Source organism: Equus quagga, chromosome 12, assembly GCF_021613505.1.
Source record: "Equus quagga isolate Etosha38 chromosome 12, UCLA_HA_Equagga_1.0, whole genome shotgun sequence".
NCBI lineage: Eukaryota > Metazoa > Chordata > Mammalia > Perissodactyla > Equidae > Equus > Equus quagga.
Window position 1 is genome coordinate 69,055,965 of NC_060278.1, and position 72,089 is coordinate 69,128,053.

Sequence of the window (72,089 nt, forward strand, 5' to 3'; positions counted from 1 at the left end):
GGCCTGAGATTCTACGCGTCTGCACGTCTCTCAGGGGATGCAGACACGAGTGTGTAGTGAGGATCTAGAGTATGCTCTTAATACATCTTGAGCTTTTAAGAGAAAACTCAACCTGGCCTTTGGTGAGGGACAGCCTCACAATGCTGTTGACAAAGAGGATTTTTTCCCGTACTTGGCAGGTCAACTATTTTGATCCAATAATAATCGTAATAATAATAATAATAGAAATGATCTCTAGAGATTGGTTGCATGAGGAAATCCCCCTGCTGACGTGTGATGATTTCGGAGGGCCCTGGTTCCTGAACAGTCAACCTTGTGAATGGGGGCCACCAGCACATGGTGGCTCCCGAACACCAAGGGCTTCTAAAAGCACAATGAAAATGTTGTCCCCCTTAAACACACTAGGTTGTAGGACTTTGATGCAATGGGGACCAATAGCCAGGATTGACATTGGACATTTGAAATCATAGAGCCCCTCAGAAGATCTCAGGGTAGAACCACTCTTGAGAGCTGGGGTCATGGTGGCCTCTTGGGGACAGGTTTGGGAAGGTGGGGCCAGGAGGGAAGAGCCAGGCCCTTGGGTTCAAGTGCCCCACTCCTTTTCTCCCTCATTTCCTTCATAGATGCAACGCAAGCATCCGAAAGAACACGGGAGGCCAGACAGCGTATGACCTGGCTCTGGAAATCGGGGACGACCTCGTCACCTCGCTCTTTGCTGCTAAGCTCAGCCTGGATGACTCTTAGACCCGAGGGTCTCTGTGGGGCTTCACTGAAGGAAACGACCCAGCTCGGGCTGTTCTCCATTCGTTTCTTTCTGAAATGTGTGTTTGAGGTTTGGGAATTGAAGTTGAGAGGAACTGACAGATGTTTCTTTTAAATTATACGACAGTGTAAGCCACCAACACCACATGGGCGTTTCCCAATATGCCCTGGATAGTGGTGAAGTTAATATATGGTTTTAAAGGTTTATCTATTTCTTTTATTCTAATTTTCAATTTATTTTTCAACAGATAATAACTGCACGTGGTTCAAAACTAAAAAGGATAAAGCATTATGTAGTGAAAACTCTTCCTCCCGTCCCTGTCCCACAGCCACTTGTACCCCCCAGAGGTACCCGGTGATGTTGGTGTGTCTTTGCAGAAATAGCATAGCATCATATAAGTACATGGATAAGTATGACCACACATATGCATGTGTGTGTGTGAGTGTGCACTTCTTATTGCTCCTGTAACAAATTACCACAAACTTAATGGCTTAACAAAACATAAATTTAGTATCTTATATTCTGGAGGCCAGAAGTCCAGAATGAGTCTCAGTGGACTAAAATCAGGGTGTCAGCAGGGCTGTGTTCCTTCTGAAGGCTCCAGATTAGGATCTAGCCTCTTCCCTTTTCCAGCTACCAGAGGCTGTCTGCATTCCTTGGCTCATGGCCCTCCTCCCCCATTTTCAAAGGCAGCAGTGGTGGGTCAAATCTCTCTCATGCTGCCTCACGCTAACTTTAAATATCCCCTCGCCCTCTTTCACTTATAGGACCCCTGTGATTGCATTGGGTCTTCTGGATAATCCAAGATAACCTCCCCATCTAAAGGTCAGCTGATTAGCAACCTTAATTCCATCTGCAACCTTAATTTTCTCTCGCCATTCACGTATCATAGCATATTTACAGGTTTGGGGATCAGTATTTAAACATCTTGTGGGAGCATTAATCTGCCTATGTGTGTGTGTGCGTGTGCACACAAAACATAGACTAAAATAATAAATATAAATAATGAATATTATATTTTTATATATTTATATCTTTTAGCATAAATAGCAGCAAACCACACACTATTCTGAATCTTGTTTTTTGGGGGAGTGTTTAATATGTCTTGCAGGTGGTTCCAAATATGTACATAAAGATGGAGCTTTTCTTTTTCTCGCATTGAATTAATCAATGTTCCTATTGGCTATGGTTTGTTCTTTGGTCGAAAAAATCAGCTTCGAATAAAGCATCTGTAGTCATTTGTCATTTTGACTCACTCCATCTTCAGATCCTTATGTCAATCTCGGGGCAGTAACGTGGTGGTTGTAGAGTCCCTGGTTCTGATAATGTATGTGAACACCTAACACCGTGAGTCACAGACTTTGTGGAGGTGGTTGCTGCCATCACTACCTACCCTTTCTTTCCCCAGGTTGGGTGACCGTCTGTGGGAAGAGATGCAGAGTTGTTGGAATCTAAGCCCCCATTGGGGCGGGGCAGAGCCAGCCCTGAATCCAGAGGGACAGATTCCATTCCCAGACTTTGAAACCAGAACGCCTGGGCCGAATGCGGCCTCCTTCTCCTCCTCCTCCACTGATCTCTCTGTGCCTCAGTTTCCTCACCAATAAGATGGAGAAAGTACCTACTTCCCAAGATGGCTGTGCAGAAGTAGTTGATATACGTAAGCGTGGAGAATGATGCCTAGCACAGAGTAATCAGTAAGTGGTACCCATGATTCTCTGTAGCCAGGAGCACACCAATGTGCATGGAGGGCCTAGGAAAGGAACAGCTTATATTTATTATTATTATTATTCACACATTGAGCCCAACAACATATCGTGAGCTCTCCTTATTGTCCCACTTAATCCTGACAACCACCATAGAGCTACATATTCATATCACTGCTGTGTATACTGGACACTGAAATTCGGGAAGGTCAAGTAACTTTCCAGGGTCACAGGCTAGTAAACAACTACTAAATATTAGAACCGAGTGTGAGGCTCCGGCATTCTGACTCCCCATGAAGCCCCCTTTTCCACTGCCCTCTGGTGGTCTGGAGGGGAGCGAATGTAACAGCAGCCAGGAAACAAAGGAGAGCTAGTTTGTGGTTTTGCCAGCACTGCCTTGTTCACTTACTCAGACAGCCTCTGTCCCTCAACTTCTGCATCGTTCAGAAGCCCTATTCCCCACCAGCAAAGCTGAGAAGGTTATCAAGCCACACCAAATATGCTTTTAGTGAAGTCCAATTAATCAACTTTTCCTTTACGGTTAATGATTTTGCCTATCTCAAGATTATCTTCTGGAAGCTTTATCGTTTTGCCTTTCACATTTATGTCTATAATCCACCTTGAACTGACTTTTGTGCATGTTTTGTGCAACCCACTGCACATGCAGCTATCATCTATCCTAAGCATGTTGCCCAGTGAGAACTGGACCTTCAAGAACTGGAGCAAATGCTGATCCTCCGGCTACTGCTATTGCTGAGATTGATGAACTATCCTTCATCTTTGATCCAGAAGACTCAGGCCTCCTACTGGCCTCCAGGAAACTGGCAGGCCAACTTGTCGACTTGGAAATAGGATAATGTCTCAGACTCCTCCCAGTTCTTTACACCCATGTGCAAGAAGACTGTTTATTATCATAAATCACTGAGTTTGTTACACAGCGTGACTTGGGCGATAGCTGACTAACAGAGGGGTCTTTCATTAGAATTATTTGGCAGACTTGGTCAAAGGCTATGACTATTTAAAAATTCCTAATACGTATCGCTAATTCGCTTTCCAGAAAGTTTGTTCCAATACACGCTCCCAACCCCAATGATATCTGAGTGGATTTTTCCTACTGAAATGCTAAGGTGTTCTGTGCTTTTCCCCCTCCATGCCTTCCCCCATAAGTTTTGCCTTCTTGCCATTTTTTTTTTTTCAGTTGGCAGTAGAACCCAGCAAATGGAGCAAAGTCACCAGTGAGTGTGAAGGCAGTGGCCTGGTACCTGATCGCGTGAACTGTGGGTGGGTCTCTTGCCAGAAATAACACCACAGGGAGTCTCTGCAGGGCCCTGAGTGATGCCCCAGTAAACCCACAGCCTGCTGAAACCACCCCCCAAGTTCCATAATAAATCATATCTCATTCTCTTCTCTGTGGCGCCTTCCTGAGTAATCTCCAACACGAGCTTGGTATAAAGTGCTAGAGGAAATGGCAGGCTTGCCAGAGCTTGGCTCTGAGGGTGACACTTAATAACTCACCTCAAACAGGACTGTTTTGTGACTGTGTCTCCCTAATTGAAAGGGCTGTCTCATCCCAATGTGGACCTCAGACCTCAGGATGTCAGCCTGAAGGCCCCAAGACAGGCTACCCGGAGGCTTCTATTTGTTTATTTCCTGCCCCTTAACTTCAGTAAAACACAAGCAGAGATTAAGTTAGAGCTGTCCCCAGCTCCCTCACATCATCTACTTGACAACAACTCATCTACTCACCCATCCATGCACCCAACCATCCATGTACCCAGCCACTCACCCACATGTCCACTCAGCCCCCCAACCATCCATCAAGCCATCTATCCACAAACCCACCAGCACACCGCCTCCAGCTTGTCATACATGTCTCCTTCAAAGAACTAAGGATCTTTGGCAATGATTTTCTTTTTGAGATTGATTGTGTATGCTGGGGATTTTCAGAAAGGGCAAGATCATTGAAGGTCACAATAGTCAGGAAGCCTTCACAGACCCAGGAGGATAGGAGAGGGGTTGAATGCTTAGGTGCTGGTGTCCGACTGCCCAGGTTCAGATCCGCCACCTGCTGGCTTTGGGAGCCTGGGAAACTTGAAGCAACCTCTTGGTTCCTCACTCTTCCCACCTGAAAAAGCCGGTGAGGTAAATTACCAAAATGGCCACAAACCTCTACCCTTCCCCATATCCATGCCCTTTGCCATGTAACTGCCGCTCCTCCCATTGAGAGAGAGAGTCTATTTTCTGGGTAGGAATCTGGTCTGACCTTGTGACTTGCTTTGGCCAACAGAATGTGGCAAAGTGATGTTGTGCCACTTCTGAGCTAGACCTCAACAAGTCTTGGCATCCTTTGTCTTTCTCCCTCTTCTTCTCCACCTGTCTCCCACTCTCAGCCCTGCCCCCACCATGTAAACAAGCCCAGGCTAGCCTGTTGGAGGAGGAGACACCACATGGATTAAAAATCCCCATGACTCCAGTCAACAGCCAGTCAACTCCCAGGAGCCGAACTGCCTGGCTGACCTGTATCTGACCAGACACCTGAGAGAGCCCAGCCAAAACCAGAAGGACTCTCCAGCCTAAATCATTCACTCCCAGAGTCGCAAGCAAATAACTGGTGGTGGTTTTAAGCTGCTAAGTTTTGGGGTAGTTTTACGCAGAACTATTGTGGCAATAGGTAAGTGATACAATAGGATTATATGACTTTTGTATCTCACAGAGTTGTGGAGGGAATTAAATGCGATGGTCTATGTAAAAGTGCTTAATTCAGTGCCTGGCATGAAGCAACCTCCTGGGATATTAACATTATTCTTAGTGTGGGGCATTGCGTCCTATGTGGAGATCAAAACTATGATCTCAGCCAAATTAACTGTGCTAGAAGTTGACTCCACCTGAACATCCACCCAGCTGCTCTAGACCATATGTGGCCCCACTTACAGCAGCCTGGGCCCTGCCTAAAATTTCTAGCACAACTTTTAAAAGTTATGTAACTAGCAGGCACCCATGAACCAGCTGAGAAGGGATGTTCGGAGTTCGGGTGATATGTGGTACTGTTGCACTCGCCTGCTGTGTAAAGAGGCAGCACCTGCCACAAGACGCCAGATAGATTTCAACGGTCTCTTCATTGAAAAGAAAGAGAAACGTGGTGTGGCAAATGTTCCAGCCCTCCTCTGGAAGATGCTGGGCTCGCAGGCCGCTGGACATGAGGTGTGAGCAGACGGCCTCTGGAGACCAGCCTTACCCTCACTTTGGAACAACTTTGAGCATAACGAGTCATGAAGATTTATGGTGCTGCTTGACTCAGATTGAAATGTGAATTTCAGAAGTGAGTCACGGCCATGGCACCAGCACAATGGGTTATGTGTACAGGGATGGCTTTTGCTGCCTTGTTTGTAGTAGCAAAAAACTGGAAACTGCCAGAATATCCACCAGTAGGGGGGTAGTTGAATAAATTGTGATACTTATACACCTATGGAATGTTATGCAGCTCTGTTTAAAAGTAAATTAAACCCACGTCTTTTGACCTGGAGGGATCTCTATGACGTACTGTTAAGAGAGAAAATCAAGCTGCACAATAATTAGTGGACAGAAAATGATCCCATTTTTATAAAACAACAAAATCCCACCTAAGCTAATAAATATTAGTATGTGTTTGTGTGGGTATGGAGAAGGTATGGAAGGATACACACGTGGAGGAGTGGAGTAGGGGGGAGATTATTAACTTTTTGTTTCTTTTTATTTTATTTTTTTATTCAGAGATCCTTTCAAACTTACAAAAATGTTGAAAAAATAAAAACAGTACAGAGAACACCTGTATATCCTACCCAGATTCACCCACTGTTAACATTTTACCCTTTAGCTTTATGATTCATGCGTGTCCCTGCCACTCCCTCCCTCTCTCTCACTCACTCAGTCTCCACACACACACACACACACACACACACACACGTTTCTTTCCTGACCTATTTGAGGGTAAGTTACATACATCGTGGAGATTGACCCGTAAATACTTTAGTAAATACTTCAATGTGTATTTCCTAAGAATAGAGCTGTTCTACTATATAACCACAGTACAGGCATCAGCTTCAGAAATTAACACTGATACAAAGTACATTCTCTGATCACAAGAGAATTATCCTGGAAATCAATAACAGAAAGACAGAGGGAAAGTGCCCCAAGATATGGAAATGAAATGACTCACTTCTAAATAACCCATGGGTCAGAGAGGAAGTCAGAGAAATTAGAAAATGTTTTGAATTTAACAATGTTAAATAATAAAATACTTTCATCTAATCTACTGATTCCCTTTTCCATTATACACTGTTTATACATAATTCTTCATGTCCTTTGTCACGTGACTTGACCCGACCACCCACTGGAGTCGGTAGAGGTTATTTCCCCTCCCAGCTGATATTGGGCTGGGACAGGTAACCTGCTTTCGCCAAAGGAAAGGTGGGAGGCGGGACAGAGTGAGAATGTGCCAGTTCCTGGCCAAGGTCTTGTGTTTTTACAGTGTTGTGCTGCTGTCATTGTCACGCAGAGAGCATCCCCCGTGCCTGCTGCGCTGCTGCCCTGGGACCCAGAAGGAACACACACGGGGCAGACCTGAACCTAACCCAGCTCCGTGCATAGACTGAACTAGAGTGGCCCCGCCAAGCCCTGCCAACCTGCAGGCCTGTGAGAAAGAAATATTTATCGCTGTGGACCGCTGTGTTTTACTACACAGCAATGACTCATCAGTACAGTAGCTGACACTTAGAAAACACTTTATGTTAGGGATCACTGTAAGACCTTTACGTATATTAACTCATTGTACCAGCAACAACCCTTCTTCACGGATAAGGAGACTGAGTTTAAGTTACCTGCCCAAGGCCACATAGTTAATAAACTAATAAATCATGTGACCATGGCACATATTGCCTCCAGACTTCTGCCAGGTGAGACAGTAACTGCTGGTGGTCGTGTGAGCCAGTTTGAGTTGGAGCTAGATTACTTGCAGCCGAAAGCATCCTGTCTACTTCACTTGCACTGCCTTCTCCTTACCTCACCCTCCCGGCCTCATCTTCTCCAGCCTCAGGGGATCTTTGATGAGCTTGAGGAGAAAGCCTTGCTTTTCCCAAACATTAGTTTACATCCATGCTCCTCCAAGGTGCCCCAAGGGTTTAGACTTTGGGAGCACAAAAGCCCATGAGTCTGGTTTTCTATCTACAGAGGTGCAGGGAGGAAAACAACATCAATATGATACAAAGGAAAAGTGGTTGTGAGAATAAAATAAAATTAAACACTGAGTCAACTTCTACCTGAAGAAGAGAAAGTGGGTCCTGCTGCCTTCAGAATAGGGCAGTTACCAAAAGCTAAGACAGGCCTTTGGGCTTGGAGAAGGAGTGCATTTCGGAGAGTGAGATGAAGAACCTGGTGCATGGGAGGCCTGGTGCCTGGGAGGCCTACAAGGCCAGCGTTAAGAGCAAAGGCATGGAATTGTGGGGGTGAGGAGGGGTGTGAGATAAAGTGCACAGATTTCCATCCTTGATTACTCCCTCCAGCCTGTGAGTCTTGACCTTGGCCATCCATTACCACTTGAGCTGGGAAGCTTTTAAAAACCCCTGTGTCCAGGCCACACCCCAGACCAAGTACATCGAATTCTCTGAGGATGGAACCCAGACGCTCGGGTTTTGTGTGGCCAAGGCTGAGTATCACTCAGTTCCAGTCCCATCTTAACTACTTTCTTCCACTCTCTTGAGGATAGCCACAATTACTGCATGCCCACCAGCTACCAGGCGGCATGCCAGGTACTTCACATGCTATCACAACAAATGACATGTTTTTTAGTAAATAGGGAAATTGAGGCACAGCCAGCAATGGCAGATGTAGGAGTCAAACCTAAATGGTCCAGAAGCTAAGCTTTTTACAGCCACCCCATACACCTCTCTGATTCAAACGACTTGAGAATTAGAAGAAAAATCAGAAATTTCCCCGAGATTCAAAATGGGGCCTGTTTCGGTGGGCAGAAAGAGCAATCCACTGTTGCTGACTGAAGGGAGCCTGCAGAAGGCAGCCAGCTTCCTGGGAGGGCCAGTTGGGTGAGACCAGGCTTTCATGGACTAATGGGAGCAGGTGAAAGAGGGAATCAAGCAGAGCAGCTGGAGCAAAGGGCCAGCTTTCTCCAGAGAAAGAGGAGAGATGATCCATTTTTCCATACAGCCACTTCTCCCAGGGCTCAGAAATAAACACTGAGGGTTCATGTGCAGGTTTTTGTGTGGACATAAGTTTTCACCTCATTTGGCTAAATATGAAGGAGTGCGATTGTGGTATCATGCAGTATGTCTAGTTTTGTAAGAAACTGCCAAACTGTCTTCCAAAGTGGTTGTACCATTTTGCATTCCCTTATCAGATAGATGATTTCCAAATATTTTCTCCCAGTCTGTGGGTTGTCTTCTCACTTTCGAGAGGTCTCTTTTGAAGTCAAATGTTTTTAATTTTGATTAAATCCAGTTTGTCAATTTTTTCTTTTATCAGTTGTGCTTTTGGTGTTGTATCTAGTAAACCATTGCCTAAGCCAAGATCGTAAAGATTTACTTCTACATTTTCTTCTAGGAGTTTTATAGTTTTTGTTCTTACATTTAGGTGTATGATACGTTTTGAGTTAATTTCTGTATGGTGTGAGGTAGGGGTACAATTTTTTTTTTTTTCTTTTGCACGTGACTATATCCAGTTTGACAAGCACCATTTACTAAAAAAGAAAATTCCTTTTTCACTGATCAGTTGCTTATAAATGTAAGGGTTTATTTCTAAACTCTCAATTCTCTTCCATTGTTCAGTATTATCTGTCCTTATGCTGTCCCGACACCGTCTGATCACTGTAGCCTTGTAGTAAGTTTTGAAAAGGAGAAGTGTAAGTTCTCCAACTTGGCTCAGAATTTCCTCCTGAACCTCATAACTTGTCTATTCAACAGTAACAAAAGTAGGAATTGTAGATATAATACAAGTTGAATTATAAATTAAAAAATTTTTGTGGTTAAAATGTTCTGGGAATACTACTCAGCCACAAAAAAAAGACAAAATCATCCCATTCACAACAACATGGATGGACCTTGAGGGTATTATGTTAAGTGAAATAAGCCAGACTGATAAAGACAAACACCGTATGATCTCACTCATATGCTGAAGATAAACTAACACACTGACAAAGAGAATAGTTCAGTGGTTACCAGTGGGGAGGGGTGTGGGGGTGGGCACAAGGGTGAAAGGAACATAGATATGGTGACTGACAAAAAGTAATGTACAACTGAAATTTCACAATGTTATAAACTATGACCTCAATAAAATTTTTTTAAAAAGTAAATGTTCCGGAGCCAGACTGCCAGGCTCTGCCAGTTACCAGCTGTAAGATTTTGGGCAAGTTACTACCTTCTCTGTGCCTCAGTTTTTTCCACTGGGAAAATGAAAATCATGATAGTACCTACCTCACTGAGCTGTTGTGAGACTTAAATGAGTTTCTGAGTTGTTTAAGGCTCTTAGAATGGTGCTTGCACATCAGAAACACTCAGGAAACATTAGGCATTATTATGATTCCTATGGATTCTACTCCAAGACACTGTATCTCCTTTAATCCAGCAATTCCACTTCTAGCAATGTATTCTAAGGAAATAGTCATGGACATGCATCCAGATTTAGCTTCAAGAATGTTCAGTGCAGTATTGTTTACAATACAAAAAGTAGAAACAAGGGGGATTTGTTAAATTATGCCACACATAACAAAGTATAGTTCTATCATACACGATGTTTCAGAAACAACATTTGATCATTTGGAATGCTGTTGGTGATCACTTAAAGCAAAAATAGGAAAAAAATTGTGTATCTTATAGGTCAAGATATATATTATGATCACAGTTCATTTTAAAAATTAGTATATGAAAAAACTGGTATATGCAAGGGCATGTATATGTACATAAAACAAAAGTCTTGGATGATTTATATCAAAATATCTAAAGTCATTGGTTACGCTGGGTTAGAGAAGCCTCTCTGGCAGCTGGTAACAGAAGCCAACTTGAGGTGAAGCAAAAAAGGGTCATTTGATATTTAATGTCTAGAAAAGGCAAATCTATAGAGTGAGAAAAAGATTAGTGGTAGGCTGGGGCTCCGGGTAGAAGTGGGGACTGACTGCAAATGAGTGCCGGGGATCTTTTTAGCCCTATATGCAAAAACTGAATTGGGTGACGATTGCACAATGCTATAAATCTACTAAAAACCACTGAATTGTACTTAAAATTGGCGAATTTTGTAGTACGTAAATTACACCTCAATAGAACTATAAAGGGGAGAAGGGGTAATTTACTGTAAGAATGGGATGGGTGTATGGGAGGTCTTTCCTGATCCTGAGGAGGAACCACAGCCGGCCTCAGGGAGAGGCCCCCACCTCACGTCTGTCTGTGACTCGTCCTTCCTGTCTCCTTCCTCTCTGCAGACTGGCTCACAAACAAAAACAAAAAGCCATGGCCAGGCTGGAGCTCCTGCACTGTAGCACCCTCACTATAACTCTAGCAGGGATGAGGTATGCACCAGCTATGGCCCGCCCAGATGCCCCAAAGGGGAACTATTCCAAGCTGCCATCTAGGTGTTAGAACTTCAGGTGCTTTTTCTATAATGGCCCTATACTTTGGTGGCTCCCTCATGAACCACAAATCCTGGGGTTTGTCCCTTGGGAAGCCCTCCCACATGGACTAGGAGCTTGGCCATGAGACTGGCTCTGGCCAATGGGTCAGCAGTAAGCACACTGCAAGCAGAGACCTGATAAGCTTGCAGTTGGGGTGTGTCCTCCTGGAGTGTCAGAAGAATATCCCTTCTTGGAACCCAGCTGCCATGCCATGAGGCAATCCATGCAGCCACACGGAGAGGCCCACCTGAAAGAGAACCGAGACCCCTGGCAGGCAGCCCCAGCTGAGCTCCCAGATGACAGCAGCTGTCCCAGTGCCCCAGCCGGCACCATGGGGAGAGAACCATCCAGAAAACTCTCAGAATCCCAAGAGAAAATAACCTGCTATGGTTTTAAGCCACTGGACTTTGTGGCAGTTTCTTATGTAGTAATAGGTAACCAAGACATCCTTTATTCTCTGTCATCAGAAAGTTCTTGTAAATGTTGAGATGCACAACCTATAACATGCACTGAGCAATGCCCCAGACTGAAGTACCTCCACCTTCCCACAACACACTGCTGCGATGCTCCTGCGGCTGCAGTGGGGATGCAGGAATACCTGCCAGCATTCTACTGAAGGATGACAGATGCAAATACCCACTTCCCGTACTAGGGCTCTTGTTAAAGCTCAGCGCTTAGTGTATTGCAGCATGAAGAACTGGGCATTGCCACCTGGCTCTAAAAGCTGCTTCCTCAAGGAGATGAGAATGTAGAAGGCTAACCTGCCACCATTGGATGCTAAAACTGGTGGTGGGAAGTTTGAGGAGTAACAGGATATTTACATCATCTCAGTGATTCTCCCCACAAAATACTCATTTGCAAAGAGTTAAAGGATCAAAGTTAACTTTGCCAGAAATGGGACTAATGAACAGCATGCGCTTTCTAAACGATGCGCAGAGAACTCAGCATCGCGTCTTATAGTATTCCTGCCAAAGTGCCTAACAGAACTCTGAACAGGAGGAAAGAGCAGCATCCCCAAATTCAGGGACATTCTGCAAATCAACGGGCCAAGACTCCTCAAAAATGCCTATGTTAACAAAGACTCAGGGCAGTTCCTGACTACAGGAGACTAAAGAAGCATGACAACTAAATGCAACACTTGATCTTGATTTTTCTTTTGCTATGAAGGGCAGTATTAGGAAATCAGTGAAATCTGAACTAGGGCTGTGAATCAGATAACAGCATGGTATCGATGTGAATTTCCCTGATTTTGGTCATTGTACTGAGGTTAGGTAAGAACATTCCTTCCTTTTAGAAACGAACACCAAAATATTAAGGGTAAAATGGGTGTGATATCTGCAACTTACTTTTAATTTTATTTATTTTTTTAAAGATTTGATTTTTAAATAAAACACAGTCATGTCCGCCCCCAGGATCCAAACTAGGGAAACCCTGGGCCACCGAAGCAGGGCGCGCAAACTTAACCACTCAGCCACGGGTCCGGCCCCTGCAACTTACTTTTAAATGGCTCGGAAACACACGTGTGTGTGCACGCAGACATCCATATGTGTAAACAGAGCAAGCAAGCAAGAGGCAAATATTAATATTTAAGGAGCTGGGAGGGAGGGCACCTGGGAATTCTTTGTACTGTTCTGTAACTTTCTGTCAAGCCTGAAATTACGTCAAAATTAAAAATAGAACATTTTAAAGGTATTGTTTGGTGAGTCATTCCTTTTGAACCTTTGTCCCAACCACCCAGCTGGCTCTAGAAAGTTCCTGCAGTCTTAATAGCCCTTGTTACTACTTTTTGGCTTGCACACCTCCTTGAACATCTGATGAGCCCTCCCCAGAAAACATTCACACTCACATACACTTGCCTTTGCACACAACCACCCCAGGCTAGTCTCCCTGACCTGGGAGACAGCAAAGAAACATGCACACACAGAGCTTAGAGGTCCAGGCAGCAGAGCACGAGGGAAGTGAATGGCCTGGCTCTGAATCACAGGTCGCCATTCAGGATCCAAGGACCCTTAGGCCTTGGGATGGTTCCTCCTCCATTTCACACACCTCTGCAGACAGGGCGGGCTGGCGCAGAGACAGATTCAGCCTGGACAGAGCTGCCCTCTGCTTTCTATCTGCACGCTCTTGGCACAGAGTTACTCAACCTCTCAAAGCTCAGTTTCCTCTTCCATAAAATAGAGGCAATTATAGCATCACCTCAAGGAGTTGTTGTGAGAATTGAGTTCAGAAATGGGAGCTGCCAGTATTTTCATATTTTTAGCAGCTAGTATGTGTCTGCTCAATGCCTACAGACCTTGCCGTCTCCACATGACCCAACCTAGCGTTGGCGCTGGAAACACCAAGCGCCCTTCTGCTGCTCAGCGGCAAGCAGCTGCTCAGGGACCAGGGCCACTGCCTAAAGCTTAAGCCCTAGACGCCCAAATTGCCAACAATCCTTGTTTTAGCAAGAACCTCTGAGATCAGGCCTTTGCTTTTCATCTTACTTGGAGCCTAATGCCTTTTGTTGGGTGTATCTTTTTATTTAATTTAGCCTTCACCTATACTCAGTTTAACTCGAATATGAGACATCTTGGCCAAGTGTGAACATACTAGTAGTATGTTTGCTTTTCAACCACCACTCATCTTCAACTCAAAATTCTCAAAGTGACATGAATTACAAGGTGTCGTTCAAAGTGAAGATACGTCTGTCTTGAACCCCTGGAGTATTTGTCGCTGAGGAAAAGAATGAGACTGTAGATCAGTGGTGTACATCCACCCAGCCGGGGGTTGCATGTGCTAAGGCTGAAAGTACCCATCTTCCTAGAGTGTCAACTCTACCTACAGCTTTGGGGTGAAAAATCCATTATTTTAACATTAAAACAGATATACCTAAAGAGTAAAATATAACATACTTGTAATTTTAAAAACCTGAAACTTAAAGGACATGAGAGGTGCCCCCGCTCTCTGTTAGGGTCCTTGCAGGAGGAGGCTGACAAGTGCTGGTTCAGCTCTCGGGAAGCAGGGAAGGTGATAGGGAGTCCAGAGGACTCTCTCCCGGAGGCAAGCCATCGCTGCTTTGGGGAACTCGGCAACTCAGTGACTCTGTGTGTCCAGCCCAAGTGCTGGGGAGGACAAAAGCGGGGCACAGCAGCCTCGGCTCCCAGGAGCCCCAGTTCTGGTTAATAGAGACAAGCAATAGAAGAACTTCCAGGTGGTCTTCACATTCCCCTTGAACAAAGGGATTCAAGCCGGCTCTAAGTATAGCCTCTAGAACAGAGGTTCTTAACTTGTGGTCCATGCATCACTGATGCAAAATTTTAAACATGCACAGACAGTTTGCTAGAGAGTATTCAGCTGTCTTTGGATTCTCAAAGAGATTCATGTCCCAAAAAGTTAAAAACCACTGCTCTAATTAAAGAGAGTTTAAAAGCAAGCTGATTAGACTAAAGCTCTGGCCATAGGTTTAGTACAAAGGAAAGATTTTTATCTGAGAACATCTGACAATTTTGGAAATGCTCCTACTGGATCCAAAAAAATGTGACTGACAGTCCATCTCCCACACACAGACACAGCAAGGAGCCCAGTCCTGCAGACAACATAGGTTCCGTCCACAGCCAGCTGTACTTCCACCACCACACACTTCCATCCAGTGGCCCAATCTAAGTGGCGGGTGCTCAGCCACTCCAACCCAAACCAAGTACACAGGCACGGGGAGAAGGAGACCCTCCCCTCAGGAGATGCTAACAGTAGATCAGGTGAAGCAACGTGCAGACACGAACACTGACTTTATTTTGACTGTGATCAACACCAACACGAGACAATAGAACCTAGAGGTCCTCCTGGATTCAGTGACAACACAGCAAGGCTGGGAAAAGGGTTGGCATCTGATTACACTCTCATCTTCCCAGGACAGGAGGGTGCCTCTCTGGCACTGCATGAATCTTTAATAGCCACCACATTCCCTCATCTTTTCAATTAGAACAGATTCTCTCTCACCAAGAACATCCATTTAGATATTTCTTTGCTCTCACAAACTACCATGTGGAAGGAGGACAGCAGCATCTTTCAGTTGAGTTAACGGTGGAGTCCAAGAGGTGGGCCGAAGGCCCCTCCAAAAAGGACTGGACCATGATTTTGCTGACAGGTTGCTCACTACTCATTCCACTGCCCCCCGTTGTTCTCATTTCAGCTGAGAGGCTTGAATGAACATCTGATCGCAGAGATCAGAACCCACGGTGCGATGACTGCCTGCCTTCAGGCCTTCTGAAGACCCGTTCTCTACAGCATAGGCGTCTCTGTGAGGAATTGCCTCCCCCTCAGCGTCGGAGCCTCAGAAAGAATGCGTGTTTACACTCTGTGCTCTCCAAGGGGTAGTATTTATCATAAAAATCTAAAACATATTCTTCAGTCTTGAATCCAAACTTCTGGTACAGCAGCATGGCGGGGTTGCTTGCTGAGACGTGAAGGGTTACATCCTTGCCCATGCAGGTCTGCCAAAAGAGCGGGAAAATGCAAGATGAAAAGGAAAACGCCTGAGGGAGAACGAGTAGGTGGAGAGACTCTCAAGTGCAGGCGTGAATCACAGAAACCAGACGATCAGGGACTGAGGCTAGGACTCAGCAGCACCCGCAACCCCGGGACCAAGGACATTCTGCTGCTGATCACACATCCACTAAAACACTCAGCAAGGCTGAGAAAATTGATGGGATGCCAGATGCTTTTATTCCTATCTGAGCAAAGGGCCAAGGAGGATATTTTACGTCAACTATTTTACTTAAATTCAGTTACATTTAAATATATCAAACATATTAATACCAAACACTATGACCATCCTGAAGAAACTGAGAAGAATATAAGAAGTTCTGCTTTTAAAAACTAGATGTTATACTGTAAAAGAACTGTAAAATTTCCCTTCCTAGACCCACTGGAAAAGATGTTAAATTACGTGGCCAGATTGGAAATATTAAGACTTTGGCTTAACTTTACAATGTGAAGAGCCTGTACAGACGCCCTGAATCCCCAAGTCCACCTCCTGTCCCTCCCCAGCTGGCAGTCAGCTTCTCAGAACTGAGGTTTCCACATTTAGCGTCGGCCTAACGCTAGGGGAAAAGAGTAATACTCACTTTATCAATACAAGGCAAACTCCTAGATTCTCTGATTAGCTACACAGAATAAAGTACCCCAAAGTCACATAAATCAAGAACTTGCTTTTTAATGATGAAGGCATGAAATACTGAGGTTGATAAGTTTCCTGAGATTTTATAATCAGGCTTCCCCAAGGCTTCTATTTAAGAACAACTCTATCGAAGGTAGACAGCTACCTTCTTTTCTCGGCTTAACTCACATTGTGTATCCAAAGGTATTTTTTTTTTTTTTTTTTAAAGATTTTATTTTTTCCTTTTTCTCCCCAAAGCCCCCCGGTACATTGTTGTGTATTCTTCGTTGTGGGTTCTTCTAGTTGTGGCATGTGGGACGCTGCCTCAGCGTGGTCTGATGAGCAGTGCCATGTCCGCGCCCAGGATTCGAACTGACGAAACACTGGGCCGCCTACAGCGGAGCGCGCGAACTTAACCACTCGGCCACGGGGCCAGCCCCTATCCAAAGGTATTTTTAGAACAAGAGAGAACTACTGTTTTACTAAGGACAAGAGTGTGTTGAGTGTAAAATGAATTTTGTGGAGTGACGCCGGTGTTTCTACACTGCAAATACGCACAGTTGAACCAAGGCCATCCCTGAGTACTCCTGCCTGACCGAGTGGTACTGTGTCAGGGTTTATGGTCTGGCTGGGGGCCAGCACCCATAAAGATGAACAATCCTCCTCCCATGCTGTGAGTGTGAACACTCAGTAAGGACTGACAGTGCCAGGCCCTATGTCAGGCACACACAGCAAAATGTCATCCCTGCCCTGCCCTTAGGCCCTTGCCAGTGAAGGAACAGGCTGAATCCTGCAGGGCTCTGCTAGGACAGAAGGACGCACACAGAGGAGAGGTCATTCTGCAAGTGGGGTAGGGCAGAAAAAAGGAGGAGTGTGGTAGAAAAAACTGAGAAGGTCTCAGTGAAGACAACAACACGAGGTAGCACATATTAACTGCCAAGAAAGGAGAGAAGAAAGCAATTTCTAGGAAGATGATTCTCAAGGTTCCTGCCAACATTTAGGAATTATTGAGCCAGTTTCATTAAAAACTGGAAAAACTGCATTTTATCATCTCCATCCTCTATTTAAAAGGAATCTTGTCCACATAACACACAATCCTCCATACCAAATGGTTTCTAAATAAAAGTTACCAGAAAAATTCTGGGGGGAAAAATCCTTACATGTTTTTCTGATATTAGTATATAAATATATGGTGTATCTTCTTCAAAGGTGATAGAGATATATCAAAGATGAGTTATAATTCAATGTTAGAATCAAGTCTGAGAAGGTTCATACCAGCTTACATAGTGATAATAAAATTAAAAACAATCAGCAATAATAGAATGCACGTACACACTTTTGCTAAAATGTTTAAAAATACATAAAAACTAAAAATCATAGTTCCACTTCCACTTGGAGTCGTGGCGGGGGTGAGTCTAAGAACAGCAGCAGTTACTAATATGACAGTGCAAGTGCTTTAGGCTCTCACTTTTGGTATTTCCTCATTTTATTTACTACACATGTTCACAAACTGGCTTCTTTGAAACCTAGGTCTGAATGGTAATCTTATTTTAGAGGGTGAAGACTTTAGTCTGTGTGTTTGACTAACCTCATGAGTACGGGTGACTGGCCTTCTTTCCCCTGGTCTCACATTCCGCTGGGCAGTGCTGGGAAGGCCCTGCTCACTTCACCCTCCCCATGACTTCCAGGGAAGCCCAGGGGCAAGTGAGTGGATGATGAGCGCGGCCAACATACCTGAATCAGATGGTAAATCATGAAAGTTGCAATCCCTGCTCTTCTCCATTCAGGATGGACAAAGAGAAATGAAATGTAAGCTTCATTGTACTTCACATCGGGAACCATGAAGCCAAAGGCAATGATGACTTTTTTATAAAGGACGACAACACTGAAGTCTGGATACTGCAGGCACTCAGACAGGTCAATGCCTAAAGAAAAGAGACAATCGAGACTCAAGCCATGTACCTTTTGGAATTAACGAACGCCAAGCTGCTCAGTCTGTACTTACAGCTACACCTGCACGCTAAAAAAAACCCTAGAACTGGAGACAAAGATATTACCATAGACAGCACATATTCAGATCATAAAAATAAAAGTGAATTTTGAAAAATATCAAAATTAACATCATCTTTTCTAAGTACATATGTTAAAAAGAAGAGAGGAGGGATAGGGCAGATAGTAGAGAGCAAACAGGTTCAGAAATGGACACACCTGGCTTTGAACTCGGCCTCGGTCATGTGTGTCAGCTGGCACATTTCTAAATGTCTTGGCCTCAGTTTCTGCAATGTGTAAGAGAACATACCTAGACCTCACAGAGTTGGGGTCAAGATCCCCTAAGAGTGTCCATCCTGTTGTATTCTTTACTTCACACATAGACAATTCATGCGCTCTTTTGTACAAATGCTAAATTTTACAATCAAGAGGTTAAATATAAAATGATTCCATGCATAATGTATGGAAGGTACCAGCGAAGGGCAGGAGGTAGTAGGTGCTCCCAGAACATTCCTTTCAGCCCCACACCACTCCCAAGCACAACTCTGCGACCACACGCACTATTACATGATTATGAGACAACAGGGATGACACGGCTCTCATCCTGATGAAAAATTATCTAACATCTGGAGACATGTATTATTTCCTTTACATTTCAGGGTAGAGCAATAAAGCAGATCCACAAAGACCGTGTTTATATTTAGCAATGAAAATGTGTTCCTTTAATTGATAGCTTCAGTCTTCAGAGATAATATGTTAAGGCTAACAAAATGACAAATCATACTGCATTTACTCTTATTTTCGAAGTCTATGATTAGGGTATTTGGCTTTTTAAAAACACCTTTTGGCTGTACTAACACTCTAAAGAACAGCTAAATAAACAAAGCATACGGAATTATTAGGCAAAAGTGTCCAAACAGGCAGCCTGCGGCTACCAGCCTGTGTTCCTGCGAGACATTACCTGGTGTCTAAACACAGGAGAAGCAAAGCAGGATGAGTCTTTTATTCTGGAAGCAGAGACAAACAAACAAAACACTGTTTATTACTCTAATTGCTGGCTTCTTCCTGATCTTAGGAAAGAAAGAGGTGTTTATATTTTAACATTTCTATGTTAGTAGGGACACACTGAAATCATATGAGTAAAGGTTTCAGGGTCACATGACATACACTAATTTAAAATCACAAAAGTGAACTATAAGAAAACTGATTGCCTAGTTTGGGAGGGGGACACATACCGGGCCAGAAAAACTCCTGACACGTCGAGTTTATTGTTGGGATGTGGTTGGGCCGCACGTAGCAGTAATCGAGAGGGGCGTCGGGCTCCGGCGTCCAGTGAGGGTCACTCCTATGCAGGTAGGAACGAATCTGTGACAGGAGCTGCAGTTTGGGTGGCTTTGTTTCATAATCACGCCTCCAGTGCCACAGAAAATAAACAAATTCAAGTCAAGAAAAATACCCATTATTATTCCTAGCCATTTGATTCACAAACTCTTTGATCAGCTTGAAATTTTAAACTAATTTGTGCTACTCTACATGGCAGACAGCTTGATAACAGCTACAACACTTTTCTGGTATGAAGTTTACAATTCACTTTATTAACATTCATCAGAGCACACCCCTCTGTACCCTCAGGACCTCTACTAGTGCTGGTGCGCCTTATGAACAGAGTGAGGGAACAGAAACAGCATCCTAATTAAGCCCTCGGAGTGCTCTGACCCAGGACAGCTCAGGGAAAAGAAGGTCCAACCCTGCCAAGGCAGCTGAGAGGCACCAGAAACAAGAGAAGCCGGAGCAGGCTCGCAGACTGCCTTTCCATGTGTCTGCCCAGGGGGCAGTGCTGGGCAAGGAGGAGCATGCAATTACGGAGCTCCGAGCAAGTGTGGTCAACAAAGACATGGTCTCGATCACAGCGCCAGACAGCACTGGGGGCCTCTCTATCAGCTCAGCCCCCATGGCCCTGCCTCAACGAGACTCATCATTAGTCCAGATAGAGGCCTGATTGAGACGTCCTTCCCATTTTTTCATTTCAAAGACTATTACATATATACAACTTTAAAATTTAAAACAAAACAATGAGTATGATCATTATAATGAAATCTAACAGAGTTAACATATCCTTTCTTTTTATATTTCTTTCAAAGGATCATCCTTTCTGCAAAAAAGTACAGCTGAAACAAGCCAAGGGTGAGACTGGGCATGGAGCACAGACTGAGTCCTTAACGACCCTGCTCACAGGTTTGGGTCTTTATTCAGTCCAACAGGGGAACGGGGCGCAGACACCACAAACATTACTACTCATGACACCCTCGACATCACAGCTCTTCTCCTTATACCTGATGTAAGGTTTCAAGATCCGAGAAGTGTAAGGGCTGACAATACTCTGGTCCACAGCCATGTCTTCCGATCCAACCAGACGATACAAAAACTTAGTGGTCTGGTGCCGAAATCCTTTCCTGGATGGCAAGGCCGTCTATGAGAAAGAAAGACTGGTTATATAAAAATAAACATATTCAAAGGATTGGTTTAATTTCCACAGATCATTGGTACTTGTGACATTTGTGTGTCAGAAAGTAGGTCTTGGGGCCGGCCCCGTGGCCGAGTGGTTAAGTTCGCCTGCTCCGCTGCGGTGGCCCAGGGTTTCACTGGTTTGGCTCCTGGGCACGGACATGACACCACTTGTCAGGCCACGTTGAGGCGGCGTCCCATATGTCACAACTAGAAGGACCTGCAACTAAGATATACAACTATGTACTGGGGGGATTTGGGGAGATAAAGCAAAAAAAAAAAAAAAAGATCAGCCACAGTTGTTAGCTCAGGTGCCAATCTTTTAAAAAAAAAAAAAGTAGGTCTTTTTACACTACTTATTTGCAAAGCTCAAGTTTCAACACAAACTTCATAGGTACCTTTGCATAAAACTAGATATAAAAGGCTAATTGTAGCTGCAATAATGTAAAATTGAAACAATTTAAAAAATTTTAAAGTTACTTAAAAATTTAAAAGTCATTTAAGTGAGTGAAATGCAGGATTGAGGACTGGATTTACAGCTTCTCTCTGTTTCATTTTGTCCTTATTACACCTTCAATCCATTCATCAAACATTAACCAGCACTAGACAAGCATAACACACATGGGTGAGTTTTACGAGTAGTCCCTGCTACCCAAAGAGCCACAGGAACCAATTATTGCTGTACCTCTATATGGATTTATTAACATATGTCTCTATTCTAATGAATAAATTTGACAGAAGTAGGACTGATGTAGATTATCATCCTAAAACAAATCCCGATAGCGGAGAGGCCCCCCAGAGGTTCCATGAAGATGTGGCGGGTGTCCTAAGAGATGGAGGGATTGGCCCTGGGAGCCCAAGTGGAGATGTCTGTTCTTCAGCGAGCACAGTGCCAAGGCCCCCAGTCAAGTAGTAACAGAACATGTGCAATTAGGGCTTTATAGCAAAGAGCTCAGATGGAAGATTAAAAGGCATATTTATAAAGTGGTTTGCCAAGGGCTGGAGGAAGTTTAGAAACCTGAGTTGTTTTTGTAGAATCAGTTTGCTCTTAGCCTAGAAAATAATTTTGTTGGAAAAAGAGCAAGAATTCCTTCTTTTACAATATGGTCTCATTATGTTCCCAAACTGGACATGAAGACTTTCAAAGGCCACCTTTGAAATTCTTCCAGGACTTTAAAATAAGTTCCAAATTGAAATTCAAAGCTGTGGTATATAGTTTCCAAACATGGCCCCAACACTTCCTCCTGTGCCTGGGGTACACATGGCTCCTCATATCAGAAGACAGACTCGATTTCCCCCCCTCTTGAATCTGCGCAGGCTTGTGACAGGCTTTGACAAATCAGAAAGTGACAGAAGTAACATTCTGGACTTCTGAGCCCAGGCCTTACGAGGACTGGCACCTTCCACATGCTCTCTCTTGAAGTCCAGCTGCCACGGTGTCCACGGCGGACCACTGAATGACTAGAGGCCACACGGAGACAGGTCTGGAGGAAGAGGCCAACATGGTCATCCCAGCCCTGACACCACTCCCAGCTGAATGCAGCCACAGAAGAACCACCAGCTGAGCCCAGTCAACCCACAGAGTCAGAAGGAATGTTAAATGGCTATTGTGTAAGCCACTAAGTTTGGGGATGGTTTGTAATGCAGCAACAGATAACTGAAACACCAGCCACTGAACCACTAGCCTACGAAATACTCTCTGGTTAACATCTCAAGATGAGTTCTGTGGAACTCTGTGGACGTTCTCCAGCACCCCAACTTCTTTGCATCGCTACTGCTTTCTGCCTAGTCTAAACCACCCTGAGCGTCTGCCTGGACCATGACCACTGCCTCCTATTTGCCTCCCTGCTGCCGCTCTCACCTCATACCATCCAGTCTCCACAGAGAGCCAGGTTCTTCTTCTAAAAACTTGTAAGTTCACCTCCTTAAATACAACTCCGATGTGGTTTCCCGCTGTATGTTCACAGCACCATTCCAACTCCTTACCCGGGACTTGCAGGATCTGGCCCGTTACCTCTGTGGCCTCATCTCCCACCGTCACATGTTCCAGCCCCACACACCAAACTAACTTGTGCCTTAGGGCCTGCGCCTGGAACTTCTGCCCTGCACCTTCTTCAGCACGGCTCCTCCTGTGGGCGAGGACTTAGTCCAAGGGTTACCTCCACAGAAAGGCCGTCCTAAACTACCCCACCCACAGTGGAGCCGCTGCCCTCCGCCTCTCCACTCCACTGCAGCACTCACTTGTCAGAAGCGATCCTGTTCAGTGAGTCAGTACTGTCATCTCCCTGCTCACAGACGTCAGCTCTGTCTTACTGCAGTCTCCCCAGTTAGAACAGTGCTTGGCACATATGAAGTATTTGACTTAGGTTTGTTGAATGACAAAATGGTGGGAAAAAAGCACCCAAAAGTCAGATAAGTTTGGAAAATGTTAAATGAGTTTCTTCAAACTTCTAGTTCTAAATAAAATGGAGAGCTAGGCTGCTGCGTCCCTTCCTCAAACCCAACTTGGGAGATGCCACAAAAGTGAGACGGAAGATAGAACACTAGGGCTGTGAGAAATCAGAGGCAACCGGGTACAGACGAGGCAGCGAGGCAGCCAGGAGCAGAGACAGGCTGTGCACCACTGAAGGGACGGAGGAGGGTCCTGGTTGGGCCACTTCCTCTCCCGAGCTCTGCTCTCGGTGGATCTCTACCAATCGACTCTGCCAGCAAGCATGAGCCAGGGGGGTGACAGTGGAGAGCACTGGAGCCTTCCTGAGGTGGAGGGTAGATCCCATCAGGACAGTCCCCAAGCATGCCATGATGCCAGCCAGTAACAGCAGAGGAAGGTGAAAAGCAGCACCTGGGCCAGATGTCCTGGAGGTTCCCTGAGAGTGAGGCTGCCTGATTGTGGAAAAAGGTGAAGATAGGAAGTGGTTGAGTCCAGAGCCTCCCATTTTATAAAACTTGTCAAGAGCGTGACAAACTAGAAACCAGGTTTTTGCCCCTACCTCCATGTGTGTACAACCAGCAAAGGCAGCTGATAAGACCAAGGGAATATATGTCACAGGGAAAAAATTCAAGACATGTAAATAAGGAGTGCAAAACAAAAGAAAGATAACAAAGTAAACTGTACCAGAAAAGGCAGAATTCATTTAGCAGACAGACAGGAATTTTTAACAAGCACAACAGTCATCAGGGATAATTCAAATCAAAACTACAATGATTTTCCACTTGATACCCACTAAGATGGCTATAATCAAAAAGGGAGGTAATGACAAGTATTGGTAAGGATGTGTGCAGAAATCAGGATCTTCATACTGCTAGTGGGAAGATAAAATGATGCAGCCATTCTGGAAAATAGTCTGGCAGTTCTTCAAAAAGGACTATGTTACCACTCACCCAGGCAATTCCACTCCCAGGTTCATTTCCAAGAGAAATGAAAACATATGTCCACACAAAAACTTGTACACAAACATTCACAACAGCATTATTCAGAATAGCTAAAAGGTGGAAACAACCCAAATGTCCATCAACCGATGAAGAGATAAGCAAAGTATGGTATATCCGTACAATGGAGTATTATTCAGCCATAATAAGGAATGAAATACTAACATATGCTACCACGTGGATTAACCTTGAAAACATTATGCTAAGTGAAAGACCACATGTGATTCCATTTATGTAAAATGTCCAGAATAGGCAAATCTATGGAGACAAAAAGCAGATTAATGGGGGTGGGTATGGAGGGTTGAACAGTAACAGAGAAAGAGTTCGGGGTTTCTTTTTAGGGTGAAGAAAATGTTCTAAAATTGATCATGGTGATGGTTACACAACTCTGTGAATATACTGGAAACCACTGAAGTGAACACTTTAAAAGGGTGAATTGTATGGTATCTGAATTGTATCTCAGAAAAGCTGTTACCAAAAAAACAAAACCAAAAAGCATAATAAATAGGCTCCAAGATAATGAGGAAGCCTGGAAACAAGAATGAGTAGTTATGGAGCATCTCTTATTTGTTACCAGATATGAAATACATGATCACTGAAATAAAGCACTCAACAAAGAAGTGAAGGACAGGTCTCTTCCAAAAAAACAAAGGAAGCAATAAAGAAAAGGAGTAACAGTGTCAACATTCATACTGGGAGTCCAGAAAGGGAGGAAAAAGACAAAGGAGGAATGTACTTAAAGAAGCAATGATGAGGAATTTTCCAAATTAAAGAAGCCTCAGAGGACTTCTGGGTCTCCATCCGGCATGTAAGGAGACTGGAAGTCGTCATTCCATCCTAACAAGTAAAAAGTTGAACAAACAGAAAATCAACAACTTTTCTTAGATGCACAGAGATGTGAGGTCACAGGGCAAACCACTGCCCCCGACACTGGACACAGACAAGTGAATACAAAGAGTCACCATCTACTGAAGCATCCTGGGACCAGTACCGGGGTAGGAAAACCCAAACTGCAACTGACGAATTGCTGGAGGCTCACTGTGGACAGATCTGAGAAACTCCAGGGGTGCCCCACATTTTTGTGTTTCATCTGCAGGAGCTCTACCAGGTTCTCACAGTAAAGATCAAAGAAAAATCCCCTCCTGCTTTGGGTAGGGGGAGGAGAAAAGTAGCCATCTTGAAATGTCACTCTGTTCTTCCTAACAAGGCCTGACCTCAGGAGAAACTACTTTCCCAGAGCCTAACCTGCTGGGGTTTTATCAGAGCGTAACCAACACGGGGAAGGGAAACAGCAACTCCAGGCCCCACTGGCCATCCTGTCCCACCCAACTGGGGAGGAAACTCTGAGAAGCATTTATGAAGTTCACAGCCCAGGGCCCATGTTTACTCAAGAACAAGGATTTCAGAATGCGTCTCACCCCATACCGCACCACATCACCAAAGGCCTATCTTCCACATTTCCTTTTACCCAATACATCGTATTTGGCTCTCAACAAAAAAGTACAGGCAGACTAACAGGCAAAAAAAAAGTTTGAAAAGACACAGCAAGAGGCCGGCTGCGTGGCTGAGTGGTTAAGTTTGCATGCTCCGCTGCGGCAGCCCAGGGTTCGGATCCTGGGCGAGGACATGGCACTGTTCGCCAGGCCACGTTGAGGTGGCATCCCACATCCCACAACTAGAAAGACCTGCAACTAAGATATACAACTATGTATGGGGGTGGGGTTGGGGAGATAAAGCAGGAAGAAAAAAAAAGAAAAGATGGGCAACAGTTGTTAGCCCAGGTGCCAATCCTTGGGGAAAAAAAAAGACACAGCAAGCATCAGAACCAGACTCAGATATGGCAGAGATGTTGGAATTATTCAACTGGGAATTTAAAATAACTGTGATTAACATATTAAGGGCTCTAACGGACAAAGCAGACAATATGCAAGAACAGACAGGTCATTTAAGCAGAGAATGGAAATTCTAAGAAAGAATCAAAAAGAAATGCTAGAAATAAAAAACATTGTAACAAATGAAGAACAGCTTCGATAGGCTCATTAGCAAACTGGACACAGCTGAGGAAAGAATCTCTGAGGTTGAGGACATGTCAATAGAAACTTCCAAAACTGAAAATCAAAGAGAAAAAAGACTACAAACAGAACGGAACAGAATATCCAAAAACCAGGGTCCAACTACAAAAGGTGTAACATACAGGGAATGTCAGAAGGAGAAGAGAAAAATGAACAGAAGAAATATTTGAAGTAATAATAACTGAAAATGTCCCCAAATTAATCAGATACCAATCGCACAATGCAGATCCAGGAAGCTCAAGAACAACAAACAGGACAGATGTCAAGAACCATATCAGACACCTCTAACTGAAGGAGTTGTCAAGCAAGATAAATGAGAGCAAAATCACTTAAAATGCATGAATACAGTTAAAGATCAAAAGCAAAGAGAAAATTCTGAAAGCTTCCAGGACATGGGAGAACAAGAAAGGGAGGCCACCTACAAAGGACAAGAATAAGACACACAGAGGCCCTCAGGAGCAACATTACACACAAGGCAATAATGGAGTAATAAGTTCAAAGTGTTGAAAGAAAAAAACAAATTATAATTTTATATCCAGCTATGCTATCACTTAAATGCAAGAGTGAAATGAAGATATTCCTAGGCACACAGGTTTTCAAAAATAACCTGAAAAAGACCATATTTTAAAGAACTGTTACAGGAAGTCGTCTAGCAAGAAATTAATCTAGGAAGAAACAATGAGAAGTAAGAGTGAGTAAACAATTTAGTTTACTGTTATCTAAACAAGCAACACAAAAGAAAAAGACAGATGAGAGCATGTAAAGCTATTTTTTTGTTTAGGGGGAAGACCACATGACAATATTAAAAAATTAATAGAGAAATAATATATGTCTTAAGTTAGGACCTATAAAAAGAATAAAAATAGAACATATAACTTTCTTTATAGCAAAGAAACAACATCATATAGACTATTTTCTCTGACCACCACATAACTTGTAGAAATTAAATCAACTCCTAAAAGATATCTTAAAATTCCCATATGTCTGAAACTAAGTTATTTAGCAGTAGATAACTCGAGTTAAAGAGGAAATATGAGAGAAATAACAAAACGCTAAGTACTGACTGACAATAAAATCACATCATTTCCAAAGTCACATTATAGGGAAATTCCCTATCAGAAAACAAGAAAGAGTATGGATTGAACAAACACATCTACAGTTGCTCCTCTGTGTAACTCTGCATTAAAATGAAACTAAAATTCCAGGTTAAGATGTGGGATTAAACACAAACATCCAATTTTACTCCCTCCCAATCCCCACTAGAACTACAGAAAGACTTAAGGGGCGGGGAGACAAGCATACAAGAACAGAAAGATCAGGAGAAGAAACAACAGTAACTGGGAAGCAGATGGACAAATAGCAACTGATTTAAAGCCAAAATTCCAAGCTGGCTTTGGGGAAGGTGAGAACCAGCCCAATCTGTACTGCAGAATCCTCCTAAAACCCAGGTGGCAGTACCAGATTCCTCTGGAACCGGGAACAAACCGGGTAGTAAATACGGACCAGGTAAAAGCTGTGTGCAGAGCAGTAAGACCCCCAAATCTGACCTCCGTCCCTGCTGCCGGGTGGCTGCCCTCCCCACAGAAGGCTGGAGGTCCCATCGCTACAGGTGTAACAGGGGCTCTGGATGGGGCAGCCCACAGAGCACTGGGGTGTGAGTACTGGACAAGCTGAATGCTAAGATCCCCCTTCCACTCCCAGGCAACCAGGGTTCTGAGACCGGAAGACTCTTCTATGGGGACTCTGACTAGCCCAAGAGGAAAGACCTAAAGGAAGGGACATTTGGGGTCCTCAAAAGAGGACTCACCTAGATAATGGGCTGTGTATAGAACTCAAGGTCCAATCTCACTTTCCCGCAGAATTTGAAAGCATGCTCCACTGTCTACTTCCTTCCAGTATTGCTGTTAAGTTGGCTCTCAGCTTTACCGAGTGCTGGCTTGGCATTCTGGCTTTAATTCAAGGTTTTTTCAGACACATAAGGTCTCAAATTCTACTTCTCAGGCAGCTTTCCTCAGGAAGGCACTAAGGATGTGCTTCACTAAAAAACTGGAGTAAACCTACAAAAAGGTAAAGATGGGGCACAAGAAACAGAAGATTCAATACAGAAGAGGGGAAGATGGAGCTCTGGTGAGGAGAGATTCCAGGACCACTGCTGAGTGATCCCAGAACTGCAAAGCGTGGCCAGTACAGAGTGACAGGTGTGACTCAAGGGGCAGACATACTCTGGCTGCCGCACTGGACCATCTTTTACACCTAAGTGGTCATGCCCAGCATCTCACCTGTGCTCAGCTTGGCTTCACCACACACTGAGACTCCTTTACTCCCACCACACCTGCCCCCGGATCAGCTGAGAACACCCCCGACAATAACTGCTCTGACCTCCTACAGGCTGGAGGAAGCATGTCAGCCCTGAGGCAGGAAATACAGAGGACCCCACCCCCTGATCAGATTTCTCGCACATTCCCTGGTATACCCTGCAGCCCTGCCTGATGCTCACACAGCAGTGAGCCTCATGTTTCCCAGGACTCCCTAATGACCTTGACCACTGACTTCTCCAGGAGGGGCTCATGGAAGCCAGAACATGACTGCGTGAGTTTCCTGAGGCTGCTATATACACATTCCATAAACCAGGCAGCTTAAAACAACAGAAATTTATTCTCTCTCAGTTCTGGAGGCCAAAATCCGAAATCAAGGTATCAGCAGGGCTGTGCTCCCTCCGAAGGCTCTAGAAGAGAACCTGTTCATGCCTTTCTCTTGGCTCCTGGTGTTGCCACCAATCCTTGGTGTCTCTTAGCTTGCAGACACATCACTCTAATTTCTGCATCAGTCATCCCATGGCTTCTCTCCTCCGTGTCTCTCTGTGTCTCTTCTCCTTTTCTTATAAGGACATCAGTCATGGCAGATTAAGGGCCTACCCTACCTCAGTATGACCTCATCTTAACTAATTACATCGGCAAAGGCCCTATTTCCAAATACGGTCACATTCACAGGTACCAGGGGTTAGGACTTCAGTAGATCCTTTTGGGGGGCACAATTCAATCTTCAACAATGACCTACAAAAACCGTTCAGCTTATTTTCTCCTGGAAGCCTTCATCTAACAGTAGCAATTTCCTTACACAGCTCCATTTGTGCTTTCTATTTAGTTTAGTTTTTTTTTAACTAAAAGTATACTGTTTTGGGATAAAGAGATTAAAAAAAAGCAGAGGAATGATTAACACTAGAAGTCAGAGAGTGGCTCCCTCGGTGGGGAGCAGGCAGTGCACAGAAGGACTTCTAAGGTGTCTGTAATGCTGTTTCTTCACCCAGGAGCTATATTCATAGGTATTTCTTATTAACCTTTAAACTATACCCATATGATCTATGCATTCTTGCATGAGTATGACATTTCATAATTTAAAAATTGAGTACAGGTATTAAAAAGACAAACCCATGAGAACAAAGACCAGGTGAAGAGATGACTGCAGCAAACGCATATGAACAAGTGGCAAATGACTAAGACCAAAGGGAGCCAGAACCTAGGGCAGCAGTGAAGACGGGCCAGGAGCTGGGCGACTTACAGGCCAGAGCCTCAGAAAGGCGCAGCAACGGGAGGCATCAGCTCCTGCCAATGGTGAGCATGGGCAGGAGGACTTTGGATTGACAGTCTCTTCATTTAAGAGGGTAAAGCCCCCAGCTACACCCCCACTGCCCACATCCAGAAATGACCTTTCCCTCATGGGCAGAAGGCCAGACTCTCTGGAGGCTCAAAAGAAAAATTCTGGACACAGGGGCACCTGATACAGCTAAGGATGGGAGTCCTGTCCTGAAAACAGGGAGACTCAGTGGAAGCTTACTAGCTGACTGGTCAGCTCCTGGCCCTCCCCACCTGGTTCCTAGGATGCAGGCAGGCAGGTTACTATTTCTCAGGAAAGATGGGAAATAGGAGAAAAAAAGAAAATTAAGGGCATCCATCTAGAGAAAGGGTCATCGACAAGCTACAGCCCACAGGCCAAATCCAGCCTATTTTAGTAAATAAAATGTTACTGGAACACAGCCACGCCCACGCCCATTCATTATGTCTTATCTATGCTGCTTTCACACTGGAACCCCAAAGTTGAGAAGTTGCAACTGAGCCTGTGAGGGCTGCAAGGCTGAAACTATTTACTGTCTGACCCTTTTAGAGAAAAAGTCTGCCAGCCCCTGGGCTAGAGGGTACAAAATCCAAATAACAGGGGCGCTCCAAAAAGACAAAACAGAGAAAATACAGGACAGGAAATTAGGAAGCCATTCCAGAACTCAAGAATGAGAGTTTCAAATTGAACAGGCCCACATACCAAATGCCCAGCACAATGAAGGAAAAAGCCCTATACGTGGTACATCACTGAACAATATCAGAACTCCGGCAATAAAGAGAAGAGCCCCCGAGTTTCCAACAAAGGGAAGGATAGAAAAATGTGTAAAGAATCCAAACAGGCAATTCACAGAGAAACAACTAGGAATCATGAAAAATGTTTAACCTTACCTATAATCAAAGAAATGTAAATAAAAAAACAAGATTTCACTTTACAGCCATCAGATTAGCAAAACTAGTTAAAGGCTGGCTAGCAGCAAGTGCTAGCAAAGATAGAGGGAAATAAGAGCTCTCGTTCCTGCCATGGGAAGGTGTATTTGGCAGTTCCCAGGGACACTCACAAACCTGGGTTCGTTCCACTGAGTACCTTTTGAGCAACACGGACAGCACACTGATCCCTTGGCTACTATTTCTACATGTTGTCTCCTGACTACATGGACGTTTACATGTCTTCAGATCCTGCTCAGCATGGGGTCTGGTACACTGTATGGTCCTCAACAAATTTGTCAATCAAAGCTACACAAAACCATGTACAGCAACCCTCAGGGACTAAGAGATACAAAGAAAGTGTATAGGTTCTGTCTAAAATGCCCAAAAGGGAAAAAAAAAAACAAATCCAAATGTAGTAAGAGATATTCATATTGAACAATTTCAAAAACTAAAGCCCAGCAATTTTTTCTATTTTTTTCCCTTGCTATTTTCTTTTCTCTCCTGAAACTACTCAGGATTTTAAATGTCCACTGCATGGTGCTGCCTGACCCACCTCCACTCCTGCCCCCAAGAGTCTAAGAGCATGTGCTAACACCCACCTGGTATCGGTCAAGGATTCTAAAGTCCTGACAGGTGGTTCTGTAGGTGGCTTGGCCAGCTGGAAGCCGGGAAACTCCTTCTTTGGCTCCATAAATCCCATCAACTAACAGAAGAGCAGCATTAACAACTTGATCCAAGTCAAAAAGTGGTAATCCCCTATCCCTTTTCGCTTGTCTGACAATCAGTTTCCGCTTCAGTCTCCGGGCTTCTGGTGTCATGGCAACAGCACTGGGACAAGCTTCCAGCCTCTTCAGGAGCAGCTTCTCCTCGTAGATGCTCACAGGGGTGTACTTGGGCCCTTTAGGTTTCCTGTCCTTCTCCAGCTGGGGCTTCCTCTTTTCTCGAGCCCTCGTCTGCAAAGATGTGTTGGAATCTGTGTCTTCACTGTCAATGTCCATCCTGTCAGGTTTTTCCTCCTCACTCTCTACCTCCTGCTTTATCTGCTCTGGTGCTCGGACTTTCTTCCTGCCACCGACCACTGTCCCAGAAGCGGCTGACCCAGCAGGGGGCGGAACATACTCCATCCCTGGGTCTATGACTCCATCACCTTCCATCTCATCATCATCTGTGCAGAATATAAAACAGGAAAGACGAAATGCAGGGCACACAGCCCACAAGGAGAAAACATACACATTTATATCATGGGCCACACATAAAAGACCCAAGAAAGCTAAGTCTTACCATGAAACAAGGCTTGTGGGGGCATCACATCTGGAATCAGATCTGCTTCTGAAAGCAAGCTAGGTGTGGCTGAGTGGGAGGCGGGGGTCCCGGGGGCAGAGAAATCCAGAGATGGAGAAGGAGACGGGCTTGTCAGCGGGGTGCGGTCAGAGGAGCTCAAGGATGAAAAGTCAATCACTTCTCCTTTTTCTAGAATCACTTCCGGCCTGCGGCCTCGGCTTATGAACTTCACAGGGGTAGAAGAAGTGCTCCTGTCAAGAAAGCCAGCTGCTTCCTTCTGGGCTCTTCTAATGTCTTTCGCTTCCTGAGTTCGAGACCTTTTCTCTTTTAACTCCATGGCAGATTCCACAGGATTCCGGCTCGCCCGTTTTCTAAGGCCCTCAACAGTAATGATGGGATCTAAAGTTGGTTTTGAGGCTGCCGGAAAAGAATAAATATCTAAATTTTTTAAGTAACTATTCAACTTTAGTTTCTTTTGCTAATTTATTATTGTGAACCCACTACCATGTTCAAAATAGAGAAATGTTCAATGCAAGCCCTGAAATAAGACTTAGCTATCTCTTAACAAGATAAAAGGAAATATAATGCAAACTTAATTAAATACTATCTTTCACCTATTTGGACTGGTAAATATTAAAGTGTGATAGCGCTCAGCAAGCAAATGGGGACATGGACATTCTTCGTGCCTTTTTTGGTAGGACGCAAATTTCATTACAACTTTTTGGAGGGTAATTTGGCAATAACAATGAAAATTCTGAATGAACATGCCCTTTGATACAGCAACCTGTTTCCAGAAATTTATCACAAAAAATTTGAACATATACACAAATGTGTACAATTATAGTATCACTTAAAATAACAACCACCAAAAAAGGCAGAAATAACCAAAACGCCCATCAACAGGGGAACGGTTTAAGAAATTATTGTACAGCCATTCATGGAATGCAATGAAATGTGCTTTTATGGAAAGATGTCCAAGGTATCCTGGTAGTTGGGGGAAAACCGGAGAAGGAGTATTATAGAAGGAGTCTATTTATTTATTTAAATAAGAAAAAGCTTAAATATGCAGGGATAACTTCTACAAGCATTTAGAGGAGACAACGGTGGCTACTCTGGAGAGTGAGACTGTAGGCAGGAGGGGTGCAGGGGGACTTTCTGACTTTACACACTTAACACTGCTGGACTTGTTCACAAATAGATTTTTAAAAATTTAAAAGCTCATTAAAAAGTTTTTGGATATAAAAATCAGATCAATGTGTGACAGTAAGAAGTTACTGTTAAACTTTTTTAAGTGTGAAAATGGCATTATGATTGGGCTACAAAAGAGAGAGTCTTTATCTCTTAGAGATACATACTGAAATAGTTAAGAATGAAATGTTAATGCCTGGGATTTGCTTCTAAATAATACAAGGGTGAGGATGGGTGGAGGGTTGGGGGAAAGCACTCAGGGTCTAGATAAAATGAGACTGCCAGCAGCCAACTGCTGAAATGAGGTGAAAGGTACATGGGGATTCATTATATTACTCTCTTCACATTTGTATTTGGTTAAAATTTTCCTTAATAAAAAGTTAAAAAAAAAAAGAGTGAAAATAGAGAACCTTTCAGATACCAAAGGAAATTTATAAAAGTGGTACCTTGATTAGGAAATGATAAAATACTTTTATATGATATTTATTTATGGCACAAAAAGTGCCATAATAAAACTGCCAAGCAGAGCAGCAATGAGGCAGACAAGCAGGGCCTGGCGGAAGCAGGATTGCCTCCTGAGCCCACGCTTGCTGGACTTTGGTCTTGCACTGCTCTCACAACGTTACCTTTCACTTTCAAAGCAGAGGCAGACAACTTCTCTCCTTCAGGCTTCATTGTCGGGGGCTTGTTGTGAACGAGCTTCCACCATCCTGGTTCTCCAAATTCCTGAGCACCTGAACGGAAGTACATAGGACTTCCCACGCTGAGGCAACCTGCCACTGTGCTCCACCAGGTTGAAGTCTTTTTCCTGCAGAGTCCAAGAATTGAAAAGTTATTGACTTTTTGATTCTATTGTCATATAGAAAATACGCTGTATGTATACTCTATGACTCCGCGCCTGTGACATGCTATGGAACCTCCAGTCTTTGAAGGAACAAAGTATGAGTCAAGGGAGAGGCTCTGGAGTCTGCCTGCCTTCAAATCTCGGCTCTACCACCCTCCATCTGCCTCAGTTTCTTTATCTTTAAAATCAGGACAATAGAACTTACCTCACAAGGTTGCTGTGGGATTAAGTGAAATAATTCAAACAAAGCTCATAAAACATTTCTCATCACGATTATGGAGTTCTACAGGCTGATTTTAATTAACCTGAGTTGCTTTTACATGTGAATTAAACACAGCTCTCAAGAAGGCAAGCAGGAGAATCATTAGCCTTGGTAAACAGTTCATTTAGCCAAGGAGTCGGGTGCATCCCTCAGTCTGCTCTATTTGTCTTTACGTAGAGCAGCAGGAATAAAACTACATGGTATGTTCTCCAAAAACAGAGCTAAACCTTGGAGGAATAACCAACTTTGGCCAAAAAAAGAAAGCACTTCAAAATAACTACACAAAGGTGTATATAACAAAACTTTTAAATGATATGTAAAATGTCAACTATTCAGGTTCCTATTGAAAATTCTTTTAAAGGCAACTATTATATTTCTACCTTGAAAACATAAAGCAATTACCCAAAATCTTAAAAGATGGTCTCTCATAAAAAGGCCAGTCTAACAGGTGGAAAATATTGCAAGGGAGGCAAAAGAAAAAAGCATTCTTTAGAACAAAGATGTACTAGAAAAACACAGGGGGAAAAAAACCAAAAAAAACCTTTTTTTTTCTTTCCTTGAGGAAGATTCACCCTGAGCTAACATCTGTGCCAGTCTTCTTCTATTTTGCATGTGGGTTGCCACCACAGCATGGCCACCAACAAGTGGTATAGGTCCATGTCCAGGAACTAAACCCAGGCCCCTGAAGCAGAGAGGACTGAACTTAACCACTAGGCCACAGGGCTGCGCCCCTACCAAAAAACTTTATTAGGCATCAGCATTATCTGAGGTGGGGAGAATGACACCCTAGCTTCCACACCCATGGTTTTGGTCCCAGAGCACCTCTTCCACATTCTCACCTTTTTCTAACATTTCCAAGCCTCCCTCCTGTTGCCCCAAGAATATGACCAAGGCAGAAACCATTCCACTTGCATTCTCACACCACGTGTGTTGGTCTACCACCTCACGGTGCCCACAGGTCCCTTGGCCTCTGTTCACTTCTCTTCACATCTTTCTTCTTTCTGTTCCTCAGACTCAGTAATTCCTATTGTCCTGTCTTCAAGTTTGCTAAATCTTTCTTCCGCCCGCTCAAATCTGCCTTTGAATCCCTTTAGTGAATCTTTCATTTCAATTACTGTACTTCTCAAATCCAGAATTTCTTTTTGATTTCTTTTTAGGTTTTCTCTCTCTTTATCGCTATTTCTATTTCATTCATGGATCATCGTCTTCACTTTCTCCACATCTTCCTTCAGTTCTGCAGGCATCTTTAAGACCACTGTTTTAAAGTCTTTGTGAGTAGATCTACCATTAGGTCTTTTTCAGGGACAGTTTCTGTTGGTTTATTTTTTTCCTTTGAATGGGCCATACTTTCCTGTTTTTGTATTCCTTGTGTTTTTTGTTGTTGAAAATTAGACATTTAACTTTAATAATATAGTAACTCTGGAAATCAGATTCTCTTCCTTGCCAAGGGTTGACTGGTTTTTTGATTGTTGTAGGCTGTCTCTGTGCCGAAGACCAGACTGAGGAGTAAACTTAAGGACTTCTTGGTCCATCTCCGAGCCTGTGCCTTCCTTGTGCATGCGCAGTGACTTTCTAACTTCGCCTGTAAATGTGGTTGCTTTTGAATGTCCTACTCTTCAATGTCTGGCTCCAAAAAGGCAACAAAGAGAAAAATGAAGGTGGAGAGGAAAGTGCTGGCCCTTTAAAATCCCTTAAAGTCATTTTAGCCAGAGGGGGAGGGGCTTGCAAAAATGTAGGGGGCGGGGTGCAACAACGGTGCTGCCCGCCTTTTCATCTGCACTTCTGTGATAGGAAGCAGCAACCAGCGATTAGAGCACAGATCGCAATATGTGGAGGATAAGGCCCTTTGTGTTGACCCTGGATCCCACAGGCTATAGGCAAGTTGCTCCAAGAACATGTGCACTGCTGCCTGCCACAGGGCTGAAGGCTGTTGGATGGGTGGTACTACTGTACTATGAGTTGAAATTGACTGAAATTAACTGCAATTTATGGTCCTCTGGAAGTTGCAAGCCTTCAATAGACTCCAGAGTTCCAAAACAGTTACATCATACAGATTCTGCAAGTGCAACTGTTGTCTAGGTGGGGAGTGAGATTTCTGGTGCTTCCTACTCCGCCATCTTCCTAGAATCCTCATCATATAATTTTTTGAATTTTAAATATTATGAATTATTTATCACATTTCAAATATAAGATCCATTGACTTTAAGATACATGATTTTACGAACAAGTAAGGAGGAAAACTAGCTATCAATTAAATTATGACACACCATCACTTGTAAGATGTGTCTAGCTGTCAGAGATGTCAAAATTTGAAAAATTGTGTACCTTAAAATCAATGAAATACGGTAACAGAAAAAAGTATTAAAACTACCCTTCACTAATCAAAGTTATACGTTCTGGAAGAACTTAAGGCCAGGATCACAAGAGCAGATTAAATGATCATATATACAATGGAAAACTGTAGCAATTAAGCTTTTGTAGAACCTTTTAACTTATTTCTAAAATAGGTATATAAAGTTATTTAGATTCATCCAAAATAAACCTTCACACATTTAAACTTTAATAAAACATTGAAGGCATGAAAGAAAAGCCTGTAAACATCTGAAAGAAAATGTATTCAAATTTAGAACTTCATTACACAGTACACTATTCTCTTAGATTCTATGGCAAATGAGAAATGGTTAACTTTGTTAAGAATTTAAAGTATGCTCTATGGATGGCAGAATTAAAATCTTCAGTAGCTATGAAAATAGTTTACATGCTTTTGGCGGGCCACTTCTCTGGAGGGTAGTGATTCTGTGTATGTTCATACAGAGATGTCTGAGCACGTGGTGCCCACGTTGGGTGAGTGGTTTCGGGTGACTTTTCCAGCCACTGATCTTTAAAGCAGATTTCCCAAAGTGAAGGATAGCAGTGAGGCAGGAAACTGAGTGACAAGGAATCACAGAATAATTTTTCATTCTCTTTCACTCCTTCTGGTTAGATAAAGGAGAGAGTTAGTTGCTTTAAGTTCTCACTACCACCTTGTTGTCTCCCTTTCTGATCAACAAAGAGGGCCTCACCAATAGACACATGAAAAGATGCTCATCATCACTAATCATCAGGGAAATGCAAATCAAAACTACACTAAGATATCACCTTACACCTGTTAGAATGGCAAAAATATCCAAAACCAAGAGTGACAAATGTTGGAGAGGCCGTGGAGAAAAAGGAACCCTCATACACTGTTGGTGGGAATGCAAACTGGTACAGCCACTATGGAAAACAGTATGGAGATTCCTCAAAAAATTAAAAATAGAAATACCTTATGACCGAGGCATCCCACTACTGGGTATCTATCCTAAGAACCTGAAATCAGCAATTCCAAAAGTCCCATGCACCCCTATGTTCACTGCAGCATTATTCACAATAGCCAAGACGTGGAAGCAACCTAAGTGCCCAGCAACTGATGATTGGATAAAGAAGATATGGTATATATATACAATGGAATACTACTCAGCCATAAAAAAGGACAAAGTCGTCCCATTCACAACAACATGGATAGACCTTGAGGGTATTATGTTGAGTGAAATAAGCCAGACAGAGAAAGACGAACTCTGTATGACTCCACTCACAGGTGGTAGTTAACATATAGACAAAGAGAACTGATCGGTGGTTACCAGGGGAAAGGGGGAGTGGGGGGAGTGCACTAAGGGTGAAGTGGTGCACCTACAACATGACCAATAATAACGTACAACTGTAATTTCACAAGGTTAACTATCATAATCTTAACTAAAAAAAAAAAAAAGAAAGAGGGCCTCAGATTGCCTTTCCAGGCCATGGGATCCAGCTACGATTTAACAGCATTTATTTTCAGTGCACTTATTTTTATAGTTTCATTCTATTTATGGCAAATAATATGGGTTTTCTGCTTACCATGGTAGTGTGAAATCTCTTTTTAAAATAAATGGATTCTTTAAAAAAGTGACTTGAGTTTAAATAAGTAAATGATAACTCAAATGATATACTAATATGGCCAAAAACCACTAGTTTAATACTTAAACTGAAGAAAAGCTGGAGAGTAATTAATGCCTTTCAGTAGAAGCATTAAAAATAAAAAAGCTTTAGCTGATTCCTCTCAGAACACGCTCTACAAATGAATAAAAGAAACTGAACTTTTGTTAAAATATGGCAATATCCTTAAAAACAGGCAATTTAAACCCAATTTCATCCAGAAGACAATCCACTAAACAGAACAGCACTGAGAGATCATGAAAACATTCCAAGATCTAATTTTATCAGTTTTCTCCCTTTCTTGTCCCTTATAAATGGGGTATATTAAGTTCCATAAATAGTGCTAAATCATTAAACTAACACAACAGATCTCCTTTCTTTAAGAAAAAGAACAAGTTATACTATCAATTCTTTTCTTAGTACCATTAAATAACTCAAGAACAGAAATAACTCCTTTTGTAAAAATGTACTGAAGCTATTCTATTTTTTCCTCACAGCAAGCCTCTAGAAGTTCGCTCCTCCTTTTGACTGAACCTCCCTGATTTCTCAGCAACATTAGCGGAGCCATGACTTCTCAGCACCCAAGGAAACAGGCTGCTGCGAGTTCAGAGTGAGGACAGGTACAAACTCCCTGCTCTGACCTGATGGGATCAGAGCCTTTATCAAGTCTACGCTGACCCAACTATGCAAGAATTACGAATCTCATACAGGACTTCAGACGGCAACTAACAACCAGAATCTCCAACCATTTGCCCAAGGCAACTGCAAACTCACTAATCCCTAACAGCACCTTTAGTTACAACCCATGGATGGTCTTGATGCCTGTGCACTGGCATCCCTAAGTCTGAGGAACTAAAGCCGTCAGCAAGGAGGGGCAATCAGCGGCAAAATCAGAGCATTACTAGGAAGAGAGTGGATCTCACTCATAAATAGAAGGTAAAAACAACAAACACACAGAGACAGAGATTGGACTGGTGCTTACCAGAGGGCAAGGGGGAGGGAGAAGGGCAAAGGGGTGATGGGCACGTGTGTGTGGTGATGGATTCTGATTAGTCTTTGGGTGGTGAACATGATGTAATCTACACAGAAATCGAAATATGATGTACACCTGAAGTTCATATAATGTTATAAACCAATGTTACCACAATAGAATAAATAAAAATTTAAAAAGAAAAGAGTAACAAATGAATAAATCACATGAGTATTAATGTGCCCAGACTTTGTGAAGCACTATGAATAATACCAAAAAGTATAAAAGTTTGTACCTTCCAGAGTTAATAAAAACAAACACTAATAACATAAGACAAATGGGTGCAGTCAATAAGTGCCATTATTTTTCTTCTTCTGACCTCCTAAAAGGCACTGATTTTAAAAGGACGTAATAATCCTATATCCTCAAATTCGTCACTCATCCAACTATTAAACAGCCTCATTTCATCAAACTCTCTATTTTTTAACATCATAAAGAAAAGAAGAGTCTTAACTCTTTGCAATCTCTTCATTAGAAACCTCTGGAAGTAGGATGAGAGAAGTCTGGAAACCTACACATTTCACAGTATACACCTCCACTTTGATTTTTCATAAAATTTTTTAACCTAAAAAATAATATTTTCCGGATTAAAAAATTCTCTGTAAGGGGCTGGCCCCGTGGCCGAGTGCTTCAGTTCGCGCGCTCCGCTGCAGGCGGCCCAGTGTTTCGTTGGTTCGAATCCTGGGCGCGGATATGGCACTGCTCATCAAGCCACGCTGAGGCAGCGTCCCACATGCCACAACTAGAAGGACCCACAACGAAGAATATACAACTATGTACCGGGGGGCTTTGGGGAGAAAAAGGAAAAAAAATAAAATAAAACAAAATCTAAAAAAAAAAAAAATTCTCTGTAATTGCCACAAGTAAATACTCTAACTTTCTAAGAGGCTGAATTAGGCTGTCTCAAATCTTATATATCTCCTTCTATAAATCTTCATTCAAGCATAAGATTTTTTAAAACCACATTACCTATTCCCTAGTAAGAAAGTCCAATGTTTCTCAATAAATGCACAGATATCTTCTTTCCACCTGAAATAACCTTGACGTCCACTTCCTTCCAGAGACAAGTTGTACATTGCCAACATGACAACCTGAAACACAAAGGAAACAGGGCTGGGAGAAAAGCGTGATTAGGGATGTTAATCTTTGGGGGAAAAGATTGTTGCTTTACTTCTGATTAGGAATGGTGGGGGATGGAGGGGGAAAAGGAAGGATAATATCTGGGAATATTCTCAGTACAGAAGTCGTTCTTTTTTGCTTTCATTAGTTGACTATCACTAACCCACTTAATTATACTCGGTTGTTCCTTACATGTTACATTTGCAGGGCTGACATGTGGTTGAACTGATTATGATAAATACCTGCCATCCTAAGCAACCCCATCCCAGTATCCCACCATCATTCACAGTGCAGCGCTACACAGAGCGTTAACTCCTGGCCCTTAGGTCTCAGGGTGCCTCCTGCAGCCAGCATTTCTGACTGGCAGCACTAGCCTTTATTAAATATTTTGAAAATCACCCCTGCACAGATGCTTTCCTAAGCTCTGCAGAGGGCAGAAACAAAAGACTCAGAATTTCAGGGCTGAAAATAATGTTAGATACTGTGGACTCAGTGTTTGGCCCTTTTTCAGCTGTGGAACCTTCATTCAGATGCCATCAGCATCAGACGAGGGGCAGGAACCAGAAAAGCCTGGCGCTCAGCTCACTCTCAGAGGGCTCCAGACACCCCCCGAACTCAACGTGAAAACCCCTAATCTAGCCCGATCTTGTACGTCACAGATAACAAATTGATGGCCCCAAATGGGGAAGTATTTTCCAGAAATATATAACACATGCCATTGTAAGACTTCAATAACAGACAAAAGAGCGCACAAGAAATAAAAATCACTTTAAATCCACCATCAAGAAATAATCACTTTTAACATTTTCAGTGACTCTTCTTTCAGATATTTCTCTTCGCATCTAGATACAATTTTGTATACACAATTTTATGTAAACAGACAAAACTATATAAGCTATTCAAAACCACACTTTCGACCTAATAAAAATAATGATTGATTTGGGGCCAATGAAATTGAAAAGGGAATGGAGAATCTAAGAAAAGATCCTTAAGTAATTCTTCTTTCCAGAAGGGGTATCCTGAACTAAAAGGAGTCTAATAAACTACTAATAAATTCCTGCGCCCGCGTCTGTGCTCAAAGTATTAAACCCCCAAGGGCCCAGGGAAGACCTACGACCACACCGCTCCAAAGGGCCGGGTAGTTCTGAAGCTTCTGCTGACCAAGTTTCAATTTCCCCCATCCTTAAACCTGCAGAACTTGCAGATGGTCTACAAACAGTGAACCCCACCAACAGATTTTTCAAATTCTTCCACTTACGTTTGCCTGAGGCCTACATCACCCAACAAACGTCTTTCTTTAAGCAGTACTGTTCACGGGGAGTTGTTTAATGGATAGAGCTTCAGTTTGTGAAGATAAAAACATTCTGGAGATGGAGGCGGTGATGGTTGCAAAACAATGTGGAATGTACTTAATGCCACCGAATTGTACGCTTAAAAATGGTTAAAACCATAAACTTTTGTGTTATGTATTTTTACTACAATTTTAAAAAGCTATTGTTCAAGAAATACTTTAAGGAAAGAACGAAATGAGCTTCTTCTGTCCACTCTCAGATTCCTGGAGTCCCTCAGAAACATATATTCACTGTTAATCTCAGTGATAGAAAGTGTGTGTTATTTTATATCCGGTACTATTTTTTTATATTTGAAACATTTTGACATTAAAAAAGTTAAAATTCACATATTTACTTGAAAATAATTTGTCTTATTATCACAATATATACTAAACAAACTACAAATTTAATATACGAAGGACAGGGTTTTCCTTCTCTCCCGGAATTTGTAATCTAGAAGAATGAATCCCAGCTTAGTTTTCTGCTCTCACAATACCAGACCAAGCTCACCAGTAACAGGCCAGCCTTGTGGACCCAGCTCAGGCTGCCACAGCCACTTGTGAAGCTGGCACTTCACAAGTATCTACTGAAGATTACCTAGAATAATAATGAGCGCCGGGCATGGTATCTTTCTGTACGTGCAACGTAAGAATGAACGTCCAGGACAAGAATGTAAAAACTACCCTATCCTTCCCAAAGATTTGATAGTTTCTCCTACATTTCAAACAGTTGTTCACAAGTCACCAAGGAGGAAGAGAAGACACGGAAAGAAGTGGGAGGCAGGAGCCTTTTAGTCAGGAGACCAAACTTGGTATTTTGTAATACAAACCAACATTTTAACGTATTACTTCGATAAATCAACAAAGTTTAAGATTTAAAAAGACAGAAAATCCACATTCTAATATATTAAGTATACAGAGCTAGAGAATCTATTCAAAATCAACTGATTCTCTCCCAGCTCTTCCATGAGAGACTGGGTTTTTCAGATGCAATTAGAAACAATGGTCAGTAGTTTGCCAAGACCCAGAGGTGTCTGATCCAAGTTCTCACTTCATCACACCAGGGTACTATCCACCACCACTATGGCTTTTGGAAGTGAGAAAATAATTTTCAAGTGATGAGTCTAATTAAATACGCAAATTGAGCCAATATTATGTATTTTGAGCAATATAACAAAAAGCCAGTAGTTCTTTCAAAGGAGAACCTGCACAGAAAACTCATATTCTTGAAAATAACAAGGTACATGTATTTGCTCTTCCTGCATTTTACAGTTTTACGAGAAGCTATTTGGAGACCAGACGCGAATCTGCCTATGTGTACACACAGGAGAATAATCAATTAATATTAATCTGACCTTGCCTAGACATAGTATCCCATGTACACTTTGGAAAAAAATCCCAACTATAACACTCAGGAGACTATATCCTCAATACAAACTTCACTTCATTTTCTATCTACATATTTTCAGGCAAGTCAAAAAAGGCTCCCTAAATTCACCACTGACAGGTTTCATTAGGAGATGTCCTAATAGAGCATTGATAATTAAGATAACAGTCTAAGCCTGCTAACACAACTACACTTTACAAGGAACACCTTAAGTGGCTTAGATGGCATAATCTAAAATCTCTTTCTCACTACCCTATTTATTTCCTTCACAGAAAAAGTGCTATGGGTAATTAACTTATCTGTCTGCTTATTGTCTAAAATAAATGTCTAGAATGTCAGCTGCCAGGGCAGGGCTCTTAGCTGTCTCATCACAGCAGTTTCCAGGCCTACAACAGTGCCTGGTTCACACAGGCACTCAAAACCTGCTGAATGAATAAACATAAAAACCGAGTCATGTCTAATTTATAAATAGTGTTTGGAACTTAAAGACTGAATATACATTGGTGTCTCTTTATAGACGCAGTAATAGAAAAACAAAATCTAAAAAATTAATACAACCCAGAGATCAGTTAAAAGCTACTGTTCAGGCTATAGTTGGCTTGGATTAGGGTGTTGGTATTGGAGGCAGTTAAAAGTGCACATGAGTATTCATCAAACAAAAAATAGTCAAACGTGTCTGAGTTCAAATGCAGAAAAGCTGGATTATGTTGGTGTCTGCAATCAGCCACATTTGTCTTCCAAATCTATTTCCAATGTGGCCATCTTCACATTTTTAAACATGGTTTTATTGTCCTAAAACTGGCTGCCAGAAAAACTCAAACTTCTTCAATTAAAGTCAGTTTGGCAGAGTAGTCCCCCATTATCTGCAGTTTCAGTTACCCACAGTCGGAAAATATTACATGGAAAATTCCAGAAATAAACACTTTATAAGTTTTAAATTGTGCGCTGTTCTGAGTAGCCTGATGAAATCTCAAGCCACCCCGCTCTGTCCCACCTAGCACGTGAATCACCCTTTGTCTAGCAGATCCACGCTGCACACACTACCCGCCTGTTAGTCACAGTAGCCTTTCGGTTATCAGATCAACTATCACAGTACTGCACTGTTGGGTTCAAGGAACCCTCATTTTACTTAATAATGGCCTCAAGCTGCAAGAGTAGTGATGCTGGCAATGTGGATAGGCCAAAGGGAAGGGGAAAGTTCTCAGCTTAATAAAGAAAAAAAAAAATCATAAGGTGAGGTTGATAAGATCTATTTTTATTATAGTATATTGCATAATTGTTCTATTTTATTATTGGTTATTGCTGCTAATCTCTTACTGTGCCTAATTTATAAATTAAACTTTATCAGAGGTATGTGCGTATAGGAAAAAACACAGTACATATAGGGTTCAGTGCTATCTGTGGTTTCAGGCATCCACTGGGGGTCATGGAATGTATCCTCACAGATAAGGGGGTACTTTGTTGTTAGTGCCATCAAATCAATTCTGACTCCTAGCGACCTGGAACCCTGCCTGGTCTTTTTGGCTTCATCCTCTCACCTTCCAACACACTACAGCAGACAAGGCTCTGCTGTTATTCACTGGGTTTTCATAGCCAGTTTTCAGAAGTGGGTGGGCAGGTCCTTCTTCCTAGTCTTAGTCTGGAAGCTCCACTGAAACCTGTCCACCATGGGTGACTCTGCTGGTATCTGAAATATCAGTGGCATAGCTTTCAGCATCACAGCAACACATAGCTGCCACAGTATGACAATCGGCAGACGAGTGGCATGGTTCCTTGACCGGGAAATGAACCTGGGCCACAGAACTGAGAGCACCAAATCTTAACCACTAGACCACCAGGGCTGGCTAAGGGAGTGGAGGGGGAGGGCGTCTACAGTATTATATATAAATGAAATCATGTGGAGAGATTTTCAAGAATCTCAAACCCAATTCACTAAGTTAGCAGCAAGCATTTTTACCCAGGACTCCTTTCTCCATGTATTTATTATCATATTCATTGTGAAATAAAAAGTTACCCTCAAAACAACTCAAAAGCTCATACATCATTTCCTCATCCTCTCGATATTTATTCCCATAAACTCCTTGGGGGACCAACCTCACAAATTCCAGAGTAAAAGCATTTTACTCACTTGCTGCCATGTCAGCTTCAGCCTTTCATACTGCTCCTTGCCATCTTCTGAGCAATCAGAACACGTAAACCTAAAAAAATTGTCACCCTTAAGGTAACTGAGCTGTTCCCTCAGCTGACCTAGGAGAAAAACAAAAAGGTACATCACAGGTGTTTCTAGAGCAGTGGTTAACTCAAAGATTTAACCAGTTTATCAACCAGATTTTCAAGTTTTCTATGCTTTTTCATTTTTTTCAGCCAATCCATGAGAGCAGGATGGGGGTGGGGAAAGGAGTAGAGATTGTCGTTCTAACATCAAGTGTATGCCCACTAAGACAGATCTGTGGTTCCCTAACTTTTGGGAGCAAGGTACTAGAAAAGCAGGTATTATTGTTCTCAGTGGATATTTCAACTGTTAACATCCTGACTCCTACAGGAAGTCTCTTCACACATTCATTCAAGAAATAGCTGAGCTCCCACTGTGCCAGCCCTGGGCTAGGAACCGGGAACACCCAAGACAGACATAGTGCCTGGTCTCAGCAGTTGGCAAATTCCGTGAGGGCTACATACAAGGAAACAGGTAATCACAACAGCACAGCAGTTCTCGATCCCCACTATGCTTCAGGATCACCCAGGGAGCTACTGATGGTTTTCGATATGCCTAGGCCTATCCCACACAAAATGAATCAGTCTCTGAAAGCGGTGCCTGAGTCTCTACACTTTTTAAAGTTCCCCAGGTGATGCTGATGCTCTGGGAGACAGGAAAACCACTGGAGGGGAATGTGATGTACACCGTAGGGCAATGTGAGGGCACATAAAAGAGATGCCCAATCTGCATTAGGAGGAGAAGTGAGCTGGAAAAAGTGGGGTCTACAGGGGATGTGACGGATGACTGGGATTGGCCAGGTGACGAGAGGTGCTTGTGCATATGGGAGGCGGGATGGAGTCTGTAGGGGGTTGGACGCGTAGTCCAGAGAGGAAAGTAAAATGTGCAAAGTCCTAGGGATAAGACAGAATTGTTGGTGAAGAATTCAAAGTTCACCCTAACTACAAAGTTCTGTTCATGTGTGTGGATAGGAGGACACCAAGGAGAGAGGCTGAAGCAGGTGTCAGGGCCCGATCATGAAGGACAGTTTAAAACACATCCTGCGAGGACAAGGGGAACGCCACTGAGACTTTCAGGCAGAGCCCTGAATTAATAAGCAGAGAGAGCTCAGAGGCAAAAACTAAATAACATAATAAATCCCAGGTTTGTTTTCTGTGAAAATGTTATTTATTAATAGTAACTATTAATCTGAATAGTTGAATCCATCTTAAAAACACTTCCACATATCCAAAAATGACCCTCATCACAATTATATATAAAAATTTCTCTGACCTAGCTACAAAATTCCATTACACAAATAATTCCTGCAGTACATATGTCTTTATTAGTCTCTGGCTAATGGAAAAATCCTGTTTTGGTAAATCTCACGATAGCTGGCAAAGCATACTCCTTGAGAGCTAGGAAGCTGGCAGTTGAAAAGACGGAGCTGAAAGACTGAGGTGACAAGGGAGCATGTGAGTATGTATCTCTCGCCAGTGGATCAAGGAGGCCAGCAAGCAGAAAATAAGAATGGTCTTAGAATAGGGGCGCAGAACACTTTTAATCTGCTAATTCTGACTTTATTTCAGCATACAATAGCAGGAGTTTTCCACGTAAGTTAAATACTAAGAGAGTAATTTTTCTGACCTTGAATTTTAATTCGACACTAGGTCTATAATTTGGCCCCAAATCCATAACAAGATGATCTTGTTAGAAAAATGTGGCTAACTCTTTAAATGACACAGGATTTGCAATTTTCTAATTTTTATTGGATTACCATCAAGAACGTTAACATGATAGAGGTTGACAGTAACTTTTATTAGTACAAACGTGCCTATGTTTTATATAAATTTGTAATTAATTGACTAAACTATAATAAATATAATAATTATCTTTTTATTTAGGTCTACTTTACATTCATGTTTCTTTCACAGATAGAAAAACAAACTTTCACATAGGAATTAACAAATCAAAGGAAGTGAGAAGCTCCTTACTGGCTGGTATCCATTTTTGGCACTTGTCACAGAAGTAGGACAGCTGCTCCTCCATCCACGACATGTCTCCTTCATCACTGTTGAGGGAATCCCCACTCTGATCATGAGATAAGTCCACCGACGCCTGGTCCTCCGACTCAACAATCAGGAGAGTCTCCCCCTCCACCTCCCCCTCCTCCAGTCCTTCTGAGGTAGACGTTCTTGTGGCTTCATCATCGTGCCGACTTATTAAACTACTGAGGTGGATGCTACTATCCATCTCTTCCTTCTCACAGGTTCAGAAGTGCTTTTCAGTAACAGTCCTAAGCTCTGCACACCAAGCTAAAAGGGGCTTCTATCAGGATCACACAAATGGAAACTCTTCAGAAAAGCATCTGCCCACTGCTTTACTGAGATATAAGAAATTTTTAAATAATTTAGAATATATGATCCATAGTCCTTTTTTTGATCAAGTTTAAAAAGATGGTGACCAAAAAAGGATTGAAATTTCGCTAAGCTACTCTCCATCAACACACACACACACAATGCTGTCTGTCTCATGGATTTTTCACATTCATTTCAAGTCATGTTTTTTGAGATCCTTTTGCCAATACCATCTTCTCTCTTTCTGCTTCAAGTTGCTCAGTCAAAATAATCTGTTCTCCCAAAAGACGAATGTTTTCTTTTTTCCGATTTTGTCTCTCAATGTCTCTGATCACACCGTCACGAAGCCTCTAAAAACGTAAGAAACAGATTTCAGTAACACCGACCAGGTGGTTCCCATCCTTGTGCCACTTAAATCCAAATAACAGTGTTACCAAAATACACCTAAAGCTTCCAGATTCTAAATGCCCAATTACTACTTTAACTTTCTGTATAAATGTAAAATGGAATAAACTATCAAATTAACTTGGTAGTGTGATATAGTTTTATTCCTGAAATGACTAATCATGTTTTAAGAAATTCCTGAACATTCAGTATAAAAAACTTAAAGGGAAATAATAATTAAAAGAGAAAAAAGTGCCACTATGCTGAATTTTAAAAGTTTAATTAATATATGATGCTTTAAAAACTTGACAAGTTATACAGCAACTCTGAACTACTTTCCTCTTAGTAATTACCCTAGCTGAATGATAAACATCAAAGGAAAAAAAAGATTACTAAAATTTGAACAAACTATAAGGATGCAAGAAAGTAAAAAAAAACTGGCTTCTCCTAGAATGTAAAGAGAAAAAATAAAAATTATTCAGAATTATTAATCAATTACATAACAAAGAGAGTAGGGAAAAAAAATAATGCTGCTACCAGAGGAAAAAATAAAGGCCCATCAATGGTAGTTACTTTGATAAGCACTAAAGACAGTCAGAAAATTCCAGAATGTGGACCTGGCACCTAAGACGAGACCTTTAAAGCATCAATGCAGTCATGTATAGGTCACAAAATAAGTTTTTAACAGTGGCCTTGTGAGGCAGAATTAGTGGGGGTGGGGCTGGGCATGTTTTTCTTTCATTATTATTATGTGTGTTTAAAACTCACCAAGTACCTACTTGCTGGACCTCCTCCAGGCCCAGCGCTTCACTTGCTGCTATGGGGGGCTGGGAGATTTAAGAGTCCTGGGACTGATAACGCAACTGAAAACCAATTTTCCTGAGCCCTGTACCCCTGGCAAGATCTCCAGAGACAGCAATGGAGGCTGTCATTCCACCCCTCTCCCCTCAGCTCCTCCTGTCCTGGCTCCCTACACCATGACACATCTATAGACTCCACCCCACCCCCAAAGTCCACTGCAATTACTCTTTCCACACCTGCCTCTGAGACCCTAGCCTTCCTTTCTCAGAGACTTCAGCACACAGCCTAGCATCTTGCTCTCCATCCATCATTTGCTATCTTCCTCCAAGTTTCAATGTCTATGCTGACTGCCTCAAACATCCCTCCTGTGACTTCCACTTAACTCCCTTACTAACCAAGAACTCTTCACTATTCTAACTCCAACACCTAGGACTCTGGCTCCTCACCTAGTACCACTTGTTTTGCTGGGTTCCTGTGAGGATTAAAGATGATGTAGATAGAGTGCTTAGTACAGTGCCTGGCATGTGGTAGAGAGTCAAGAACAAGAGGAAACAACAGTCATTCTTTTATTTCTTGCTTCTTTAAATCTTCTGATACACCCAACACATCAATCTTTTTTTTTTCTTTTGGTGAGGAAGATTGGCCTTAAGCTAACATCTAAGCCAATCTTCCTCTATTTTGTATGTGGGTCACCGCCACAGTATGGATTATGAGTGGTGTAGGTCACCAGCCAGGATCTGAACCCGTGAACCCTGGGCTGCCGAAGTAGAGTGCGCCAAACTGAACCACCATGCCACTGGGCCGGCCCCTCAGTCTTTTGTCCTACTCCTTCCCACTGCTAGGAAGTAAGCCCACAATGAATGTCCGGATGTAAAACAAACACAGATGATTCTGGTCAATTTTTTCTTTACCTCTAACTTCCAAATATCTAAATCCTCCTGTTCTTCCACTTTCTAACACAGTGGTCCTCAACCTGGGCTGCATGTTAGAATCCCCTCAGTTGATTTTAAAACATAGCTAAGCTGGATCCCCACCCCCAAGAGATTCTGTTTAACAGGTCTGGAGTAGGGTCCAGCCTCAGCTGCACTGTCAAAACTTCCCAGGAACTTGGGACCTGTAGCTAGGGTTCAGAACCAAGCTCTAACCTATCCCTACTCCGTACTTTGAAAATCCCTGCATTCACTGACCTCACAGCTACATCTGACATACTATCCTCCACTCCATCTGAAACTGTCTCAAGAGCACCATCTTTTCCTTCTTAGAGGAAGCCTTCTGCCTCTATTCCAAGAGCTACCTCCTTAATACCTGTACTTTAATCCCAAATCTCTAATCTCTTCCAGGCCCTTTCATCATTAATCATCCCATTACCGCCTCTGCAAAACTCTAGTATCATCACAGGTTTCTGCTCTGATTTCCACAGAGGGTGAACACCCAGGACAAGGCCTCATCTGCTTCATCTCTCTATACGGAGCACAGAGCACCGTCCAAGGCACGAAAAAATGGTTTACTATTGATTCATCCTGGTCATTACTTCCACCTTTGGCAACCCCCAAACCCCCAACAAGGTGTTCTCGAGAGTTCACCAACGGTCTGGTTGCCCCTTCTGACATTCAACATCCAGCACTGATGGAATCACTCAGTCTCAGCAGAGGCTGTGCTTCCTTATCTTTGGCTCCCGAAGAGCCTGGTGTTGTGCCTGGCACACAGCGATCGTCCTTAAACGTTTGCCAATTGAATAAGAAAGAAAACGTGAACTCAAAGAGAGAGAATGGACCGCCAGTCTACTGATCAATAAGTCACAGACATTTCTAGAAGTAAAAAAATTGAAAAAAGAAAATTTGGAAGCTGGTATCTCTTGTTGTTCCCAGAATCTAGTCTCCATAGCAAACTGTTCCTTAAGGAAAAAAAAAAAAAACCTAACTATTTCACCCAACTACCTCGGCCAAAGGCACGAAGGCGAGTGCGCGGGAGCCTTCTCTTTCAGGGGATAAAACCTTATTAGCATTTAAACAGGTAAGAACCGAACCTTGAGCCTGGGAGTGGCAGAAGGCCGGTCATTTGCTGGGTGCACCCCAAGGAAACCCTTCCCCGCCTCTACCCTCCCGCGGCCCAAGCGAGGTGCTGAAAGGTTGCCGACCCCGCGGGCCGGCTGCCCCTGGGAAACAGCCTGGCCGACAGCCCGCGGGCGCGCGTGCGCGGAGCCCGCCGACTCCGGCGCGGAGGGCCGGGACTGCCCGGGGCTCCCCTGGGCCCCGAAGGCGCGCGCGGCCGCGGGGCTGCAGCGCCCCGGGCGGAGCGCGCGGCGGCCGGACAGCAGGGGGAGGGGTGGGGGAGCCGGGCCGCAGGGGGAGGCGTGGGGGAGCCAGGCCGCCGCCGCACGGCCAGGAGCGGGGCCAGACGCGGCGGCGCGGGGAGCCATGCGGAGGGACCAGAGTGCCGCGGCCCGCGAAGAGACGGTCACGTGACACCGACCTGCTGGTCCTGCCGCTGCTTCAGATGCACGCCGGCCACGGTGGCCGCCGTCAGCACCACCGAGAGGCCCAGCACTGCCTTCGAGGTCCTCGACATGCCCGCCTCGCCGCGCCCGTGCCCGTGCCCGCCCCCGCCCGAGGACCCCTGCCGCTGCTGAGCGCGCCGCGCCTGCGCGGCCAGACCCGACTCCGCGAGCTCCGAGCCCCAGCCGCCGCGAGCACCGCCCGCCGCCGCCAGACGCGAGCAGTCGAGAGTCGAGCGCCTCCCCCCCTCCCCCACCCCGCGTCGCGGAAACCGTGGCTTCGGCTGGGGCGGGCAGACAGGGGGTTGTCCTGCTCGCTGTGCGGGCGGCCAGGCTAGAACTCCAAGTTCAAGTTCTAAAGAGCCCCGACCCAAAGCTGGCCCCAGCAGCTTGCCGGGTCGGCGGTTCCATGCCTGAGCCACCTCCTTTCACCGCATCCCCGGTCCCCGGGGCGGGATTCCGGATGAGGTACCTTGTGGCCCTGCCCCGCGCGTGGCCCTTCGGGGCGTAGGGCTGACCCAGCTGCCCTGCTCGGTACCGGCGGCACCGACGCAGCTCCCGTTGCCCCTTTGGCGGTGGACGTGCCACTAGGACGTGGAGTTTTTGCTTGTGAAACATTGTAAACACGGTCACCTGCTTTCCCTTGGCAGTGTGGGGTGGCTGGTCAGGGTCTGATTTTTCTTAAAATCGAAAAGCCTTCTGGCTAAAGAGCATGCTAACGGGGCAGCGACACCTCCATGCCTCCTGATAGGAAAAGCGCCAGTCACCTTGTTGCCCATGAAATCCTTAGGAGGTCACTCTTACACCCTTGGAGCCTCAGTTTCCGCCATCGGTGAGAGGATCCCGATGCCCGCATTAGCAGGAACATAAATGACGGAATGAAGTGCGCTGCGAATAGCGTGAAGTACTGTGCAAGGCGTCGAAAGACAGTGGCTTTTCAAAGAAGAGGTATGATCATTGTCATTCTTTCCCACTAGAATTCACAGAGAACAAACTTCTTTCTGTGGAAACAGACAGCTATGAAGGGTATTGATTTGGGCTCAGCCTTGGTTAGCCTCACCCAAAGGCTTCTCCGACGTTCATCTCTGGTGCTTTGCTATTCCAGCTTCTGTTGTGTGAGCGCAAATGGCATGCGGTGAATATTTCTCCTAAGAATGTAACAAAATAAAAATAATAAAAAAATTTTAAAATACTGTTTTCAAATGTCATTTTGCTTGCAGCATTTTTCTCAGCCGGAGGGGGATGTACCATTGAATTGGAAAACGGGTTTCCTGCCCTAATAGACTTTGGAGTTAGAAGCAATTTAATTCAGGGCATATTTGCATATTTCTCAAAAGAAAAAAAAAACTATATTAGACTACTTTTTACTTGTGGTAGACTCCAGATATTGTTTCCCTCTAGGTCAGTGAGACTTCAGCAGAGCTACATGTCCTTAGAATGTACATGGGAGAGTTTGGTGGCCTTTCATTCTATCGTGATGAATTTTTCAACTTGTCTTCTTGAACTCTATTGTTGTTCTACCTTATGTGTTAACAGTGTCAAATTTAAAAATGGATTCTTTCTTTAAATATTTATAAACCTAAGCAGTGATGTTTTGTGTGATTATTGTCACACAAATTGCTGGGTTGTGAGAGAATGATTGCATACCATCAAACATTGAAACTAACTATTTTTTGTTCACTGAAATAATTTCCATCTAGTCTAAGTATATTTTTAAGTGTGTGCAGTGTGTTTGAATAAAAACGGTTTTCTGGGACAACTGGCAGACTCTCTACTCATGAGTACATTTTCAAAAGAGAAAGTCCAGGCTTACGGATTGGCTCTTTTCTTTCAACAAACTTTGATTGAATGTGCCAGGAGCAGTGGATTCAAGGTAGCCCCCCATCCCTCAAGCAGCTCAATGCGTGGAAGGAAGACAGACTGGAATATCAAATAATTACAATAAAAAAGACAGAGGAAACAGTTGACAAGTAGCAATTGTTATGGACTGCATGTTGGTGTCCCCCGTCCCCAAATTCTGATGTTGAAAGTATAACCCCCAATGGGATGGTGTTAGGAGATGCAGCCTTTAGGAAGCAATTAGGTTTAGATGAGGTCCTGAGGGTGGAGCCCCCACGATGGAATTAGTGTCCTTCTAAGAAGAGAAAGAGACTAGAGCTTGCTCTCTCTACCCTGTGAGGACACAGCAAGAAGGTGGCCATCTGCACTCCAGGAAGAGGGCTCTCCCTAGAACCTGACCACGCTGGCACCCTGATCTCAGACTTCCCAGCCTCCAAAACTGAGAAATAAATTTCTGTTGTCTAAGCCACCCAATCTATGGTATTTTTGTTATAGCACTCAGAGCTGGCTAAGATAGCAATTAACTGTTCCCCAAAGTTAGGTGTGAGTGTGGATCTGCTGCTCCAGAGTCAGTATCACCCAACACAGGAGAAGATTCAAGACCCAGTTCTCTGTCAGAACCTTCCAGCAACTCATCTCCAGGAACCAGGTGCTGCCTGATCTTGAATTCCTCACTCTCCTCTGTGGTAAATCTTCGCTAATGCTGACTAAATAGAAAAGTCCTGCTTGACCATTGTAGACTCTGGGTGAGAGGAGCTCCTGAAACAATCACAGAAGTAAGTTCAGGCGGAGGTTCTACTGCAAAGTACAAAACTCATTCATTCATTCATTTATTCATTCATTTTTTTTTGCTGAGGAAGATTTGCCTTGAGCTAACATCTGTGCCAATCCTCCCCTTTTTGCTTGAGGAAGATTCACCCTGAGCTAACATCTGTGCCAGTCTTCTTCTATTTCATGTATGTGTCACCACCACAGCATGGCTACTGAATGGTGTATGTTCATGCCTGGGAATCAAATCTGGGCCACCAAAGCAGAGCGCGCAGAACTTAACCATGGGGCCAGCTCTACTTCCAACAATTTGACTTTTTTAGATTCCACATATAAGTGAGATCATACAGTACTTGTTTTCTGTGCCTGGCGTATTTCACTTAGCGTAATGTCCTCCAGGTTCATCCATGTTGTTGCAAATGGCAGGATTTCTCTTCTTTTTTATGGCTAAATAATATTCCACACACACACACACACACACACACACACACACACACACACACCACACCTCTTTATCCATTCATCCATTGATAGACACTTAGGTTGTTTCCTTGTCTTTGCTATTGTGAATAATGCTGCAATGAACGTGGGAGTGCAGACATCTCTTTGAGATCCTTGTTTCATTTCCTTTGGATATATACCCAGAAGCAGGGTTGCCGGATCATATGGTAGTTCTATTTTTAATTTTTTGAGGAACCTCCATATTGAGTGGCTGAACCACCCGCAGTCTACAAGGGTTCCCTTTTCTCCACATCCTCACCAACACTTGTTATCTCTTGTCTTTTTGATGACAGCCGTTCTAACGGGTGTGAGGTGATGTCTCATTGTGGTGTTGATTTGCATCTCCCTAGTGATTAGTGAAGTTGAGCATCTTTTCACGTGCCTGTTGACCATTTCAGTTATAGGATGAATAAATTCTGGGGATCTAATGTACACTATGGTGACTATACTTAATAATACTGTGTTGTATACTTGAAATTTGCTAGGAGAGTAAATCTTAAGTGTTCTCACCACACAGAACAAAGGTAACTATGTGAGGTGATGGATGTGTTAATTAGCTTTATTGTAGTAATTATTTCATAGTGTATAGGTATATCAAATCATCACATTGTATACCTTAAATATATTCAATTTTATGTGTAAATTATGCCCAATAAAGCTGGAAAAAATTTAGGAAATTTTAAAAGCACCAAGAAGAAAAAATAAATTATATACATATATACACATACATTCAAAACTCAAATAAAAAAAAAGAAAAGAAGTTCTGATATATGCTATGAACATCAATGAAGGTTGACATCTTGAAAATATGCTAAGTAAAAGAAGCAAGTCACAGAAGACTAGGTATAATATGATTTTATATAAATGTCCACAATAGGCAAATCCATAGAGATGGAAAGTAGATTACTGGTTGCCAAAGGCTGGGTGTTTGGGAGATGAAAGTGACTGTTACTGAGTTTCTTTTTGAGGTGATGAAAATGTTCTAGGATTAGATCATGGTGACGGTGCACAACTCTGTTAATCTACTAAAAACCACTGAGTTGTCACTTTAAAAGGGTAAATTTTATGGTATGATAATGGTAATTTTTAATTAATATACCATAACCCTTTTAATAAGGCTGTTAAAAGGTGAAAAAAAGCTGTTTATATGTATCAACTCATTTCATTTTCACAATGACTCTATGAAAAAGGTGCTGTTATTATCCTCATTTTACAAGTGAGGAAACTGAGGCACAGAGACGTACATGACTTGCCCAGAGTCCATAGCCAGAAAGTTATAGAGAGATCTAATTGATTTTTTGTTTTCTTTTCAAAAAACATGAGAGATTAAATTCACCTGGTTTAAATGTTTAAAATAGAGAATATATATCTTCAGTCACTAGATACAAGGAGAATATGTATATCTAGAATTTTCCAATTCTATTTTTTAGCTACATAAAAAATGAGAGGAGATGGGGCTGGTCCCGTGGCCAAGTGGTTAAGTTTGCACACTCTGCTTCGGCAGCCCAGGGTTTCGCTGGTTTGGATCTTGGGCGCGGACCTAGCACTGCTCATCAAGCCATGCTGAGGTGGCCTCCCACATAGCAGAACCAGAGGCTCTCACAACTAGAATATGCAACTATGTACGGGGCGGGGGGGCTTTGGGGAGAAGAAGAAAAAAAAAGAAGATTTGCAACAGATGTTAGCTCAGGACCAATCTTTAAAAAAAAAAAAAAATATAGGAGGAGAGATACAGGCAAGGAAAGGAGAGGAAAGAGAGGGAGGTAGATATGACTAGGCACAGAGCAGAGAGGAGAGAGAGAGAAATGGAAGAGAGCAGAAAAACTGGATAGGTGCTCTCGGTGTGTTCTGAGGAAATAGGGTTCGCCTCTCCGGGATGTTCACTAGAAAACAGACCCCTGAGAGACTGCTCCGTCCATGTGGCCCTTGGGGATCCTCATTCCTCCCTTTGAGAGGAGGGCCCTGCAGCCCTCCAGTGGATGTTCTCAGAAGTTGGCCTCTGTGCGCAAAGCTCTGTGGCAACAAAGAGGTGAGGAGCAGGGCTTCTGGCTTCACTCAGGGAACGATCCTTTATCTTTTGGGGCCTCAGTTTCCTCCTCTGTACTGTGGGGACGATGATATGTCTGCTGCCTCCTTGGCTTGCTAGTTGAGATGATTAATTATTAGCATGGCCACACCAAAGTCGGGTATGTGGCAAGAATGCAAGTCGGAGCCTTTCCAGCCAGTGAGCCTCCAGTGGTCCCCCGTGAGGCAGGAGTCCAGGAGCCCTGTCGGCCCTGAAGGGAGGGGAAGGCTCCTGTCGCTACTGATGCTGGCAGTGGCCCTGAGTTCTTATCTTCACATATTTGGGAACTGTCTGTTCGTTTGTAGCTGAGTGGGCCTTTTGGTGACATCCCAGCACATGAGTGCCCTCATGGTGCTTCCCCAAACTGTGGATTAGAGTTTCCTTGTTTCAAAATACTTAGTGTAACTGAGTTCTTTTGCATTCCAAATCCAGTCACATCATCAGAAAAAAAAATATCAACATTATTATTTTAATGGAAGAAAAGAGCCATTAGATTCTATAATTTCAATTGCTGTAAATCTATGAATCATCGTTAAAAAATAATGGCTCTGACAATCACCACATGTTGGCAGAGACATGTAACAGCTGGAATGCTCTGTACTCCTGGTGGGAGTGTTAGCTGGAAGCACTTCAGCTGTATCTGCTGGAGCTGAACCGGTGCGAACCCTAAGACCCAGCAACTTCACCCCTAGATAAAGGCCCAGCAGAACTGCATACGTGTGAGCACCGAAAGACATGTGCAAGTGTATCTGGATAAATTCCACCTACAGAAGGAGGCATGTGGTCACCATGTTGGGAGGGCAAGGAGGGGATTTGCTGGGAGAAGGCATGAATGGGGCTTCTGGGATGTTGGTATCATTCTGTTTCTTGATCTGGTTGCTGGTAGTGGGTGTTTGTGAAAATTAATCAAGTAGCACACAGATTTCATGCTCACATCTATACACATGACCTACTTCTATGCAAAATTACAAACTGAAAAAAATGGCTTTGCATTTTATCATGACTTCCTGTACCAAGAAAGTTTTTCTCCGTGATGAGAAAGAACTGAAGAGGTTACCATTTAAAGCATCTGGATCAGGAATTACATGCAGACATTCCAAACATAAAACTTGATATAAAAAAGTTAGACACAGAGAAGCAAGCTTTCTTTTTTTAAGCAAGCTTTAGTTTTTCATTTTTTTAAAAATTACAGACTTGTTATCAGGAAATTTTACACAAATTCAATATTTAAATCTGCCCCAATACTTCATTTTTATTTTCTTCTCAGAATTTATAGTATCATAAATTTTTTGTTTTTATAAGAATATTATATAAAGAAAATGTAAATAATTATTATTTGCAAAGTTCCATTTAGAATTATCCAAGCTCCCTCAAGTTGATCCCGGTAAGCTGTGCTAATACCCTTTTTGTATATTTATCAAGACAGGACAAAGATTAGGAAGCATGACTGGTTTAACACAAGTTGCTTTTCAGGCCAGAACTTCTGAACCTTGTGTGTCTGTCTTTAGTCTAGTGTCTTTGTGTCCTGAGATCACATCAGCTCCCACCCCTCGCAGCTTTGGACCGACCCAGATGTGCCCAGAGTGACGGCTGCTCTCCTGGAGGGGACAGTGGTGTTCCATTCACAGCTCCTGTCCCTTCAGAGTCAGTTCTGACGGGAGCTGGAGGAGGGGCCAGGGGTGACCTTAAAACATAAAGCCCCTGGAGCAAGTCTGCTCACACTCAGGTGTACTGGAAGCCTGGGAGCTTCAGGATACCCAACCCGCGCTGAGTTGTTTTCAACTCTTGAAGTCCCTTTGAAATTGACTGCTTGCATGATGATTCTTCCCATGTAAAATCACCGTAAGACATAACCACTGCTATCAGACTGAACTTACTTTCTAAGACAAAAATATGAATCTGACCTTCTTAGAAACCTCTCAGTGGCTCCGCATTGCTATAGAATACAGCTCCAAAATCTTTAGAACATACTACCCTCTGCCCTCCCCTTCTTCTAAGTAAGAGGAAACATCAAAAAGAAGTACAGTTGGGAATCAGCAGAGGGGAGTACAGTCATCTCTCTGTGTTTGAACAACGTGGTCACACAACACTTGTTCCACCTTTGCTCACACAAGGGTGGGACTTGAAAAAATGCCTTCACCACTGAGTGTGTAATTTGGCTTCTGTAATGTGGGCTTGAATCACGGCCAGGTCCTTGCAGCCAAGATGGGAGAGCTGGGTTTCCAAGTCACTTCTGTCTCAAGGAATATTAATCATCAGCACTCTAGTGGGAGGTATTAATAGGGAGACCTAGTTTTAAAGTAGAATAGATGGTGGGCAGGAAGGTAACAAGTGAGAGCGGAGGCATAAAGCAATGAATCAGAAGGTTGTATGGGGCGGGGCCGAGAAAGGAGGGGGCAGGGAGGGCACGTTTGTTTAGGAAGAAGGTGGAGGTGTCACCTCAGTCGGCACTAGTGACCAACTTTTGTGTAAATGTTCCGATCTCAGCACCCAATGATTGCGGAAACACCACACCACATGGCACCCCGTAAAGCACAATGTGACTGCTTGAAAAGGAAACACGGAGCCCTGCTTCCTCTATGGCCCTGTAGTAGGCTGTACAGTTGGTTAATACAATGGCTTCAGGCTGAGGTCAGCCATCAGCATGTAAGGCAAAAACCACAGTCTAACCTGCCCTTTAAAATCCCTTAGGAAGGTGACACTTGGGGACCATGGACTTTTTCTCAGTAAATCCAACATGGTTTTTCCCCTGGCACTGGAATTTATCACTGTGAATTCAGTGGAGGATCTACATAATTTATTTGGAATTCTGCACAGGAGATTTGTCTCTTCTCCCCCATTTAGTAATTTATTCAATCATTTATTTATATCAGTATGGACTCGTGCATACTTATTTTATACTTTGAGTTATAATGCCATGTTACTTTATTTTGTGGTTCCAGCTTTGGCCACTGGGAGCTCTTTCGGTTGGCTCCTGTACCCTTTGACACTTCCCCATCAACGTGAGTTTTTCTGTTTACAGACTTCCTTACTTTCTGGCACTACATGTTGCTCCAGGCTCATCTTGTATATTTCCTGTCCCGGTCCTAGAATCAGCCATTTCTCCAAGGAGCCCTGGTTCCTTTTATTTATTTATTTATTTATTTTTATTTGGCTTTTTTTTTTTTTTTTGAGGAAGATTAGCCCTGAGCTCACATCTGCTGCCACTCCTCCTCTTTTTGCTGAGGAAGACTGACCCTGAGCTAACATCCGTGCCCATCTTCCTCCACTTTATATGTGGAACGCCTACCATGCCAAGCAGTGCCATGTCCACACCCAGGATCCGGACAGGCGAACCCTGGGCCACCGAAGCGAAATGGGCGAACCCTGGGCCACCGAAGCAAAATGTGCGAACCTAACCGCTGCGCCACCAGGCTGGCACCAAGATTTCTTCTATTGAAGAATGGTATTGGAAAGCAAGACCTGGGCTCAAAGTGTGCTTCTTGCTGCAGGAGTATTGTTTCTTTTAGGCCCTCTCAGCTTACAGAACAAATGTGTGAGTGTATACTAACCTGTGCATATACACATAATTGTATATATTTCTGTATATAACCATCTGAATTTATATTAAGTTAAACATAAGTTATTAAAGATGTTTCCATTACTACATGGATCATTCTAGTCTCCTCCCCTTGTTTATCTCTAAATTCCCACTCCAAGAGTGAGAAGCCTGGCTCCCATCACCCAACCTCCATTTACCATTACTCCATTTAATTGTGCATTTCAAGTGTATACATACAGCAGTCTCAGGATTGTTAATCATACCTTCACGGGAAACCAGTTTATTGACGAGAGTACCATGCTTTTCTGCAGTCCCTTCGCTTTTAGTCTTGCAGACTCCTTGAATTTCCAAAGTTACCAAGTCAGCGCTTTTTTCCTCAGCCCCATCAGAGAGGTTGTTTCATACATTTGCAGGGCAGTTAGAGTCTCTGCTCACAGCCTGCATTCTTTCCTGGGATCGTCCTGAGAGTACTTTCTTACTCCTTCTATAAGCATGACCGAATCAGCATAAATCCACTCTCCTCACCACCTGCTTGTAGTAGATAATGTTGTTTTTAACCTTTACCTTTAGCTTTGAATACATGTAGACCTCTGAGCTTGATTTATCAACGTTACATGATATTTTCTGACGGCCAGCTCTAAATACTAAATACTTACCTTACTTCACACCTTCTGTCTCTCAGCTTTTGTTAGTTACATCAGCTCTTCACTGCCAGAGTTTATAATATTTATTCTCTTCTGTAACTATAATTCCCACATTTGTTTTCATCTTAGTCCCACATTTAAATGGATTCAATGGTCATTACTGGTCTTTTCTGTGTAATTTCTCCATTTATCCCCATTAGCTTCTTTAAGAAAGAGTTATAAAAACTCTATTTCCTCAATTCTTGCACATTCAAAATTTGTGTTAGCTTTGCACCTAAAGCACAGTTTGGCTGGGTATAAATTTCTTGGGTCACACGTTCTTTCTGTGAGGATTGTATAGACTTTGCTCATCTCTCTTCTAATATCAAATAGCTGTGGAGACTTGAGAGCAGCATCTCTCTCATAAATCCCGTTCAGTTATTTAACTATTTTGCATGCTTGCCCAAAGTATACTTTGCCTTTTAAGTCCAATAATGTTACTAGAACATGTTGGGGTTTTTAAAATTTTTGGGGGGGGGGGAGATTAGCCCTGAGCTAACTACTGCCAATCCTCCTCTTTTTGCTGAGGAAGACTGGCCCTGAACTAACATCCATGCCCCTCTTCCTCTACTTTATATGCAGGACGCCTACCACAGCGTGGCTTGTCAATCAGTGCCATGTCCGCACCCAGGATCGGAACTGGCGAACACGGGCCACTGAGAAGCAGAACGTGCAAACAACCGGTGCGCCACCGGGCCAGCCCTGAACATGTTTTTGAGTCAATTTTTTCTTGAACATGAAGTGCACATTCAATTTGTACATTCTTTTTTTATTTCTGAAACATTTCTTAAGTTATATCTGTAAATATATTTTCTGTTCTATTATTTCACTTTTCTTTTTCAGGGACGCCAGTTATGTGTACATCGGATTTTCTCTTCCTGCCTTTCACATCTGTCATTTTCTTTCTAATCCTTTCTAACTCTGGACGTTTCAGTTACATTTTGTCTACTTCTCTCCACTCTGCTTCCCTCTCTTGCTGTGTTTCTAGCAGTGTCTGTTCTATTCCGAGAGTAGTGCTCAGAGTGCCCGGTCTGGCAAATTTCATTTTGCGTTGACTTCTGGGGTGCTCTTTTGTTGTTGTTGTTGTTGAGATAGATTCTCTCTGAGCTAACATCTGTGCCAGTCTTCCTCTATTCTCTATGTATGGCACCGCCACAGCACAGCTGACGAGTGGTGTATGTCTGCAGCTAGGATCCAAACCCACAAACCTGGGCTTCAGAAGCAGGCATGCCAAACTTAACCACTATGCCATGGGGCCGACCCCTGGGATGCTCTTCTGAAATTTCAATTTTCTCTACCCTACTACCTCATATTTCCTACTTTTATTGTGATGAAATCTACACAGCATAAATGAACAATTTTAACTATTTTTAAGTGTACAATTCAGTGACATTAAGTACGTTCACAATATATTGCAACCATCACCACTGTCTATTTCCAGAACTTTTTCATTATCTCAAACAGAAACTCTGTACCCATTAAATAATAATTTCCCACCCTCCCCCCCAAGCTGTAGTAACGTCTATTCTACTTTCTGTCTATGAGTTTGCCTACTCTGAGTATCTCGTGTAAGCAGGATCATGCAATATTTGACCTTTGTGTCTGGCTCTTTTCATGTAGCATAATATTTTCAAGATTTATCCATTTTGTAGCGTGTATCAGAATTTCATTCCTTTTTAAGACTGAATAACATTCCATGTACATGTATATCATGTTTTGTTTATACATTCATCTTTCAATAGGCATTTGGGTTGTTTCCACTTGTTGGCTTTCGTGACTAATGCTGCTATGAGCACTGATGTACAGTATCTGTTTGATTCCCTAGTTTCAATTCTTTGAGGTATATACCTAGAAGTGGTATTGCTGGTTACATGGTAATTCTGTGTTTAACTTTTTGAGGAACCACCTTATTGTTTTCCACAGTGGCTGCATGCTTTCACATATCCATCAGCAACGCACGGTGGCTGTACAAGGGTTCCAGTTTCCACACATCCTTGCCAACACTTGTTATTCTCCCTTTTTTTTTTTTTTTCACAAGAGCCATTCTTATGGGTTCAAAGCAGAATCTCATTGTGGTCTTCACTTGCATTTCCTAATGACTAGTGATGTTGAACATCGTTTTATGGTGCATAAAAGTTTTTAATTTTGATGGTGTCCAATTTATCTACTTTCTTTTCTGCTGCCTATGCTTTTGATGTCATATCCAAGAGATCATCACCAAATCCAATGTGAAGATTTTCCCCTATTTTTTTATGAGAATTTTTATAGTTTTAGTTCTTACACTTGGATGTTTAATCCATTTTGACTTAATTTTTGCATACGATATAGGGTAATGTTACAATTTCATTCTTTTGCTTGTGGATGTCTAATTTTCTCAGGATCATTTATTGAAAAGACTGTCCTTTCCCCCTAATTTTCCCAGCATCATTTGTTGTGAACTTGACATCCTCATTGAAAATCATTGGCCATATATGTGAGGAGTTACTTCTGGGCTCTCTATTCTATTCCATTGGTCTCTACATCTGTCCTTATGCCAGACAAAACCCCTGTTTTGATTACGGTAGGTTTATAGCAAGTTTTGAAATCAGAGCATCTGAGTCCTCCAACTTTTTTCTTCTTTTTCCAGATTGTTTTGGCTATTCGGGGTCCCTTGAGATTCTATATGAATGTTAGGATTGGTTTTTCTATTTCTGCAAAGAATGCCATTTGGATTTTGATAGGGATTGCATAGAATCTGTAGATCACTGAGCAATATTGTCACCTTACCAAGATTAAGTCTTCCAATTCATGAGCAGGAGACGTTTTTCCATTTATTTATATGTTGTCTTTAATTTTTTTCAGCAATGTTTTCAGTTTCCAGTGTACAGGTCTTTCTCCTTTGTTAAATTTATTCTTAAGTATTTTATTATTTTTGATGGTATTGTAAGCGGAATTGTTTTCTTAATTCCTTTCTTAGATTGTTCGTTGTTTGTGTATAGAAATGCAACAGACTTTTGTGCATTGATTTTGTATCCTTCCATTTTGCTGAATTTCTTAGCTTTATTTTTGTGTGTGTGGAATCTTTAGGGATTTCTACATACAAAATCATGTTATCTGTGAACAGAGATAACTTTACTTCTTCCTTTCCAATTTAGACGCCTTTTCTTTTTCTTGCCTAACTGTTCTGGCTAGGACTTCAGTACTATGTTGAGTAGAAGTGCCAAAAGTGGGCATCTTGGTCTTGTTCTGGATCTTAGGGGAAAACCGTTGTCTTTCATGATTGAGTATGATGTTAGCTATGAGTTTTTCATGTATGCCTTTATTGTGTTGAGAAAATTTTCTTCTATTCCTGGTTTATTAGCTTTGTTTTCATCAATAAAGTGTGTTGAATTTTGCCAAATGCTTTTTCTGTATCAATTGAAATGATGGCATGGGTGTTTTTCCTTTATTCTATTAATGTGGTGTTTTTACATTGATTGATTTCTGTAAGCTTGCTTTCCAGGAATAAATCTCACTTGGTCAAGATGAGTAATTTTTTTTTCTTTGATATGCTGCTGAGGGGCCAGCTTGGTGGTGTACTGGTTAAGTTTTCGTGCTCTGCTTTGCGAGCCCAGGGTTCACGGGTTCGGATCTCATGTGCAGATCTACACACTGCTTGTCAAGCCATGCTGTGGCAGCATCCCACATGCAAAATAGAGGAAGATTGGCACAGATGTTAGCTCAGGGCCAAGCTTCCTCAAGCAAAAAGAGAAAGATTGGAAACAGATGTTAGCTCAGGGCCAATCTTCCCCCCACCCCCAAAACAAATCAGTTTGCTAGTATTTTGTTGAGGATTTCTGAATCAATATTCATCAGAGAAATTAGTCTGTAGTTTTCTTTTCTTGTAGTGTCTTTGGTTTTGGTATCAGGGTATGGCCTCATAGAATGAGTTAGGAAGTATTTCCCCTTCTTCAATTTTTACAAGAGTTTGGGAAAGATTGGTGTCCATTCTTTTTTAAATATTTGGTAGAATTCACCAGTGAAAGCATCTGGCCCAGGGCATTTCTTTGTTGGTAGGTTTTTGATTCAGTCCTTGATTGTTTTGATCTTTGTTTGACTCAGTCTTTGGTAATCTTTGGTTACTGATTCAATCTCCTTAATATACATCTATTCTGATTTTCTATTTCTTCATGATTTAGTTTTGATAAATTATGTGTTTCTAGTTATATGTCCATTTCATCTAGGTTATTTATTCTGTTGGTATATAAATATTCATAGTACTCTCTTATAATCATTTTTATTTCTTTAAAATTTCTTGTAATATCCTCACTTTCATTTCTGATTTTAGTGATTTGAGACTTCTATCTCTTTTTTTCTCAGTCTATCTAACTAAAGTTTTGCCTATCTTGTCAATCTTTTTGAAGAACCAACTTTTGGTTTCATTGATTTTCTCTATTGTTTTTCTATTCTCTATTTTATTTATCTCTGGTTGAATCTTTATTATTTCCTTTTTTCTGCTAGGTTTGGGTTTAGTTTGCTCTTCTTTTTATTAATATGAGATCTTTCTTCTTTTTTAACGTATACAATTACAGCTATAAATTTCCCTCAGCACTGCTTTCACTACATCTCTTATATTTTGGTATGTTGTGACTTTGTTTTTGTTTTTCTCCAGGTATTTTCTAATTTCCCTTGTGATTTCTTCTTTGACCCAGTGGTTGTTTAAAAGTATGTTGTCTGGGGCTGGCCCCGTGGCCGAGTGGTTGAGTTCACGCGCTCCGCTGCAGGCGGCCCAGTGTTTAGTTGGTTTGAATCCTGGGCGCGGACATGGCACTGCTCATCAAGCCATGCTGAGGCAGCGTCCCACATGCCACAACTAGAAGAACCCACAACGAAGAATATACAACTATGTACCGGGGGGCTTTGGGGAGCAAAAGGAAAAAAATAAAAGAAAAGAAAAAAGTATGTTGTCTGATTTACACATTTGTGAATTTTCCAGTTTTCCTTCTGTAATTGATTTCTAGCTTCATTCCATTGTGATCAGAAAAGATACTTTGTATTATTTCAGTCTTTTAAAATTCATTAAGACTTGTTTTATAGCCTAACATATGGTCTTTCTGGAGAATGTTCAGGAATTCACTTGAGAAAAATGTATATTCTGCTGTTTTTGAGTGGAGTATTTTGCATATATCCCTTAGATCTAATTGGTTTATGGTATTGTTAAAGCTCTCTATTTCTTTATTGATCTTCTATTTGGTTACTCTATTCATTATTGAAAGTAATATGTTGATATCTCCTACTATTATTGTAGAAACATCTATTTCTCCCTTCAATTCTGCCAATGTTACCTTATTATATTTTGAAGTTCTAATGTCTGGTGCACATATGTTTATAATTATTTTATCTTCTTGGTGAATTGGCCCTTTTATCAATGTATGATAGTCTTCTTTGTCTCTTATAACAAGTTTTGACTTAAAATCTATCTTGTCTGATATTAATATAGCCACCCCTGCTCTCTTTTGGTTACTATTTGCATGGAATATCCTTTGCATTGTTTCACTTTCAATCTACTTGTGTCTTTAGATCTAAAGTGAGTCTCTTGTAGACAGCATATAGTTTCATCACGTTTTTAACCATTCTGCCAATCTAAGCCTTTTGATTGGAGAGTTTTATCCATTTACATTTAAAGTAATTACTGATAAGGAAAAAGATACTTCTGCCATTTTGCTATTTGTTTTCTGTAGGTCTTACAGCTTTTTTATCCTTCATTTCTTCCATTACTACCTTTTTTTGTGTTTAGTTGATTCTTTTTTGTAGTGACATATTTATATTCCCTTCTCATTTCCTTTGGTGTGTATTCTGTAAATATTTTCTTTCTGGTACCCTGGGGACTACATATAAAAACTTATAGATATAACTATTGAATTTGAATTGATACCAACTTAACTTCAATTGCACACAAAAATTCTACTCTTATAAAGGTCTACCCCTCCTCTTTATGTTCTTATGTTCTTGGGGTTACAAATTACGTCTTTGTGAAATTTCATGCCCACTAACATGGATTTATAATTATTTTTATGCATTTGTCTTTTAAATCCTGTAGAAAATAAAAAGTGGAGTTGCAGTGTTACAATTATAAAATATAAAATGTTGCAGTTTAATGTGATTATAAAATATAAAATATTACAATATAATACTGACTTTATATTTGTTCATGCATTTACCTTTACCAAAGATCTTTATATCTTCATACAGCTTCAAGTTACTGTCTAATGTCCTTTCATTTCAACCTGAAGGACTTCTTTTAGCATTTTTTTTTTTTTTTGCACAGAAAGACTTTCTCTGAGCTAACATCTGTTTCCAATCTTCCTCTTTTTTTTCTCCCCAGAGCCCAAGTGCATGGTTGTATATTCTAGTTGTAAGTCCTTCTAGTTCTTCTATGTGAGCTGCCACCACAGCATGGCACAACTGACAGATGGGTGCTGGTGTGGTTCCACTGCCGGGAAACCAACCCAGGCCACTGAAGTGGTGAGAGTGCTGAACTTTAACCACTAGGCCATCAGGGCTGGCTCACTTATTGAGAATCCCTTGTGCACTTCTCTCTTGCAACCTTCAAGATTCTCTCATATTCTTTGTCTTTCCACAGTTTGATTATAACGTATCTTGGTGTGAGTCTTTTAGGTTTATTCTACTTGGAGTTCATTTAGCTTGTTGAATTTGTAGACTCATGTCTTTCATCAAATTTGAGATGTTTTCAGTCATTATTTTTTCCAGTAATCATTCTGCTCCTTTCTCTCTCTCTTCTCTTTCTGGGATTCCCATAAGGTGTATGTTGGTCTGCTTTATAGTGTCCCAGAAGTCTTATAGATTCTGCTTACTTTTCTTTAATCTTTTTTCTTTCTGTTTCACAGACTTATCGTGTCTTCAGGTTTACTGATTCCTTCTTCTGCTTGCTCAAATCTGATGATTAATCCCTCTAGTAAATTTTTATTTTTAGTTATTGTATACTTTTAAGCTCTGGGCTAAGGGGTGAATTCTAGATATGTTTTGAAGATTAAACCAATAAGATTTGCTGATAGGTTGGATGTGATATAAGAGAAGGAGATCATCAAAGATGACACCAAGGTTTTCAACTTGAGCAATTGGATGGATGAGGTCACCATCCACTGAGATGGGAAAGGCTGTGGATAGAGAACCTTGAGGGCAAAGATGAATGGTTCAGTTTGTAGATGGCAAGTGTGAGGTATGCACTAGACAGCTAAGTGGAGATGTTGAGTAAGCATTTGATACACAAGTCTGGAATATGAGATTGAAGTCTGATTGGATATATAAATTTGCGAGTTCTTGTTTACATGGAACTTGAGGTCATGTGATTGGGTAACATTACCAAGAAAATAAGTGTAAATAGAGGAGACCAAGGACAGAGTCCTAGGACACTTCGACATGAAGTGGTTGAAGAAAAGATGAAGAACTTGCAAAGGTGACTGAGAAAGAATGGCCAATGAGATAGAAAGAAAACCAAGAGACTGGATGTCCCAGGAACCAGTGACGGAACGGAGTGATCAACTGTGTCAAATGCTAATAGTCCAAGGAAGAAGAGGATTAAGACTGGATTTCTCCAAGTGGAGGTTATTGACAATTGTGAAAATAACTGCTTTGGGAGTTTTCTCTGTGTCCATAAAAACCAGATTGGAATGGATTTCAGAGACAATGGGGAAAGAAATTGAAGATAGTAATATAAACAACCCTTCAGAAGACTTTGGTTGCAAAGTAAAGACATAGAGTTTTTACACAATATAAAATCATTATGTTGTACACCTTAAGCTTATATGATGTCATATGTCAATTACATCTCAATAAAACCAGGAAAAATAAGGTAGTAAATAACGGGGAAAATGAAATTAAGAGAAGTTTTTTTTTTAAAGGGATGATCAACAGCAGCATACTTATGTCCAGAATATACCCAGTAGAGAGGTAAACATTGATGGCATAGGGAAGAAAGGGGAGAACTGCTGGAGTGATTTCTTTGAGTGAGCGAGGATGGGATTTCGTTTACAAGAGGAGGGACTGGCTTTAGATAGGAGCATGAATAGTAATTACAGCATCTATAGTATGCTGTAATTATTGTGAATCCTGAGAGTACCAGGGATCCAACTGAAACTCTTGACATGCATTAAAATATTTTTCCCCAACTTGTTCAGCTCCATGGGCACAAACTCAGAACAGGTGGAGAGGTGAATTTAATCAGTTTTGAGGTTTTGCCTAGTGAGTATGATGAAGTGAAACAAGGATAAGGAAGGGCAGGGTGTGATGCTAATTACTGGTCATAAAAAGCAAACTGGACGAGCATGGGGCAAAGGGCAAGAGAGATGGTGGAAAAGTGGCAAGATTAATGATTGGAGGTTAGGTTCTTGTGGGTCAAATGATTGTTGGGGATACAACAATGGATGGTAGTCAGAAGTGAAATGCATGAAAATAGAGATTATGTCATGGAAGCAGTTATTGATAATGACAAGGTTTAGGCAGGGCCTCTCACACCAGCTGTGGTGATGGACCAGGTTTTTGTCTTTCTTCCCTTCATCCAATCTGTCGCAAACCACCCACCCACACACACACACTACTACTACTACTTCTACTACAACTACTACTACAAATGGAATTTTTTTTTAAAAGACAAAGTTCACTGATCAAAAAAGCACTGTGCTTGGATGTCACAGCAATGTCATATTACTATAAAAGTTTCTAAATGCTTACTTTAGAATTTCTTTGCTGATCCCATCTGGACCACTAATAAGAGTTTGCCACTGGCACTGGTCCATGGCCCACACTAAGCAGTGCAGGTCTAGGGTGTGACCATAGAAGTGAGTGGCTGAGCTGGGATAAAGGCCAAACTCATTGGAGAAGTTCAGGAAAGCGAAATGCCAGAGGTTGGAAAGATCACTTAAATGTATGTTGAAATCACCGAGAATTAAGATAAGAGTAGTACTAGAGAGCGATTTTGAGCCAAGGGCTGAAATTGTCAAGAAATAAGGGGGAGGCGTGTCCCAAGGCGAGTAGGTGACAGCAACAGTGGGGTAGAGGGTAATACAAGCTGTTAGATGATATTTAAACCTGAGATTTAGGGAGAAGAGAGGGAGAACGATCTGGATGCAGCAATGAGGAGCAAAGAAGACACCTACCTCACCCGGAGCTCAGTGTGGGAGGGAAAATAGCCACCCTTGAGAGGGCTGCAGGAGATACAGTGTCCTCAGGGAAAAGTCAGATTTCTGCTAGAGCAGGAAGGGGAAGATGGTTTAGAGAAGTTGAGGATATAGGGGATTTTGTTGTTGCACAGTAGAAAAAAGGTTTTATGAGTAGGCACTAGTGGGGGAAAATGACAGAACAAGGAATGTGCAGAGCCTTTCTGGGATAGAAGTGCAGGACACGAAGAGTGAGCTGGGTCTCCAGGGCGTCTTAAATGTGTGTAAAGGGCATAATGATTCAAGTCCTGCATTCAAGGCAGGTAGTGAAAGCAGGCTGAATGTTGGGTATAGAGAGAGAGATGGGGATCTCTCTTGGTCCTCATCCGTAGAGGTAAGGAGGTCTGAGGAAGCTGGGTGCCCTCTTGATCTCAATGATGAGGGTAAAAGACCTGGGAAGGAGTGTGTCTCAAGACTTCTACTGAAAGGGTCCAGGGAAGATGCCACCAACAGCCTAGATATCCCTTTCCTGCTGTTGTTTTGGTATCTCAGGACGCAACGCTTATTTGGGGAAAGCATGCTATGCTGATTATTTTCCGGTCTCTGCAGTTGCAAGTATCCTCTCCTCATACTTTTTTTGCAGTTGGGGTTGACCCATGGCTGTCCTAATCCCATATTTGGGTTTAGGGTTTCAGACTTAGCTTTCCTGATGATGACAAATTTGCATTTCTGTTTCTTGGTCTCCTTGTTGATTTTGAATATTTCATATCAGAAAGAAGAAATGTTGATTCTACTTCATCATTTTAGAACTGGAAGTTCCCTTTTTATAATACTTCATTCTTCATTTCTTTGGAGAATCCTGAATATTTACATCTATAGGTCTTTTCTCTTATGTTGAGAATTTCTCCAGAAAAGAATCCTCTGACGTCCTGCCTTCAAGAAAATAGGTCTGGCAGTCAACCTCCTAGGAGCCCAGCAGGAGGATGCCAGGAATCCCCCATTAGTAGGCAGACTTTTGTTCAATTCCCCTGTTTCCAGTAAAGCCGCATCTGTGCCTGTTGTCCCTGAATGGAAAGAGTCTCTAGTTCAGATTCTTCATTCCCGGGGCTGGGCAGGAGGAGCTGGTGGACAGCATGGGACAGAGGTGAGGCCCCAGGGTTCTAATTGTCCCTTCCTTATATGGATATCCATGTACTATGCCTCACTTTTTAACCCTGTGGCAAATTATATTTTCCAAAATGGCTGCACCGATACATGTCCCACCTACAAGCACTTTTTACAAACTGATGTTGACACATCTTCATTGAGAGGTAGGGGTCTAAGTTCCCTCCTTTTGAATCTGGGTAGAACTTTGTAACTGCCTAGACCAATAGAATGCAGCAAAGTGATGCTCTGTGACTTCCAAACTAGGTCATATAAGGTAATATGACTTAATCCTGGCCCTTCTCTCTTGGGACGCTCACCATGGAACCTAGCTGAGAGGAAGCCCAGGCAACGTGGTGATGCCACACATGGGTATTCTGCTCAACAGCCCCAGCTAAGGTCCCAGCCAACAGCCAGCTTTGACTACCAGACATGTGAATGAATGAACCTTCAGATAACTCCAGCCCCACCTTTGAGTCTTTCAGCTGAGCCTCAGACACTATGGAGCAGACTAGCTGTCCTCAAAATGCCGTGTGTGAATTCCTGACCTACAGGAACCATGAAAATAGTAATGATTATATGTGTTTTAAGCCACTAAGATTTGGGGTAAATTGTTACTCAGCCATAGATAACTAATACACTCCTCTCTTCAACAGTCTCTTATACTTCTAATTTGTGAGCTTTTTCAGTGTTCTGTTGCAAAAGTTAGCTTCCCTCTTTTTCACCCCTCTGCCTTGCCCCATAACCCTGCCCCTCATTGCAACATTTGGTTTCTCCTTTCTTTGCTCTACTAAGTCCATCCCTGCTTGTCCATCTACTTTCTATCCTTCAAAACTGTTGATATCTCTTGTCTGCATGTTGTTGCCTCTCCTGTTCTCTGTGCCCTACTAGGGTTTGCTTGTATTTTTAACCCCTATGTGATTATTTTAGTGAATTCAGGGATGAGTGGGGATAACTACATGTGTTCAATC

The 72,089-nt window shown here is 42.5% G+C and overlaps 2 protein-coding genes across 5 annotated transcripts; both read right to left on the reverse strand.

Moving 5' to 3' along the window:
• Positions 1–14,858: 14,858 nt before the first annotated feature.
• KAT14 (lysine acetyltransferase 14) lies at positions 14,859–47,663 on the reverse strand. Its single transcript, XM_046679242.1, has 10 exons — positions 47,403–47,663; positions 45,346–45,464; positions 40,351–40,472; positions 33,879–34,060; positions 32,065–32,481; positions 31,383–31,948; positions 20,570–20,706; positions 19,472–19,647; positions 17,982–18,172; positions 14,859–15,582 (listed from the first exon to the last, which is right to left on the reverse strand). The coding sequence occupies exons 1-10, from the start codon at positions 47,659–47,661 to the stop codon at positions 15,409–15,411; spliced, it is 2,343 nt and encodes a 780-aa protein (XP_046535198.1). The 5' UTR covers positions 47,662–47,663; the 3' UTR covers positions 14,859–15,408.
• Positions 47,664–47,954: 291 nt separating this feature from the next.
• LOC124248780 (protein PET117 homolog, mitochondrial) lies at positions 47,955–52,631 on the reverse strand. 4 transcript variants are annotated; one of them, XM_046679243.1, is made up of 2 exons: positions 50,977–52,631; positions 47,955–48,115 (listed from the first exon to the last, which is right to left on the reverse strand). In XM_046679243.1, exons 1-2 carry the CDS (start codon positions 51,367–51,369, stop codon positions 47,966–47,968), a joined length of 543 nt encoding a protein of 180 aa, XP_046535199.1. In that variant the 5' UTR covers positions 51,370–52,631; the 3' UTR covers positions 47,955–47,965. The 4 variants fall into 4 exon arrangements, with proteins under 4 accessions (XP_046535199.1, XP_046535202.1, XP_046535201.1 ...); XM_046679246.1 differs by having other exon boundaries at positions 51,423–52,617; XM_046679245.1 differs by lacking the exon at positions 47,955–48,115 and adding an exon at positions 49,200–49,467.
• Positions 52,632–72,089: the final 19,458 nt, after the last annotated feature.

What these genes read in the sequence shown, in the direction of transcription:
- KAT14 (XM_046679242.1), bottom strand. Translation starts at nt 47,661, where the DNA reads ATGGATAGTAGCATCCACCTCAGTAGTTTAATAAGTCGGCACGATGAT. An exon ending in GAATCCTTGACCGATACCAG is followed by an intron (nt 20,707 to 31,382) that starts GTGGGTGTTAGC and finishes TCTTTCTCATAG; the next exon opens with ACGGCCTTGCCATCCAGGAA. An exon ending in TCAGGAGTTTTTCTGGCCCG is followed by an intron (nt 18,173 to 19,471) that starts GTATGTGTCCCC and finishes TCTTTTCTTTAG; the next exon opens with GCATTGACCTGTCTGAGTGC.
- LOC124248780 (XM_046679243.1), bottom strand. Translation starts at nt 51,369, where the DNA reads ATGGCTCCCCGCGCCGCCGCGTCTGGCCCCGCTCCTGGCCGTGCGGCG. An exon ending in CTGCCACTCCCAGGCTCAAG is followed by an intron (nt 48,116 to 50,976) that starts GTTCGGTTCTTA and finishes TTACGTTTTTAG; the next exon opens with AGGCTTCGTGACGGTGTGAT.